Here is a 72,089-nt window from a genome sequence, read left to right as displayed (position 1 = left end):
ACCGTTGATTGGCTATGTTACCGCTTTGCTCAGCCCCTCTTATAGCGTTGCTAGTTGCAGGTGAAGATTGGAGGCCGTTCCTTGTTGGAACATCTTTTACTTACTTGTTGGGATATCATTATATTGCCATGTTATCTTAATGCACCTATACACTTGGTAAAGGGTGGAAGGCTCGGCCTCTCGCCTAGTGTTTTGTTCCACTATTGTCGCCCTAGTTTCCGTCATATCGGTGTTATGTTCCCGGATTTTGCGTTCCTTACGCGGTTGGGTTATAATGGGAACCCCTTGATAGTTCGCCTTGATTAAAGCTTTTCCAGCAATGCCCAACCTTGACCTTACCATTTGCCATCTAGCCTCTTTTTCCCTCGGGTTTCCGGAGCCCGCGGGTCATCTTATTTAAACCCCCCCCCCGGGCCAGTGCTCCTCTGAGTGTTGGTCCAAACTAGAGTCCTATGCAGCACCCCCTCGGGGAAACTCGAGGTTTGGTTTTAGTTGTATGGAGCGCTCATCTGAGTGTGCCCTGAGAAAGAGATATGTGCAGCTCCTATCGGGATTTGTTAGCACATTCGGGCGGTGTTGCTGGTCTTGTTTTAACCTGTTGAAGTGTCTTGAGTTACCGAGATACCGAGTCTGATCGGAACGTCTTGGGAGGAGGTCTATTCCTTCGTTGACTGTGAGAGCTTGCCATGGGCTAAGTTGGGACTCCCCTGCAGGGATTGAACTTTCGAAAGCCGTGCCCGCGGTTATGGGCAGAAGGGAATTTGTTAATGTCCGGTTGTAGATAACTTAAACCTTAATTAATTAAAATGAATCAACTGAGTGTGTAACCGTGATGGCCTCTTCTCGGCGGAGTCCGGGAAGTGGACACGGTGTTGGAGTAATGTTTGCGCAGGTTGCTCTCTAGATTCTCGCTCGCGGTTTGCCTCCTCTTCTCGCTCTCTTTTGCGTATAAGTTAGCCACCACATATGCTAGTCGCTTGCTGCAGCTCCACATATTTATTGCCTTACCATTCCTATAAGCTTAAATAGTCTTGATCGCGAGGGTGCGAGATTGCTGAGTCCCTGTGGCTCACAGATACTATAAATCCAGATGCAGGTCAAGGTGATTCCGCTCCAGGTGATGAGTACGAGCTTAAGTGGGAGTTCGACGAGGACTCTCAGCGTTACTATGTTTCCTTTCCCGATGATCAGTAGTGGTGCCCAGTTGGGGGTGATTGGGACCGTGTCGCATGTTGGGTTCTCTTTCATTTTGGCACCGTAGTCGGGCCATGAGTGTTTGAATGATGTAATGTTATTTATGTACTTGATTGACATGGCGAGTGTAAGCCAACTATGTTCTCCCCTTTTATTATTACATTACATGGGATGTTTGTGAAGATTGCCTAACTTGCGACATATGCCTTCAATGCGATTATCTCTCTAAGTCGTGCCTCGACACGTGGGAGCTATAGTCGCATCGAGGGTGTTATAAGTTGGTAATCAGAGCCTTCCCCGACCTTAGGAGCCCCATTGCTTGATCGTCTTAGCAGCCGAGTTGTGTCTAGAAAAATGTTTTGAGTCATTTAGGAATTACATATCGGAGAGCTTAGGAATTCTTTTTACTTCCCAGTCTCCTCATCGCTCTGGTAAGGCATCCTGACGTAGAGTTTTGACTCTTCTCTTCTCAAATTTCACTAAATTTTTTTTAGGATCACGCGAGTATCTTGGAATCGTTCCGATGGCTTATGATGAGAACATTGTCTTGGTGCCTCCTGTCAGGGGTTTAGTGGAAGTGTCCCGGGGAGTTGAGCTCTGAGGTGTTGTCATCATAATTTTATCGTTGCAATTCTGGAATACTTGAGATATGTTCGCCGACATCGAAAATCTCTTTTATGCAGTTCGTTGGTGAGATAACCTCGACGCCACCCAGTACTGGGGCGGGAGTTCGGGAGTATCGCCATAACTTGTATAACGGATGCTTTTCGAAGGTTGAGGTAGATGGTTTCCGAAGTTTTCTCGGTTATGTGTTGAAGGATGGATACAGTTGGATGTAGGATTTGCTAGTTTGGGTGAGATATTATGCTTCCCCTGTATCCCCAACACCTGATTGCATAATCAGAAAGGTTCAGGAGTTTCATAGGTGGGAATTCTAGTATCTCTAGTTCTTCTTCCACGAATATTGGTTTGAGATTGGGATTTCTTACCGATTATTCGTTCTTGATCCGTACCTTGTTGATTTATTTCTCTACCTTAATTCTACGTGGCTTCTCAATTTATGGATATGTGACCATTTCAAGAGGAATGCATTCGTTCACTTTGTTCGGATGTGAAGACTATATGTTGCAATTTTCATTCCATTGGATTCAGCTTCAATATTTATCTGTCAATGTGCTAATGGTGGTCAACCTCTTCAGGATGGCTCCTCCAACGCGCACGACTCCGAATCCTGATCCGCCACCGCCTCCACCTCCTCCAGAGGCATGGCAAGCTGTGATGGCCTCTACCAATGCAAACACACAGCTGATCATGCAAATTCTCCAAGAGCGCAATCAAGGCAGTCAAGGGAATCAAGGCAACAATCAGAGTCACTTTGCTACACTCAACCAGTTCCTTGCTAACGGGCCAAAGACTTTCAGCAATTGTGTTGAGGCAACCGATGCTGACGATTGGCTTGTGGATCTGTGTAAGCATTTCGAGTGCAGTAACGTCAGGCCTGAGGACTTTGTCAAGTTCGCTTCCTTCCAACTCAAAGATCAAGCTGCAGAATGGTTCCAGCAGTACAAGGATTCCAGAGGTGGACGTGTTATCACTTGGGATGATTTCCGTCGAGATTTCCGAGCTCATCATATTCCGCAGAGCATGGTTGAAAGCAAGCGTGAGGAATTCCGCAATCTGAAGCAAGGCTCTTTGTCTGTCTATGACTACAACAAGTTGTTACAGAAGCTCGCCCGCTTTGCCAAGCAGGACGTGCCTGATGAGAAGAGCATGATATATCAGTTCAGGGGTGGTCTCAGAGAAGATATTCAGCTCGCTCTTGTTCTCTTCAAGCCCTTGAGATACGATGAGTTCTACAACATGGCACTGAAGCAAGAGGCTGCTCAGTTGAGGTGTGATGCTTCCAGGAAGCGAGTCAGAGATGTTACTCCTTCTTCCTCTACTCAAGTGGCCAAGCAGCAGAAGTTTTGGCTTCCTCCTCCTCCGTTCCGTCAGCCGTATCACCAGAAGAGCAAAGGTGGCAGTGGTTCTTCCCACCCACCCAACCCTGGCTTTCAAAACAAGACTTCGTCTCAAGCTCCAAGATCGAGTGCTCCGTATCACCATCCGCTTTCAGAGGTCACGTGCAACAAGTGCCAACAGAAGGGTCACTATGCCAACAAGTGTCTCAACCAGAGGCGTCTTCCTCCTCCTCCTCCTGCCAGATCGGCAAGTACAGCTGTGGTCAAGCATAACCCCAAGTTCGCCAAGGTCAATATGGTGAATGCAGCTCAAGCAGAGGACTCACCAGATGTGATCATGGGTAACCTTCTTGTTAATGATATTCCTGCAAAAGTTCTTTTTGACATGGGTGCATCGCATTGCTTCATTTCTAAACCTTTTGCATCAAAGTATGAGTGTGATTATCAGTATCTGCAAAGTTCCTTGCAAATTGTGTCACCGGGCAAGCAGATGATAGCTAACACCTGCGTCCCTGAGGTTACTATCACATTGGGTGACTACAAGTTCCTTTCTTCCCCAATTGTTCTTGGTAACTCAGATATTGATCTTATTCTCAGAATGGATTGGCTTTCTAAGCACAAGGCACATCTTGATTGTGCTGCCAGGCAGATTCAATTGACTCATTCGTTTGAGGATGTAATTGTCTTTGCCGCTCGGGATAATACCATCCGCCTATTTTCTCTCAATGAGAAGGGTGAATTGGATGCCATCTCTCAAATTCCAGTCGTTTGCGAATATCAAGACGTCTTTCCAGAAGAGCTCCCAGGAATGCCTCCGCACCGGCCAGTTGAATTCGTTATTGAACTTGAGCCTGGTACGGAACCTGTGTGCAAACGTCCTTACAAGCTCAGACCTGAAGAGTTGAAGGAGCTGAAGAAGCAACTCGATGAGAAAGAAAGAATGGGTCTCATCCGCCCTAGTTCTTCTCCGTGGGGTTGTGGTGCTCTTTTTGTGAAGAAGAAGGATGGAACGGAGCGACTTTGTGTTGATTACCGTCCAGTGAACAAGAAGACCATCAAGAACAAATACCCACTTCCCAACATCAATGAGCTGTTCGAACAACTCAAGGGTGCCCAAGTATTCTCCAAGCTTGATCTCCGTATGGGTTATCACCAGATTCGCATTCGTGAAGAAGATATTCCCAAGACAGCTTTCAGAACAAGCTTTGGTTCATATGAATACACTGTCATGTCTTTTGGCCTCGCCAACGCTCCTCCGACGTTCTCTCGCATGATGAACTTCATCTTCAACGCCTACACCAATGACTTCGTTTTGGTCTATCTCGACGACATTCTGGTTTTCTCCAAGAACAAGGAAGATCATGCCAAGCACTTGCGTTTGGTTATCGATAAGCTCAGAGAACATCAGTTCTACGCCAAGTTCTCCAAGTGTGAATTTTGGCTCGATGAGGTTCTTTATCTTGGTCATATCATCTCTGCCAAGGGCATTTCCGTGAATCCTGAGAAGGTGTCTGCAATTGTGAATTGAGAACCTCCTCAGAATGTGAAGCAACTCCGCAGTTTCCTCGGACTCGCAAGATATTGCCGAAGATTCGTTGAAAACTTTTCCAAGATCGCAAAGCCTCTCTCTAATCTTCTCCAGAAGCACGTCAAGTACGTTTGGTCTCCGGAGTGTGATATTGCTTTCAACACTTTGAAAGAGAAGTTGATCACTGCTCCAGTCTTGACTCCGCCTGATGAATCCAAACCGTACGAGGTCTTTTGTGATGCCTCTCTCCAAGGTCTTGGCGCAGTTTTGATGCAAGAGAAGAAAGTTATTGCTTATACATCTCGCCAGCTGAAGCCTAATGAGAAGAACTACTCCACCCATGATCTCGAGTTGGCGGCAGTTGTGCATGCGCTCTTGACTTGGAGACATCTTCTATTGGGAAGAAAAGTGGACATTTTCACTGATCACAAGAGTCTCAAGTACATCTTCACTCAGCCTAATCTCAACCTCAGGCAAACTCGATGGGTCGATATGATTCAAGAGTATAATTCGAGTATTGAGTATACTCCAGGCAAGGCCAATGTGATTGCTGACGCTTTGAGAAGAAAGGCCTACTGCAACAGTCTGATTCTCAAGCCTTATCAACCCGAGCTTTGTGAAGCTTTCCGCAAACTTAATCTGCAAGTTGTTCCTCAAGGTTTCCTCGCCAACCTTCAAGTCTCTCCTACCTTAGAATACCAGATTCGCTAAGCCGAGCTTCTTGATGCTATGGTGAAAAAGGTGAAGATTGGGATTGCCAAGAGTCAGTCCAAGTACAAGTGCTACCGCCTTGATGACAAGGACACTCTCTTCTTCGAGGATCGTATTGTTGTTCCTAAAGGTGACCTTCGTAAAGTGATCATGAACGAGGCTCACAATTCTCTCCTCTCCATCCACCCTGGGAGTACGAAGATGTATCAGGACCTCAAGCAAGCTTATTGGAGGACTCGAATGAAGCGCGAGATCGCTCAATTCGTGAATGAATGTGATGTCTGCAGAAGAGTGAAGGCAGAACACCAAAGGCTAGCAGGTCTCCTCCAACCTCTTGCCATTCCAGAATGGAAGTTTGACCACATTGAAATGGACTTCGTGACTGGGTTTCCAAAGTCCAAGCGTGGCAATGATGCTATATTCGTTGTCATCGACAAACTCACCAAAGTGGCTCACTTTCTGCCTATCAAAGAGTCGATCACTGCAGCTCAATTGGCGGAACTCTATCCTCTCGAATTGTCTCTCTGCACGGTATTCCTCAAGTGATCTCTTCAGACCGTGGCAGCATCTTTACCTCCAAGTTTTGGGATTCTTTTCAGAAGGCCATGGGCACCAACATCCACTTCAACACTGCTTTCCATCCTCAAACAAGCGGTCAAGTCGAGCGTGTCAACCAGATTCTTGAAGATATGCTCAGGGCTTGTGTGATCTCCTTCGGCATGAAGTGGGAGGATTGTCTTCCTTATGCTGAATTCTCCTACAATAACAGTTTTCAAGCAAGTTCGGGCAAGGCCCCTTTTGAAATTCTGTATGGCAGGAAGTGTCGTACCCCTCTCAACTGGTCTGAAACCGGTGAACGTCAGCTTTTGGGTAATGATTTAATCACAGAGGCAGAAGAAATGTGCAAAGTCATTCGTGATAACCTCAAAGCAGCACAATCCCGCCAGAAGAGCTACTATGATAGTAAGCACCGTGATTTGGCTTTCGAGATCGGAGATCATGTTTACCTCTCCCTCTCTCCTATGAAAGGGACTGGACGCTTCGGTATCAAAGGGAAGCTTGCCTCTAGATACGTGGGACCTTTCAAGATTGTCAGCAAGAGAGGCGACCTCGCCTATCAACTCGAGCTTCCTTCAAACTTTGCAAATGTTCATGACATGTTCCATGTCTCTCAGCTTCGGAAGTGCTTCAAGACTCCTGACCGCACAGTCAACTTCGAGGACATTGAGCTCCAAGAAGATCTCTCTTATCGTGAGCACCCAGTTGCTATTCTTGAAGAGACTGAACGCAAGACGCGCAACATCAAATTTCTCAAAGTCAAGTGGTCACACCATTCCGACCGTGAAGCTACCTGGGAACGCGAGGATCACCTCTGTTCTGAGTACCCGGAGTTCTTTCAGTCCTAGATCTCAGGACGAGATCTTTTCGTAGTGGTGGAGTGTTGTAACACCCCGGATGTAACTTTCCCTATTTGTACTCCAACTCTTGCTGTTTCCGGCGTTAAGTTATATTTATTTCTCGGGTTCAGGTCTTTGTCTCCGCGTATTGTTTTCTTTGTCATGCATCTCATATCATGTCATCATGTGCATTGCATTTGCATACGTGTTCGTCTCATGCATTCGCGCATTTTCCCCGTTGTCCATTTTGCGTTCCGGCGCTTCGTTCTCCTCCGGTGGTCATTTCTAGCTTTCTTTCGTGTGTGGGGATTAAACGTTTCTGGATTGGACCGAGACTTGCCAAGCAGCCTTGGTTTACTACCGGTAGACCGCCTGTCAAGTTTCGTACCATTTGGACTTCGTTTGATACTCCAACGGTTAACCGAGGGACCGAAAAGGCCTCGTGTGTGTTGCAGCCCAACACCCCTCCAATTTGGCCCAAAACCCACCAACCTCTGCTCCATGTCCTAGAGCGTTCGATCACGATCGCGTGGCCGAAAACCGCACCTCATTTGGACTCTCCTAGCTCCACTTATGCCTATAAATAGCCCCCCCGTTTTCGGATCTCGGATCTCTCCCCGTCCAACCCTAGCTAAAAAAAAGATCTCCACCGCACCGGACGTGTCCGGCCCGCACCGGACAGCATCCGATCCACCCCGCCGCCCCTCGCCTGCCGCCAGCTGTCGCCGCCAGCCACCCGCCGCCGGCCCGCGAGGGCCCAAGGCCGGCCCCCGCTGCCGCGCACCCGGGCCGCGCCCAGCTCCCTCGTCCGCCGCCCGCGCCCGACCTCCTCCTCCCGCGCCGGCGAAGCGCCACCACCGGAGCCACCCCGCTCCGGTAGCCCCACCGCGCCGCCGCGACCGACCTCGCCGCCTGGCGTCGCCTCCTCGGTCCGGCGCCGCCCCGCCGCGCCGACCTCGCCGCCGTCCTCGCCGTGGCCGCCGCCCGCCACCATCGGCCGCCCCGGCCATCCGCGACAACTCCAGCGCCGGCCGTCCTCGAAGTCTGTGCCCCGGCATGAACAATGATCTGGATCCAGATCCAGATTTGGAACCCTAGGGTTGACTTTTTGCCCTCTTCCCTAATTTTTTTATGCATACTTTGACCGGCCGTATCTCCTCATCTGTAGCTCCTCTTTGGACGTATAGTATATCAAAATGTTCGTCTCGATGAGTAGATCATTTCATTCCATGGCATCATTTTCATTTGAGCCCATCTTGATGCCCAAAATGCTGTTAGAAAGAGGCTTCGTGAGTTAATTGTCAGATCTGCTAGTTCATCTTAGACTTTTGTCATTTTTGCCATGATTATTGTGTGCATGATATGCCTGTGAGTCCTTCATATGTTTTGTTAAGAATTTTGTCTTCTTTCCAGAGGTGCAACCCATGCATTTTTAGGATGTGTGTGGTGACTTGTGCAAGCTTGCAAAGTGAGGCACCCGGGAAATCTGTTTTCAGAGACTTAGTTGTTTTCACCAAGTCTGGGATTATTTAGTTCATGATGCCATATGTTCAGCTTGTTTCCTAGTGATCCGTGCCTCTTTTGAGGATGATCAGTAAAGGAGTTTTGTTAATAATGTTATGCTCTATCCATCCATGTCTTTGTTTGCAATTATGGAGCACCCTAGCTTGAGTCAGTCAAGCTCTACTTTTGCTTCATTGTGAATTTGGGCAGATCGTCAATTAGTTTGCGATTTTGCCGATGTTATTGTAGTTGATCCGTGCATGCTATGCCTTTGTCCTTGCCATTTCTAGCTTGTATTTTATGCCTCCTTGATGGATGTATGCCTGTCTTTCCATGACTTGCACCGTGGGAGTGCATCGAGCTCGTTTACATGCCTTCGTGAGTTATAATTCAGCATGTCTCAGTTTTCACTAAGTCTGAAAACTGATTGTGTTTTAGCTATGTTCGTGTGCCCGTTAGTATATTTTGTGAACCCTTTTGGCCCCAGGTCACTTTGGGACTTTGTTTAAGATTGTTGAGTGGCTCCATGCCATGTTCTTATTTATCTTAATCAGGTCATGTATCATGTTGTTTTGCTGCTCCGAAGATGGCTTCATGATCTGAAATTTCAGACAAGTGTTAATTTCACTAAGTCTGGAATCTGTTTTGCATTTGCGTTTTTGCCATGCTTGTTTGAACCTCATAATGGATGAATTGGCCGTGGCTCCATGCTAGTATTTTGATAAGCATCTTGTGTGCATCCCTGCCATGTATTTTGTTGTCATGTTTGGTGGCTGTAGCATGTTCATCTCATTGCATTTAGATGCCTACTTGCTGTAAATCGCAGACCGGTGTCATATTTGAAATGCTTGCCATTTCCAAACCGTAACTCCGATTCCGGCGTTCTTTATATCGTTTTCAAGCGATTTCATCTCATCTTTCCAGTGGCACCCTTGGAATTCCATGTTGAGTCCAGGTTCATGTTTTTTCTGTCATATCTTGCAGTTTGCATCCCGCATCGCATCCCGCATAGCATATCATCATTGCATCGTATCGCTTGATCCTTGCACGTGGTTGATTGTATCCTTGTTGCTTGTTTGTCTTGTTTGGGTAGAGCCGGGAGACGAGTTCGCTACCGAGGAGCCCGTTGAGTTTGCTTGTGAGGATCCAGTCAACTCTGACAACTGTGCAGGCAAGATGATCATACCCTCGAAATCACTACTATCTTTGCTATGCTAGTTTGCTCGCTCTTTGCTATGCCAATGCTACGATGCCTACCTTTTGCTTGTTAGCCTCCCAATTGCCATGTCAAACCTCTAACCCACCTTGTCCTAGCAAACCGTTGATTGGCTATGTTACCGCTTTGCTCAGCCCCTCTTATAGCGTTGCTAGTTGCAGGTGAAGATTGGAGGCCGTTCCTTGTTGGAACATCTTTTATATACTTGTTGGGATATCATTATATTGCCATGTTATCTTAATGCACCTATACACTTGGTAAAGGGTGGAAGGCTCGGCCTCTCGCCTAGTGTTTTGTTCCACTCTTGCCGCCCTAGTTTCCGTCATATCGGTGTTATGTTCCCGGATTTTGCGTTCCTTACGCGGTTAGGTTATAATGGGAACCCCTTGATAGTTCGCCTTGATTAAAGCTTTTCCAGCAATGCTCAACCTTGATCTTACCATTTGCCATCTAGCCTATTTTTCCCTCGGGTTTCCGGAGCCCGCGGGTCATCTTATTTAAACCCCCCCCCCCCGGGGCAGTGCTCCTCGAGTGTTGGTCCAAACTAGAGTCCTATGCAGCGCCCCTCGGGGAAACTCGAGGTTTGGTTTTAGTTGTATGGAGCGCTCATCTGAGTGTGCCCTGAGAAAGAGATATGTGCAGCTCCTTTCGGGATTTGCCGGCACATTCGGGCGGTGTTGCTGGTCTTATTTTAACCTGTCGAATGTCTTGAGTTACCGAGATACCGAGTCTGATCGGAACGTCTTGGGAGGAGGTCTATTCCTTCGTTGACCGTGAGAGCTTGTCATGGGCTAAGTTGGGACTCCCCTGCAGGGATTGAACTTTCGAAAGCCGTGCCCACGGTTATGGGCAGAAGGGAATTTGTTAATGTCCGGTTGTCGATAACTTAAACCTTAATTAATTAAAATGAATCAACTTAGTGTGTAACCGTGATGGCCTCTTCTCGGCGGAGTCCGGGAAGTGGACACTGTGTTGGAGTAATGTTTGCGCAGGTTGCTCTCTAGATTCTCGCTCGCGCTTTGCCTCCTCTTATCGCTCTCTTTTGCATATTAGTTAGCCACCACATATGCTAGTCGCTTGCTGCAGCTCCACATATTTATTGCCTTACCATTCCTATAAGCTTAAATAGTCTTGATCGCGAGGGTGTGAGATTGCTGAGTCCCTGTGGCTCACAGATACTATAAATCCAGATGCAGGTCCAGGTGATTCCCCTCCAGGTGACGAGTACGAGCTCAAGTGGGAGTTCGACGAGGACTCTCAGCGTTACTATGTTTCCTTTCCCGATGATCAGTAGTGGTGCCCAGTTGGGGTGATTGGGACCGTGTCGCATGTTTGGTTCTCTTTCATTTTGGCGCCGTAGTCGGGCCATGAGTGTTTGAATGATGTAATGTTATTTATGTACTTGATTGACGTGGCGAGTGTAAGCCAACTATGTTCTCCCCTTTTATTATTACATTACATGGGATGTTTGTGAAGATTGCCTAACTTGCGACATATGCCTTCAATGCGATTATGTCTCTAAGTCGTGCCTCGACACGTGGGAGCTATAGTCGCATTGAGGGTGTTATATGACCAAAGACTCATTATTTAAAGAGGACAAAACGATAGAGGCCCTGCTTTAGCAGGGATGCCGGCTTTATTATATCGATCATAATATATGTTGGGGAACGTAGTAATTTCAAAAAAATTCCTACACACACGCAAGATCATGGTGATGCATAGCAACGAGGGGAGAGTGTGATCTACGTACCCTTGTAGATCGACAACGGAAGCGTTTGGTTCATGTAGTCGTACGTCTTCACGGCCCGACCGATCAAGCACCGAAACTACGGCACCTCCGAGTTCTAGCACACGTTCAGCTCGATGACGATCCCCGGACTCCGATCCAGCAAAGTGTCGGGGAAGAGTTCCGTCAGCACGACGGCGCGGTGACGATCTTGATGTACTACCATCGCAGGGCTTCGCCTAAGCACCGCTACAATATTATCGAGGACTATGGTGGAAGGGGGCACCGCACACGGCTAAGAATATGTCACGTGGATCAACTTGTGTCTCTGGGGTTCCCCTGCCTCAGTATATAAAGGATCAAAGCGGGGGGTGCGGCCGGCCTAGGAGAGGCGCGCCAGGAGGAGTCCTACTCCCTCTGGGAGTAGGATTCCCCCCCCCAATCCTAGTTGGAATAGGATTCACGGAGGGGGGAAAAGAGAGAGGGGGGGCGGCCCCCTCTCCTTGTCCTATTCAGACCAAGGGAGGGGAGGGGCGCGTGGCCCATCTTGGGCTGCCCCTTCTCTTTTCCACTAAGGCCCACTATGGCCCATATAGCTCCTGGGGGGTTCCGGTAACCTCCCGGTACTCCGGTAAAATCCCGATTTCACCTGGAACACTTCCGATATCCAAACATAGGCTTCCAATATATCAATCTTTATGTCTCGACCATTTCGAGACTCCTCGTCATGTCCGTGATCACATCCGGGACTCCGAACAACCTTCAGTACATCAAAATGCATAAACTCATAATGTAACAGTAATCGTAACCTTAAGCGTGCGGACCCTACGGGTTCGAGAACAATGTAGACATGACCGAGACATGTCTCCGGCCAATAACCAATAGCGGAACCTGGATGTTCATATTGGCTCCTACATATTCTACGAAGATCTTTATCAGTCAGACCGCATAACAACATACGTTGTTCCCTTTGTCACCGGTATGTTACTTGCCCGAGATTCGATCGTCGGTATCTCAATACCTAGTTCAATCTCGTTACCGGCAAGTCTCTTTACTCGTTCTGTAATACATCATCCCGCAACTAACTCATTAGTTGCAATGCTTGCAAGGCTTAAGTGATGTGCATTACCGAGAGGGCCCAGAGATACCTCTCCGACAATCGGAGTGACAAATCCTAATCTTGAAGTACGCCAACCCAACATGTACCTTTGGAGACACCTGTAGAGCTCCTTTATAATCACCCAGTTACGTTGTGACATTTGGTAGCACACAAAGTGTTCCTCTGGTAAACGGGAGTTGCATAATCTCATAGTCATAGGAACATGTATAAGTCATGAATAAAGCAATAGCAACATACTAAACGATCGGGTGCTAAGCTAATGGAATGGGTCATGTCAATCAGATCATTCACTTAATGACGTGATCCCGTTAATCAAATAACAACTCCTTGTTCATGGTTAGGAAACATAACCATCTTTGATTAACGAGCTAGTCAAGTAGAGGCATACTAGTGACACTCTGTTTGTCTATGTATTCACACATGTATTATGTTTTTGGTTAATACAATTCTAGCATGAATAATAAACATTTATCATGATATAAGGAAATAAATAATAACTTTATTATTGCCTCTAGGGCATATTTCCTTCAATATATGCATTATCAAAATATGTACATTGGAAGAGCAAGTGGCTCAAGTGTAGTAAGGCCGAAGATGAGCAATATTCCACGGTCCGCAGGTCTCTTCCTCCGACGTGCATGAGTCCTGGTGGTCTCGAACATCGGTAAGGTAATATGACCCATTATTTAGATTCTCGCTGACCACAAAGGGTCCTTCCCAAGGTGGGGATAACTTGTGCATATAAGTCTGATCCTGGATAAGCCGGAGCACCAGATCGCCTTCTTGGAAAGTTCTGGTTTTAACCCGACGGCTGTGGTAACAGCGCAGATCTTGCTGGTAAATCGTTGAACTAGCCGCCGCGATGTCACGCTCTTCATCCAATAGGTCAAGTGCTTCCTGACGTGCCTTTTCATTGTCAATTTCAACATAAGCTGCCACCCGAGGTGAGTCATGACGGATGTCACTAGGGAGAACCGCCTCCTCTCCATAAACCATGAGGAAAGGCGTGTATCCCGTAGATCTGTTAGGGGTGGTATTGATGCTCCATAACACGGAAGGTAGCTCCTCCACCCAACAATCCGGCGTTCTCTGCAGGGGAACGATAAGCCGGGGTTTGATGCCTTTCAAGATCTCTTGATTGGCTCTATCCGCTTGACCATTAGACTGAGGGCAAGCCACTGACGACACATCAAGCCACGTTGACAAAATTCTTCCATGCCACCTTTAGAGAGATTAGTGCCATTGTCCATTATAATGTTGTGTGGAAAGCCAAAATGGAAGATCACCTTCTTCATGAATTGAACCGCGGATGCTGCATCACACTTACTGACCGGCTCTACCTCTACCCACTTAGTGAACTTATCAACCACCACCAAAAGGTGGGTCTTCTTATCCTTGGATCTTTTGAAAGGCACAACCATATCAAGCCCCCAAACTGCGAACGGCCAAGTAATTGGAATCATCCTCAATTCTTGAGCCGGCACATGAGCTCATCGTGAAAATTTCTGACACCCATCACACCTTTTGACCGGGTCCTCTGCATCAGCATGAGCTGTTAGCCAATAAATCCATGACGAAAAGCTTTAGCCATGAGAGATTTTGAACCGGCATGATGACCATAGTCTCCCTCATGAATCTCACGCAGGATCTCACAGCCCTCCTCTGGAGAAACACAACGTTGAAATGCTCCTATGACACTGCGATGATGTAACTCTCCATTAACAATTGTCATTGACTTAGACCGCCTGGTTATCTGCCTGGCTAAGGTTTCATCCTCAGGTAACTCGCCCCGGGTCATATAAGCCAAATAAGGAACTGTCCAATCTGGAATTACATGAAGAGCCGCCACCAACTGAGCCTCCGGGTCAGGGATAGCCAAATCCTCCTCTGTAGGTAACTTGACCGATGGGTTATGCAAAACATCAAGAAAAACATTAGGCGGCACCGGCTTACGTTGAGAGCCCAACCGGCTTAAAGCATCTGCCGCTTCATTTTTCCTCCGATCAACGTGCTCAACTTGATAACCCTTGAAGTGACCAGCAATAACGTCCACCTCTCGCCGATAAGCCGCCATGAGTGGATCCTTAGAATATCAGAGACTTGCTGAGCCACCAAGTCTGAGTCACCAAAGCACCTAACCCGACTTAAGTTCATCTCCTTAGCCATCCGAAGACCGTGGAGCAAGGCCTCATACTCAGCTGCATTGTTAGTGCAAGGAAACATCAAACGGAGAACATAACAAAATTTATCACCTCGAGGGGAAGCAAGCACAGCTCCAGCCCCCGAGCCTTCCAATTGTCTAGACCCATCAAAGTGAATAGTCCAATACGTGTTATCTGGCTTTTCCTCGAGCATCTGCAGCTCTGTCCAATCATTGATGAAATCCACCAGCGCCTGAGACTTGATGGCTGTGCGAGGCACATACTTTAATCTGTGAGGTCCAAGCTCAATAGCCCACTTAGCAACCCGGCCAGATGCTTCCCTATTTTGGATGATATCTCCCAAAGGAGCAGAGCTAACCACGGTGATGGGATGACCAAGAAAATAGTGTTTAAGCTTCTGGTTGGCCAAAAACACTCCATATACAAGCTTCTGCCAATGCGGATATCTCTGCTTGGACTCAATAAGCACCTCACTGATATAGTAAACCGGCCTTTGAACCAGATGTTCCTTGACTGCCTCCTTCCTTTCTACCACAATGGCTACACTGACAGCCCGGCCATTAGCAGCCACATATAACAACAAAGGCTCCTTATCAACAGGGGCAGCAAGTACGGTCAGCTCAGCCAGTTGTTTCTTCAAATCCTCAAACGCTTCATTAGCAGCATCACTCCAAACAAAATTATATGTCTTTTTCATTATCTGATACAGAGGGATAGCCTTCTCTCCCAACCGGCTTATAAACCGGCTTAATGCCGCAATACGGCCCGCCAGACGTTGCACATCATTGAAACACACCGGCTTAGCCAGAGAAGTAATGGCCTTGATTTTCTCCGGATTAGCTTCAATGCCCCTGTTAGACACCAGAAAACCCAAGAGCTTGCCTGCCGGCACACCAAAAACACACTTGGCCGGGTTAAGCATCATCTTATAAACCCTGAGATTATCAAAGGTTTCCTTCAAATCATCTATCAATGTCTCTTTCTCTCTAGACTTCACCACAATATCATCCACATAAGCATGAACATTACGCCCAATTTGATTATGAAGGAAATTTTGCACACATCTCTGATAAGTCACCTAGGCACTCTTCATCCCGAAAGGCATAGACACATACCAGAAGGCTCCAAAGGGAGTTATGAAAGTTGTCTTCTCCTGGTCCTTAACTGCCATCTTGATTTGAAGATAACCAGAATAAGCATCCAAAAAACTCAGATGCTCACATCCCGCCGTTGCATCAATAATCTGATCAATACAAGGGAGAGCAAAAGGATCAGCCGGACAAGCCTGCTACCTCTTGAGCACTGCGTTGGATTTCCTTGAAGAGGAAAGGATGATGCAACAAAGTAGCGTAAGTATTTCCCTCAGTTTTTGAGAACCAAGGTATCAATCCAGTAGGAGGCTACGCGTGAGTCCCTTGTACCTGCACAAAGCAAATAACTCCTCGCAACCAATGCGATAAGGGGTTGTCAATCCCTTCACGGTCACTTACGAGAGTGAGATCTGATAGATATGATAAGATAATATTTTTGGTATTTTTATGATAAAGATGCAAAGTAAAAAAGCAAAGGAAATAACTAAGTATTGGAAGATTAATATGAGGAAGATAGACCCGGGGGCCATAGGTTTCACTAGTGGCTTCTCTCAAGAGCATAAGTATTTTACGGTGGGTGAACGAATTACTGTTGAGCAATTGACAGAATTGAGCATAGTTATGAGAATATCTAGGTATGATCATGTATATAGGCATCACGTCCGAGACAAGTAGACCGACTCCTGCCTGCATCTACTACTATTACTCCACTCATCGACCGCTATCTAGCATGCATCTAGAGTATTAAGTTCATGAAAACAGAGTAACGCCTTAAGCAAGATGACATGATGTAGAGGGATAAATTCATGCAATATGATAAAAAACCATCTTGTTATCCTTGATGGCAACAATACAATACATGCCTTGCTTCCCCTACGGTCACTGGGAAAGGGCACCGCAAGATTGAACCCAAAGCTAAGCACTTCTCCCATTGCAAGAAAGATCAATCTAGTGGGCCAAACCAAACTGATAATTCGAAGAGACTTGCAAAGATAACCAATCATACATAAAAGAATTCAGAGAAGATTCAAATATTGTTCACAGATAATCTTGATCATAAACCCACAATTCATCGGTCTCAACAAACACACCGCAAAAAGAAGATTACATTGAATAGATCTCCAGAAGAGAGGGGGAGAACATTGTATTGAGATCCAAAAAGAGAGAAGAAGCCATCTAGCTAATAACTATGGACCCGAAGGTCTGAGGTAAACTACTCACACTTCATCAGAGAGGCTATGGTGTTGATGTAGAAGCCCTCCGTGATCGATGCCCCCTCTGGCGGAGCTCCAGAACAGGCCCCAAGATGGGATCTCGTGGATACAGAAAGTTACGGTGGTGGAATTAGGGTTTTGGCTCCGTATATGATCGTTTGGGGGTATGTATGTATATATAGGAGGAAGGAGTACGTCGGTGGAGCAACAGGGGGACCACGAGGGTGGAGGGCGCGCCTGGGGGGGTAGGTGCGCTCCCTACCTCGTGGCCTCCTCCTTTATTTCTTGACGTAGGGTCCAAGTCTCCTAGATCATGTTCGGTGAGAAAGTCATGTTCCCGAAGGTTTCATTCCGTTTGGACTCCGTTTGATATTCCTTTTCTTCGAAACCCTAAAATAGGCAAAAAAACAGCAATTCTGGGCTGGGCCTCCGGTTAATAGGTTAGTCCCAAAAATAATATAAAAGTGGATAATAAAGCCCAATAATGTCCAAAACAGTAGATAATATAGCATGGAGCAATCAAAAATTATAGATACGTTGGAGACGTATCAAGCATCCCCAAGGTTAATTCCTGCTCGTCCTCGAGTAGGTAAATGATAAAAATGATAATTTTTGATGTGAAGTGCTACTTGGCATAATTTTATTGTAATTCTTCTTAATTGTGGTATGAATATTCAGATCCGAAAGATTCAAGATAAAAGTTTAATATTGACATAAAAATAATAATACTTCAAGCATACTAACAAAGCAATCATGTCTTCTCAAAATAACATGGCCAAAGAAAGTTATCCCTACAAAATCATATAGTATGGCTATGCTCTATCTTCATCACACAAAGTATTTAAATCATGCACAACCCCGATGACAAGCCAAGAAATTGTTTCATACTTTTGACATTCTCAAACTTTTTCAATCTTCACGCAATACATGAGCGTGAGCCATGGATATAGCACTATATGTGGAATAGAATGGTGGTTGTGGAGAAGACAAAAGGGGAGAAGATAGTCCCACATCAACTAGGCGTATCAACGGGCTATGGAGATGCCCATCAATAGATATCAATGTGAGTGAGTAGGGATTGCCATGCAACGGATGCACTAGAGCTATAAGTATATGAAAGCTCAACAAAAGGAACTAAGTGGGTGTGCATCCAACTTGCTTGCTCATGAAGACCTAGGGAATTTTGAGGAAGCCCATCATTGGAATATACAAGCCAAGTTCTATAATGCAAAATTCCCACTAGTATATGAAATTGACGAAATGAGAGACTCTCTAATATGAAGGTCATGGTGCTACTTTGAAGCACAAGTGTGGTAAAAGGATAGTAACATTGTATGACAATGCTCTAATAATGATGATCATCACACTTTTATTTTCTTACAACTCAATAATTACAACTCGATACTTAGAACAAAATATGACTCTATATGAATGCCTCCGGCGGTGTATCGGGATATGCAATGAATCAAGAGTGACATGTATGAAAGAATTATGAATGGTGGCTTTTCCACAAATACGATGTCAACTACATGATCATGCTAAGAAATATGACAATGATGGAGTGTGTCATAATAAACGGAACGGCGGAAAGTTGCATGGCAATATATCTCGGAATGGCTATGGAAATGCCATAATAGGTAGGTATGGTGGCTGTTTTGAGGAAGGTATATGGTGGGTGTATGATACCGGCGAAAGGTGTGCGGTATTTAGAGAGGCTAGCAATGGTGGAAGGAAGAAAAGTGTGTATAATCCATGGACTCAACATTAGTCATAAAGAACTCATATACTTATTGCAAAAATCTACAAGTTATCAAAGCAAAGTATTACGCGCATGCTCCTAGGGGGATAGATTGGTAGGAAAAGACCATCGCTCGTCCCCGACCGCCACTCATAAGGAAGACAATCAAAAAATAAATCATCCTCCGACTTCATCACATAACGGTTCACCATACGTGCATGCTACGGGAATCACAAATTTTAACACAAGTATTTCTCAAATCCACAACTACTCAACTAGCACAACTTTAATATCACCATCTTCATATCTCAAAACAATTATCAAGCATCAAACTTCTCATAGAATTCAACACACTCATAAGAAAGTTTTTACTATTCTTGAATACCAAGTGAGGGAGTCCTGGATTAGGGGTGTACGGATGGCTGGACTATACCTTCAGCCGGACTATGAAGATACAAGATTGAAGACTTCGTCCCGTGTCCAGGAGGGACTTTCCTTGGCGTGGAAGGCAAGGTTGGCGATACGGATATGTGGATCTCCTACCATTGTAACCGACTTTGTGTAACCCTAACCCTCTCCGGTGTCTATATAAACCAGAGGGTTTTAGTCCGTAGGACAACATACAAAACATCAATCATACCATAGGCTAGCTTCTAGGGTTTAGCGTCTCCGATCTCGTGGTAGATCTACTCTTGTACTATCCATATCATCAATATTAATCAAGCAGGACGTAGGGTTTTACCTCCATCGAGAGGGCTCGAACATGGGTAAAACTTCGTGTCCCTTGCCTCCTGTTACCATCCGGCCTAGACGCACAGTTCAGGACCCCTATCCGAGATCCGCCGGTTTTGACACCGACATTGGTGCTTTCATTGAGAGTTCCTGTCGGAGTAATGGGCCACGGGTAGGACAACCCGAGTCCCATAACCTTTCAAGACATCGGGGCAGGCTGCGCCCCTCAAGACTCCGGGACGAAGAGCCGCCTCCTGAGGAGTCGACGGCAGGGCGGCCGACTGCCCGCCCACGGCCGAGTCCCAGGGACGACTTCCAGAGGAGCCGGCGTTGGGGAGTTGGCCGGCGACTCCAACGAATCATGACCTCATCGAGGGGGACGGGACAGAGGCATGGCTACAGTGAAGCCCACTCCCCGCCCCTGACCCAGGGCAGGCATGGCCACAGCACGCCGTACTCAGGAAGATCTTCGTGCGGCGTGGCACTGTTGCCCGGCCGGCCCTGACATCAGCACCACAGTACCGAGCCCTGTGCCCATGACAGCTTGTCTGTACGGCCTGGAAGCATCAGGGCCCACCAGCCAGCAAGACCTCGGGAGACGGTCGGAGAACCGCCAGTCAGACCCGTCGGGAGTCGGCCCGGGGAAGTCGGCCGAGCCCGCCCCCGGGGCCCACGCGCCATTAATCAAGATGAGATGGGGAGTGGCCACAGTGATCGCCCGCCAGGCGGCGGGGCTGTTTCCATGACCCCATGACCAAGCCTGCGTCATCAGGAGCACGACTACAGTAATCAGCAGCCGGCAAGACCCGCCCGCGGCGGACGTGGCCTGTCGGCTCCGTACCAGACCAGTCGACGGGGCCCACCAATCGGCGGGCCCCAGCAGTTGGCGGAGAAGTCGGAGGTCGGAGGCACTGATGGCTGGGCCCGCGCCTAGTCTAATTACCATTGTACCCCTGGGGGTAGGCCTATATAAACCCCACAGGGCACCCATGCAAAGGGTTGGACACCAGTAGTTCTAGATCAGACCAGATAAAAGGAGAGAGCTAGCCTTGCCCCCTTCTACCACCGAAAACAGCTCAAGGAGCAACCGTGTAAACACTTGGTCATAGTGATCATGCGGAGACCCCGCAAAGCAGCAGTAGGGGTGTTATCTCCTCGGAGAGCCCTGAAGCTGGGTAAGATTCGCCGGCGTGCATGTCTTCGCCTCATCCCGTTTCTAGGCACCGGCGACGTTCTACTCGCCCCCACCATGATAAGCCATCCGTTGGCATATGTCGCCCCAAACCCCCGACATTTGGCGCCCACCGTGGGGCCTGGTGCACCGCCGTCCGGAGATCTGTTCTGGACGGGAACCCTTTTCCTCCCTGGCGAGCGCAGCCAGCCAGGCACGCAAGAATAAGTTTGCGTCGACACGTTGCGCGGCGTTGAGATCGCCTGCGCAGCCAGCTCCTTGGCCGAACTTGTCGGCAAGGTCCGCCTCTCCGATGAACCTGCGTCCGACGCAGGCACGGGCAGCCCCGAGAGCCTACTCGTGGGCCTCCTCGATCAACTCCATGTTTCTAGCGGGCCTGCCGTGGACTTGGAGTCCGTAGGCTCCACCGACCCGATGCTGGTCGACTCCGACACCGCGTCGCTCGACGCGTTCCCCACCAACGTGGTGGTCTACGATGAACCTGTCCCCCGCGCAGAGAGCGACGGAAGCACCGTCACCGCGGTACTAGTCATCAGTCGTGACGAGTTCCCTGGCGGAGGAGTGCCCGACTCACTCGGCGCGGCGCTGCAAGACCTAGTTGCGCCCATTCCGGAAGATGCTGACGCAGAGACGTTAGAAGCGTGCCGCCTTCAGCTCATTGAAGGCGCAAAGAAGCTAGCCAGCATGAGACGCTTGTCAGAAGCTTGCCAGCGGGAGATGGACCGCGACGTTGGCGGCTCGCCAGCCTCGGCAGGGCCTAGCCGCCTTGGCGCGATCCAGCAGCGCGGCGTAGCCATCGCCAGCCTGTTTGGGGCTAGTCGCCCGGTGTACGCTACACCAGTGGAGAACATCCGAGCCGCCCAGGCAGCGGCAGATGAGCTGGACAATTTCGAGGGTGAAGAACGCCGCCTCATGATGGAGCGCGTCCAGTGGCTCCTCGACACGGCCGCTGCGTAGAACGAGGCTGGCTGCCGCACGGAGGCGCCGCAGCGGCCAAACGACGACCCACACCGAGATCAAGGCGCGACATCTCGAGCGCCGACTAGCGGCGCTCAAGGAAGAAAGCACAAGGAGCCGGCTGTCAGCCACAGTCGGACTCGCATTACCATAGAGCGCGACCGAGATGGCCGTCCGAGAGCAGTGGAACGACGGGACGACTGTCCGCCTCCCCCTCCCCGCAGGGAGAGGCGAGTCTCCCCGCCGCCTGTTGACCATCCGACTCTCGGTGACCGCCTTGGCTGCCGAGAGGGAGTTGGAGAGAATGACGCCCGCCACCGGATCGACCGACTTCACCGTTCCCTGGCGCTAGAAGAAGAAGACGAGCTGGGTCCGCCTTGTTTCGGGCCCCGCATTCGGGACGAGCCCTTTCCCAGAGGGTTCACGCTCCCAAGAGACACGCCCAACTATACCGGCTCCGTGAAGCCGGAAGACTAGCTAGTCGACTACTCCACGGCTGTCAGCATAGCAAACGGCAACAAGCGTGTCGCCGTAAATTATGTTCCGCTCATGCTCCAGGGCACGGCCCGGACATGGCTGAACAGCCTAAAGCCCCGCAGCATCAACAGCTGGGTGGACTTCACCAAAGCGTTCGTCCGCAACTTCACCAGCACGTACAAGCGTCCTCCCAAGCCTCATCAGCTCTCCTTGTGCATGCAAGGTCCTGACGAGTCGACCCGCGACTACCTCACGCGTTGAGGTGAGCTCCGGAACTCCTGCGAGGGCGTGCACGAGGTGCAGGCCATCGAGTACTTCACAGCCGGGTGCCGAGAAGGCACCCTCCTCAAGCACAAGCTCCTCTGCGATGAGCCAGAAACCCTCGACGAGCTGCTGATCATAGCGGACAAGTACGCCACGGCTGACTCCTCCATGAAGGCGGAAATTCAAATCAGCACAAGTGGCAAAGTGGCTCCTCAAGCTCCAAGAACTCCGGCGGCAGACGCCGGCCGGCGACAACAGCAGGGCGACAACAAGCGCAAGGCCCCGCAGCCGGCTTCCGGCAGCCGGCAGGTCGCTACCGTTGAAGCCCAGCAGCCAGAAGAGCAGCCTCCGCCCAAGCGACAGAAAGGCGGCAAGCCGAACTGGTTGCCGGCCTTCTCCTATGAGCAGACCTTATATGGACCTTGCAAATTCCACAGTGGCACGAAGCCGTCGAATCACACCACCCGGAAGTGCCACTGGCTCACCAGGATCGCCAAGGGAGACGGCCTCATGCCACCCCCGCCTGCTGGGCAGCCGCCTCCGCCTCCGCCCTAGCAGCCGGCAGTCAGGCCGATCGGCGCAGTACAAGATGAATACCCTGAAGAGCATGGGGCCTATGTGGTGTTCACCAGTATAGCTGATGATCGACGCAGTAGGTGGCTGCAGCGACAAGAGGTGAACGCAGTAGCCTCAGAGACGCCAGAGTTCATGCACTGGTCTGAGAAGCCCATCAGCTGGAGCAGGGCTGACCACCCAGAAGTGATGCCGAGTCCGGGCTCCTATGCCTTGGTCCTGGACGCCACCTTTGCCACGGACAAACGGGCCGCGCGTTTCTCGCGAGTTCTGATAGACGGGGGCTGCAGCATCAATATCCTATACAAGGACACCATGGAGAAGTTAGGAATCAAGCAAAGACAGCTTCAGAACAGCCGAACTATGTTCCACGGCATTGTTCCTGGGCTTTCCTGCTTGCCGATTGGCAAGATCCTGATTGACGTCCTCTTTGGGGACAAAGATCACTTCCGAAGAGAGCCTGTTTGGTTTGACGTGGTGGACCTTGAGAGCCCATACCATGCACTGCTTGGCCGACCCGCCTTGGCCAAGTTCATGGCGGTCCCCCACTACGCCTACCTCAAGATGAAGATGCCCAGTTCCAGGGGAATTCTGACTGTGGCCGGCGACTACCGGAAGTTGTCCGCTTGCGCGGCCGAAAGCAGTCAGCTGGACGAGTCCCTGGTAATTGCAGCAGAGAAGCGGCTCCTTGAACGAGTTGTGGCGATGGCCGGCAAGCAGCCAGAGATATCGCCCGACCCAAAGGAGTCGGAAGCCGAAGGTTCGTTCAAGCCGGCCAAAGAGACAAAGAAGATACCCTTGGATCCGGAGCACCCAGAGAGGTACGCTGTTGTAGGTGCGAACCTCGACAGCAAATAGGAAGGCGAGCTCATCGATTTCCTCGGTGAGAATCGGGACATCTTCGCATGGTCTCCCAAAGACATGCCAGGTGTACCGACGGATTTCGCCGAGCACAAATTACATGTCCGATCTGATGCAAAGCCGGTCAGGCAGCCCCTGCGCCGCTTATCAGAAGAGAAGAGAAGAGTCGTCGGAGAAGAGATAGCCCGACTTCTGGCAGCCGGCTTCATTATGGAAGTTTTCTTTCCAGAGTGGCTGGCAAATCCGGTCCTGGTGCTAAAGAAGAACAAGCAGTGGCGAATGTGTATTGACTACACGAGCCTCAACAAGGCCTGCCCCAAGGACCCATTTGCTCTACCAAGAATCGATCAGGTGATAGACTCCACGGCCGGATGCGAGCTGTTGAGTTTCTTGGATGCATACTCAGGATATCACCAGATCAAGCTGAACCCGGCTGACAGACTGAAGACCGCCTTCATCACGCCGTTTGGAGCATTCTGCTACCTCACCATGACGTTCGGCTTAAGGAATGCCGGCGCCACCTTTCAGCGTTGCATGCAGAAGTGCCTCCTCAAGCAGCTCGGCAGAAATGCCCACGTTTACGTGGATGACATGGTGGTGAAGACAGAAAAACATGGAACACTGCTGGAAGACCTCAAGGAGACCTTTGAGATCCTGCGCCGGTTTCAGATCAAGCTCAACCCCGAGAAGTGTGTCTTCGGAGTACCAGCCGGCCAGCTGCTAGGTTTCTTGGTCTCTGAGCGCGGCATAGAATGCAACCCAGTAAAAATCAAGGCCATCGAGAGAATGGAGGTACCCTGCCGACTACTGGATGTGCAGAAGTTCACCGGTTGCTTAGCGTCCATCAGCCGATTCATCAGTCGGCTGGGCGAGAAAGCTCTCCCCTTATACCAACTCATGAAGAAGACCACTTTTTTCGAGTGGAACCATAAGGCGGACAAAGCTTTTCACCAGTCGAAGAAGATGCTGACTACTCCACCCGTCCCGGCGGCTCCGACTCCCAAGGAACCTATGCTCCTGTACATCGCCGCCACCAGCCGGGTAGTCAGCACAGTCATTGTAGTGGAGCGCAAGGAGGAAGGCAAGGCGCTGCCTGTCCAGAGACCAGTATATTACCTGAGCGAGGTACTGTCGACCTCCGAGCAGAACTACCCCCACTACCAGAAGATGTGCTATGGCGTGCACTTTGCCGCCAAGAAATTGAAGCCTTACTTTCAAGAGCATCCAATCACAGTGGTCTGTACGGCTCCACTTGCCGAGATGATCGGTAGCCGAGATGCCTCTGGTTGAGTGGCCAAGTGGGCCATAGAGCTGGCTCCTTACACCATCTACTACCAGCCCCGCACCGCCATCAAGTCACAAGCACTGGCTGACTTCCTCGTCGATTGGGCCGAGACCCAGTACCTGCCTCCAGCACCTGACTCCACCCATTGGCGGATGCATTTCGACGGCTCCAAGATGCGCACCGGCTTGGGAGCCGGCGTCGTCCTCACCTCTCCTAAAGGCGAAAAGCTCAAATATGCACTGCAAATCCATTTTGCCGCCTCCAACAACGTTGCCAAGTACGAGGCGCTCATTCACGGGCTCCGGCTTGCCAAAGAACTTGGCATCCGCCGAATCTTGTGTTATGATGACTCGGACTTAGTGGTTCAGCAGTCATCTAGTGACTGGGATGCGAAAGACGCAAACATGGCGAGCTACCATTTCCTCGTGCAGCAACTCAGCGGGTATTTCGAAGGGATGCGAGTTCCTCCATGTGCCAAGAAACGACAACGACCTAGCAGACGCCTTGGCACGAATCGGCTCTACCCGCTAGGCAATACCCTCTGGCGTCGCCCTTCAATGCCTCCTCAAGCTGTCTGTCAAGCCTTCACCAGAATCAGACTCCATTTTTGTGCCGGCTCCTCCCCGAAGACGGCGGATCCGACTCCAGAGCTGCGGCAGTCGGAACGCGGACTTTTGCGGATGACTCCAAGGCCTCCACGGTCGAGCCCGGCCCAGGGACTGCGGTGGCGGACTCAAAGATTCCAGAACTCGGCCCAAGGACCGCGCCAGTGGGCCTGGGGACTTCATCAACCCAGCAAGCGGCTGTTAAATCCAACCCGCCGCCTCCCAGCCCAGCCGCCCTCGTCCAAGTCATAGTTCTGGTAGTCGAAGAAATAGCAGCACCCTCATGGGCCTAGCCCATCCTCAAATTCCTGGTGAGCAAAGAGCTACCAACTGATGAGACCTCAGCTCGGCAAGTACAACGCCGGGCGGCAGCCTATACCTTAATCAACAGAGAGCTAGTCAGGCGCAGCGTCACTGGTGTCTACCAGCGCTGCGTAGAGCCAGAGCAAGGCCAAGCGATTCTCAAAGACATCCATCAAGGAGAATGCGGCCACCATGCGGCTTCAAGAGCACTCGTCGCCAAAGCCTTTCGGCACGGCTTCTTCTGGCCGACTGCCTTGGAAGAGGCCAAGGAGTTGGTCCAAAAATGCAAAGGGTGCCAGAAGTTCAGCTCCAAGCCGCACCAGCCGGCTTCTGCGCTCAAGACCATCCCCATTGCCTGGCCTTTCGCAGTTTGGGGTCTAGACATGGTGGGACCATTCAAGACAGCACGAGGTGGTTTAACTCACCTACTTGTCGCAGTGGACAAGTTCACCAAGTGGGTGGAAGTGAAGCCAATTAAGAAACTGAACGGTCCGACTGCCGTGACCTTCATCACCGATATCACAATTCGGTATGGCATAACACACAGCATCATCACCGACAACGGCACAAATTTTGCCAAAGGCGCCTTGGCCCGTTTCTGCGTAACACAGGGCATCCGACTGGACCTAGCGTCCGTCGCCCATCCGCAGCCAAACAGCCAAGTGGAGCGAGCAAACGGCCTCATCCTGTCCGGCATCAAGCCTCGGTTGATTGAGCCTCTGGAGCGCTTGGCTGGCTGCTGGCTCGACGAGCTGCTAGCCGTCCTCTGGAGTCTGCGCACAACTCCAAACAAGTCAACCGGCTTCACGCCCTTCTTCCTCGTCTATGGTGCCGAAGCCGTCATCCCAACGGACATAGAGTTTGACTCCCCACGAGTCACCATGTACACCGAGGAGGAAGCGGAAGAAGCATGACAAGACGGCGTCGATCTGCTGGAAGAGGGCCGGCTGTTGGCACTCAGCCGGTCCAGCATCTACCAGCAGAGCCTGCGCCAATACCACAATAGGAAGGTCAGGCCAAGATCTTTCCAAGAAGGCGACCTTGTGCTCCGGCTGATCCAGCGAACAGCCGGCCAGCACAAGCTGTCGGCGCCTTGGTAAGGCCCTTTCATCATCAGCAGGGTACCGGGCAACTATTCCTACTACCTGATCGACGCTCAGAAGCCCCGAGCACGCAAGAGGATGACTCTGGCAAGGAGACAGAGCGGCCATGGAATGCAAATCTCCTCCGAAGATTTTACAGTTGATGCAGTATGTACCATGCTACCTTTTGTATTTAAGTATCAAGACTTCGGGCCCCCCGAGACGAGCTCGGGGACTGCCCTCTTTTTTCTGTATGATAAAAATTATGCCTACAAGTATGTTACTCGTTGTCATGCCGCTTGGCACCGGGCTCGATAAGTCGGCCCGGGGACTTGCCGCCTTGCACTATGAAATGCTTCCTGCAGTCGGACAAGTAGTGTGTAAACGCCTAAGCCGTCTCCTGTCAGAAGCCGCAGCTCGCAGAGCGACTGTACGATGGGCAGCAGTAAGGTAGAATGGGCATTCGCATGAAAAAATGGCTAAGGACTCAAAGCATAAAACATAGCTCAAGACGGCTTCCAGCCTTTCTCACAAACCGACTCTCGGATAGTCGGATTGCCGTCTTCTATCCAACTTGCTCAAACAATCTTGAAAACGGCTAAGTACTTGCTTCCCAAAGTAGCCTGGCACTTGGTCCAGCGACAGTCCGCAGAGCGGCTGCCCGATTGGCAAGGCAGGAAACTAAGAGAAAGTGGCAAATGAAAAACAGCCAAAAGAACAATGAGCAAGAAAAGATAGATATATATATTTACATAACATAGGCCCTCGGCCGAATTGTTGAGCAGAGATTCAAAATACACCCCGCGGGTGGAATTGTGCGAATTAACAAGTTCTTCAAACACTACTAAAGCAGACAAAATAAAAGATACAGCGGCAGCTTAGGAGGCAGCAGACGGATTTGCAGGGTCGGAGGAGGCGCCAGCGTCAGGCGTCGGGGCAGTCGGCCGGCTAGTCTCGGCTTGATCACCTCCGGCGGCAGTCGACTCGGTCGCACGCGGCTCGTTGCTGGAGGCGCGGTCGGGCTGAGGTTGGCCGTCTGCTCCGTCTTCTGGGGCCTCCGCCTCACCTCCATCCTCCGCCTCGTCCTCCTCCTTGACGCTTGAGCCAATCACCTCCGCCGAGTCTTCGCCGTAGTCTGGGTTCATCCCAAACCACTCCGGCAGTACCTCCTCGCCGTCTTCAGACCGCTCGGGGACGAAGATGCTGGTGTCAGTGTACTCGGTGATCGCCGCAGCATGTTTGACAAGGGCATCTTCCGCAGCCGCCAGCTCCGGCTGGGCCTCCGACCGAAGCGTGGCCAGCCGGTCCAGATCCAGCCCCGGGTACCATGCCTTGACAAACTCCAAGGCCCGGCGCGCTCCAGCCCGGGCCGAAGAGCCCTTCCAGGCCTCAAGACGACCAGCCGCGACCTCCAGCCAGTTGGCCGTTAGGCTGGGGGTGCGCAGAGTCTGCATATCCGGCCACAGGGCGGCAATCGCCTGGGCACCGACGCACTGAAGCCGGCGCAGCATCCGGTGAGCCAGCCGAAGGCGAGCCTCGATGCTCAGGATGTGCTCATCAAGAGTTCGGGGGGCATCGGCGGCGATCTCTGCACCCTCCGCCCTCCGACTTTCACGGTCGGCCTAGATGGCTTGGATGGCAGCCTGCGACTGCCCAGGGAAGAAGTCTGCAAAGACGTGAACAAACAAAGAAGCCAGTCAAAAACCAGGAGTCGGCACGATTTAAATCGGCAGCTTGAGGAAAGAGAATAAAGAGACTCACCATCAACGATGTCTTCAATCTCGTGGAAGCCGGAGGACAGCAGCGCCTCCTTGTCAGACCAAGAGGAGCGCTCGCTCGCGAACTCGGCCAAGAGGGCGGTTTCCGTCTCCTCCGCCTCCCTCTGCGACTTCGCAAGCAGCTCCTTCTGCTCCGCCAACTGAGTGGCCAGCAGATCGCGCTCTGCGACGAGCCTGCTGCACTCCTCCCCTTTGGCGTGCAAGGTGGAGTTGGCTTCGCTCAACTGCTGTTGAAGAGCAGCATTGGCTCCTGAAGGAAAGAAAGAAAGACAACAGTCGTCAATAAAGAAGGTCGCCAGGAAGATCCGGCCCGACTACTCAGCAGTCAGCCCGAATCTTGGGGACTACAGCCCGCAGGTGCGCCAGCGCGCCCCCGCAGAGAAGAAAAACAGAGACTTATTCTGGCTCTCCGTCATGTCGGCGGTCCGCTTGCCCAGCTCTTCAACGTTATGGTTGAAGGCAGTGATGCGGAGGTTGTGGTAATCCTGCGACAAGCATTTCAGACAAAGTTAGTACCCAAAAGTTCATCAATTGGAGTTCCGGGCCGCCTGCTCAGCAGCCGACCCAAAACTCGGGGACTACACCCAATGGGTGCGCTGGCGCTCCCCCACAAAGAGGAACAAGAAAACAAAGACCAAAGGAAAAACAACATACCCGGACGGCTGCCCGCGATGCTAGGAATGCCTTGGTGCAACTCTGGAGAGCGTCGCCCTCAGCACGGAGCTTCGCCTGGACATCCAGGAGTGCCCGGTTCAGCGGCCCTGTGCCGCCTCCTCGCACCCACCCAACAGGCGCGACGCTCGTCGCTTCGGCGTCTGGGGCCGCCGAGCTGGCGGTGCCAGCTTCCAGGGGGCAGGGTGCCGAAGTCGCCTTCTCCAGACGGCGGCGCGTTGGCGAGCCGACTTGGAGGAGTAGCCTCGCCACGGCCTCGTATTCGGTCTGCGGCACCGGAGGGTCCGCTGGCTGCTCGCCTCGCGCGCCTTCAGACGGCGGCGGAGGCGGCGGCGGAACGTTTGCGTCCGGAGTAGAGGGGTCGCCGCCTTCCCTCTCCTCGATGGGGTTCTCCCCGCTGGCTTCTCCAGTCGGCCCCGCGAACTCTGGAGGCGGCAGCGCAGATTTCAGCGGGGTGACGAGCACTGCCGACAGGCGGCGTGCGGCTTCCTCAGCCCGCTGCTTCACCGCGGCGGCAGCTTCGGCCTCCACTAGTTTCTTCTTAGCGGAGGCCTTCGCCCTGTCGGCCTCCGCCTTCTCCAGGCGGAGGGCCTCTTCTTCGTTGCGCTTCTCCCGCGCATTCCGCTCCGTCGCCTCCCGGAGGTCAGCAGCGGGGTCAATCTGCCGAGTGGTGGCAGACGTCTCCGCTGACCCCACGACGGAGGCGGCGGCGACCCACTCAAGAGAGAGGGGAGCCCTTAAGCAAGAGGGGCATGCAGAGACTCAGACAAATCACGAAGAAAGAATAAAACTATGAAGACAGAATACTTACGCAGAGACCAACGGCAGCTTCTTCACTTCCTTACGGAAGCGGATGGCCTTCGCGGCTGCCTCATCCCGCCGGGTCGCCGCAGTCGAGCCCTTGGGCTTCTTCGGCCGGCTGCCGAACAAAGTCGGCACAGCCTGGCGCTTCTTCCAGCCGCCTGGAGCGGCCGACGCGGCAGAAGAGCCCGCGCCCGGCTGGCTGGCTCCTGGCCGATGGCGAGGGGCGACTCCTCCCTCGGCGTCGTCTTCAAGCCAGTCGGCGAAGGTAGCCGAGGGCCTGAAGTCGCCTGTCGTCCCTCCTCCTCCCTCGGCATTGTCTTCCAGAGCCGCCGCCCCCAGATCGGGGTCATCGACGTCGCTCTCCGCCCGGTCGGCGACGAACTCACGGGCCGGCCCCGAGGTGCCGGCTGGTGGGTGAAGAAGGGGATTCTAACCAAAGCCGACTGATCAGAACAAAACTCGGCAAGAAGAAGACAATCTAAAGAAAGAAAAGAAAGGCGACTCACCACGGGCGGGGGGTTGGCGCGGGAGTACGGCTCCTTGCCGAATCGCCAGTCCTCCAGGAGCTTGCTGTCCGAAAGATAGTTCACCATGTGGGCCACCTCTTCGTGAGGCATGTCCTTGGTGCACATCCGACTCGGGTCGCGGCGCCCGCTCATCTGGCATATCATGTGAGGGCGGCCTTGGAGTGGAAGAACTCGGCGCGACACGAAGGCGGCCAGCAGGTCCGGCCCAGTCAGACCCTCCGACTGCGTCAGCACTCGGAGTCGCGTGATGGCGCCGGCTCCCGCAGGCGTCAGCGACCTGGCCCGGTACGACCAGTTGGGCAGTCTACCAGCCGGCGGGCCGGCTTCAAAAGCTGGCAGATTGACCCAGTCGCCCCTCGTGGCAACGTTCCTGACGTAGAACTAGGACCTCTGCCACATCTTCACCGACTTCAACAGTGAGACGGAGGGGAAGTGGTTGTCGGCTCCTGTCCTTCGCACGGCGATGAAGGCGCCGCACTGAGGCGGCACGCCCGCGGCCTAGGTGCCGAGCTTGGAGAAGAAGAACTCCCCCCAGAGCTCGAGGGTGGGGAGGACTCCGAGGAAGCCTTCACACAGAGCCACGAAGGCGGACAGCAGCACCACTGTGTTGGGGGTGAGGTGGTACGGCTGAAGGCCGTAGAACTCCATGAACGACCGGAAAAAGCTGCTCGCCGGCAGCCCCAGCCCGCGCAGGCAGTGCGAGCGGAAGATGACCCGCTCGCCCTCCTGCGGGGCGGGGGAAATCTCCCCCTCCGGCGCAAGACGCGCCTGCACGCGATCCTTGCCAGGAAGTCGATGGGTCCGGCGGAGGAACTGGATGTGGTCTTCATGGACCTCAGAACCGTCCCAGGTGCCGGAGCGCACTGGGGGAGGCACGGCAGCGGAGGAGGAACTCATCGCGAGCTGTTGCTGTGGTGTTCACCGGAGCTTGGGCGTGCGGCGGAGCGAAGAAGAGAGGAGGAGAGCAAGGAGAGCGAGGAAGAAGAGAACGAGGGGTAGTGGGAAGGAGCGGCGCGCGTGCCCCCTCTCTTCCCCCTACTTATAGCCCCGTGGGCTGCGAAGCCAAGGGGGTGGGCGTGGGGATTCACCGTGCCCACAACCCCACGACCCCCACGATCCACGTAAAGTTACTGCGCGTAGTAACTCCACGGGAATCCCAACCGTCCACCAGGGCCACAACGGATCCGCTCGGGCACCGAGGCGCGGTAGTGGAGGGCCCCGCTTATGGACCTGTCCCGTCGCGCGCGTTGGCTGGCAGGACGGCCTGGCCACGTGCCCTCGCGTGACAGGTCAAGAACGGGCGGTGGCCTGGAGGCTTAGCTAGCACGCCACTTGAAATCCCGCCGCGACGTTCGAAATGCTGGGCAAGTCGGAGTTGAGTGAAGTCCGAGTAGAGCAAATCGGACTCCTTCTAGACGGCTCGGCGGAAGTCAATCAAGACCATGTGTCGAGAACCTGGAGAGAGAAGCTGTTGAGGCTTCTCGGCCGATTGTCCGCGGCGCCTCACCAGCTTCGGGGACTACTGTCGGAGTAATGGGCCACGGGTAGGCCAACCCAAGTCCCTTTACCTTTCAAGACATAAGGGCAGGCTGCGCCCCTCAAGACTTCGGGACGAAGAGCCGCCTCCTGAGGAGTCGACGGCAGGGCGGCCGAGTCCCAGGGACGACTTCCAGAGAAGCCGGCTTTGGGGAGTCGGCCGGCGACTCCAACGGATCATGACCTCATCGAAGGGGACGGGGCAGGGGCGTGGCTACAGTGAAGCCCACTCCCCGCCCCTGACCCAGGGCAGGCATGCCCACAGCACGCCGTACTCAGGAAGATCTCCATGCGGCGTGGCGCTGTTGCCCGGCCGGCCCTGACATCAGCACCACAGTACCGAGCCCTGTGCCCACGACGGCTTGTCTGTATGGCCTGGAAGCATCGGGGCCCACCAGCCAGCGAGACCTCGGGAGACGGCGGGAGAACCGCCAGTCGAACCCGTCGGGAGTCGGCCCGAGGAAGTCGGCCGAGCCCGCCCCGGGGGCCCACGCACCATTAATCAAGATGAGATGGGGAGTGGCCATAGTGATCGCCCGCAGCGGCGGGGCTGTTGCCACGACCCCATGACCAAGCATGCGTCATCAGGAGCACGGCTATAGTAATCAGCAGCCGGCAAGACCCGCCCGCGGCGGACACGGCCTGTCGGCTCCGTACCAGACCAGTCGGTGGGGCCCACCAGTCGGCAGGCCCCAGCAGTCGGCGGAGAAGTCGGAGGTCGGAGGCACTGACGGCTGGGCCTACGCCCAGTCTAATTACCATTGTACCCCTGGGGATAGGCCTATATAAACCCCTCAGGGCACCCATGCAAAGGGTTGGACACCAGTAGTTCTAGATCAGACCAGATAAAAGGAGAGAGCTAGCCTTGCCCCCTTCTACCACCGAAAACAGCTCAAGGAGCAACCGTGTAAACACTTGGCCATAGTGATCATGCGGAGACCCCGCAGAGCAGCAGTAGGGGTGTTATCTCCTCGGAGAGCCCTGAAGCTGGGTAAGATTCACCGGCGTGCATGTCTTCGCCTCATCCCGTTTCCAGGCACCGGCGACGTTCTACTCGCCCCCACCATGATAAGCCATCCGTTGGCATATGTCGCACCAAACCCCCGACAGTTCCTCTGTGTCGTCGCCATCAGGAAGGATGCCTCGCCACGTCTTTAAAGACGGCACCATTGCGAAGGGAGCTTTGGCTGTCGGCCAAACCCTCCGGCTAGGTGGTTTTCTTATGACCTCCTGTTCGGCCTCTGCGCCGACGATGACCTCTCGAGCCATCGAAAACAATCTTCATGTCAGCTCGGAACTCGCCGAGCAGTTAGATCCAATGGAGCTCTCCTCCATAAACGAGCTCTTGGATCGCATCGCCGCCCTGGGAGTCGCTACGGATTACGACCAGATTGGGCCTAAACCCGATCTGAGAGAGATTAACTCTCCCCAAGTCACCCATCACGTTGCCGTGGTAGAGGGACAGTGCGACGACCCTTCATCTATCTTAAGGACTAGCTACGTCTGGATTCTCGACCCCTCCAACCCGGTTACCCGCGGAGAGGAGGATATCACTCAAGACCTGAACTTAGAGTCAGGCGACGGGCTGGATTCATTGGACAACATCCAGGAATCCAAATTTTCGAGTTCGGAAATTCCTCAGCCTCTGAGCCTCAGATGGGGTGAGGCTTCGGATTTAATTCCACCCACCCACCCGAACATAAGCGATCTATCCCAAATCAGGCAAGAGCCCGAAGAAACAGTACATCATTACTGGGCCAGATTCCTCCTGGTTAGGAACAGGATAAGGGACTGCCGCGAGGAAGACGCAATCTCAACCTTCTGCAATAATTGCACGAACAAGGGAATCCTCAACGCCATAAGTCGCCGTGATATTACACGCTTCGCTGAATCATTGTACGAAAGTACTGTGCGATGGAAAGCGCCTGGAAAACCGAAATAAAATTTTGGGACGATCCGGCCCTGAAAACAAACCCAGTCCGAAATAAAAGGGTGCATCATCGCCAGACACCCGGGTCAAACACTAAAAAGCAAAAACCCTATACAGGGCATGGAACTGTACTGGAAGGATGGCTTAATGGACCCTGTAAAATTCACAGTACAGAGGACGCCACACCAACTCACAGCCTTAGAGCATGTTGGATACTCCGGCAGGTGGCCAAAATTGGCGAAGATCTCCTAATTCCGGAGGGCACAGAAAGCCACCCCAGAGACACCAATATGGTAATAACAGCCTTCAAGACTTCCGCATCAAATAATATGTGAAAAAGGACACTCTGCAGCCTTGCAGAAGTCTACCAAGTAGCAACAATAAACCCATGGAGTGACACAGCTATTACCTTTAACGCCAGTGATGAACCTAAATTCCGAACAGCCCGAGCACCAGCCGCATTGGTCCTCAGTCCAATAGTGGACGGCTTTCGTCTTACCAAGGTACTCATGGACGGCGGCAGCGGATTGAACCTCATTTATGAGGAAACCCTTCAAAAAATGGAAATAGACTGGAACCGCATGGGCGAAGCAGCACAACCTTTAGAGGAATAACCCCCAGTCGGGAAGCGCGCTGTACAGGAAAAATCACACTAGATGTGGTGTTCGGCACGCTGGATAATTACAGGTCCGAAGAGGTCACGTTCCATGTGGCTCCGTTCAGCAGCGGTTATCACGCTCTGCTAGGACGGGAAGCGTTTACAATCTTCCAAGAAATACCCCATTACGGGTACATGAAGCTCAAGATGCCCGGGCCTAACGGGATTATCACTCTCGCTAGTGAGCTGGACATAGCACTCTGCGCCAAAAACAAGACAGCCGCACTGGCCCTCGAGGCACTATCCGAAGCCCTAGCGGCTGAGGAACTAACTGCGTTGCGCTCCATGGTGAATAGGGACGATGTGGTACTCCACAAAAGATCCAAGTCCACCTCCTTTAAACCCGCGGACGAAATAGTCAAATTCCAGGTCCATCCAATGGACCCCAGTAAAACAGCTTCCATCGGGGCACAGTTAAACCCTGATGTAGACGCCGCACTCCGAGAGTTCCTACGAGAGAACTAGGACATTTTCGCCTGGCACCCTTCAGACATGCCAAGAATCCCACGAAGGCTGGCCGAGCACAGCTTAAATATCCAAAAAGGATTCAAACCTGTCAAACAAGCTCTTCGGTGTTTTTCCGAACCTAAAAGACAGGCCATGGGAGAGGAGCTAGCAAAGCTATTGGAGGCCGGATTCATCAGAGATATAAAACATCCGGACTGGCTAGCAAACCTGGTGATGGTACCAAAGAAGGACAAATCCTGGCGCCTGTGCGTTGATTTTAAAGACCTTAACAAGGCTTTCCCAAAGGATCCCTTCCCCCTCCCCCGCCTCGATCAAATTAACGATGCTACCGCAGGACACGATTCATTGTGTTTCCTCGACGCATATTCCGGCTACCATCAAATCAAGATGACAGAATCAGACCAAGCCGCAACAGCATTTATCACACCATACGGCCCATTCTGCTTCAACACAATGCCCTTCGGGCTCAAAAACGCCGGCGCAACATATCAGCGCATGATTCAGACATGTCAGGCAAACCAGATCGGCAAAACAGTGGAGGCATATGTAGATGATGTGGTCGTTAAAACAAGACATGTCAAATCTCTAGTAGACGACTTGAGGCTAACACTTGATAGCCTCCGGACATACGACATCAAGCTCAACCCGGAAAAATGCGTTTTCGGCGTTCCAGTCGGAAAGCTCTTGGGCTTCATTGTATCCGGTAGAGGAATTGAAGAAAATCCAGCCAAGGTCCGAGCTCTGTCACAATTGGATATCCCAAAGGACCTCAAACAAATACAAAAGTTAACCGGATGCGTGGCGGCTATAAGCCGCTTTATCTCCCACTTGGGAGAGAAGGCCCTACCCCTTTACCGCCTCCTTCGGCGCACCGAACACTTCGAATGGACGGAGGCAGCCACGGCCGGACTCGACGAAATAAAAGCCATATTGGCAAAAAAACCCAGTCCTGGCCGCGCCAAACATTGGCGAACCAATGCTATTGTACATTGCAGCAACACATCAGGTTGTCAGCGTAGTGCTCGTCATCGAACGAGAAACGGACAGAAAAAATTCCCCCTTCAAAAGCCGGTCTATTATGTGTCCATCGTCCTCACTCCGTGCAAATCACAGTACCCGCATTATCAAAAGATTGCGTACGCAGTATTCATGGTATCCCGGAAGCTACGACACTACTTTCAAGAGTGTTCAATAACACTAGCCTCGGAAGTACCACTTAACGATATTATAAACAACCATGATGCAACGAGCCGGATTGCAAAATGGGCCATTGAGCTCCTCCTGTTCGACATAACTTATAAGCCACGGCGAGCCATCAAGTCGCAAGTTTTGGCCGACTTCGTCGCAGAATGGACGGAGGCCGAACTCCCTAAAGAGTACGGCACATATTCAAATTGGATCATGCATTTCGACGGCTCCAAGATGTTGGCCGGACTAGGGGCTGGCATAGTTTTGACATCCCCCACAGGAGACATAGATCAATACGTACTCCAGATTATGTACACAGACTCCAACAATGCAGCCGAATATGAGGCCCTTTTACATGGTCTCCGGATGGCAGTATCAATGGGCATTCAACGCCTAGAGGTGCGCGAGGACTCGAACCTTGCAATATCCCAAATAAATGGAGACTTCGATGCCAAGGACCCAAAAATGGCAGCTTACCGCAACGCCGTCCTAAAAATGTCAGCTCGGTTCGAAGGGCTTGAATTTCACCATATAGCCCGGGAAAATAATCAGGCGGCAGATGTCCTGGCACGCATCGGCACAAAACGCGATGTAGTCCCCCCCAACATCTTCTTGGAAAGGCTGTTCAAGCCATCCGTAGTATGGGAAGGGGAGCCGAACAATAACAGCCCGGACCCAATCACACTGCCCGACACCGAATATTCTGACACAATTGGAGGCTCTGCCAATGAAATAACACCTTCAGCCCACGTAATAATGGCCGTCATCGCCCAGTGGACAGAACCATTCCTCGCCTACCTTACTAGGCAGGAACTCCCCGAGGACCAAAATGAGGCACGCTGCATAGTGCGGCGATCCAAAGCCTACAAAGTCCACAAGGGAGAGCTTTATAAGAAAAGCACTACCGGAGTCCTTCAAAGGTGCATCTCCGAAGAGGAAGGGCGGAACCTCCTGGCGGAAATTCACGCCGGGCTCGGCGGTCATCACGCTGCAGCTCGGTCCCTCATAAGCAAGGCCTTCAGTACATGCTTTTATTGGCCGACGGCCCGGGCAGACGCCCAGGACTTAGTCCAACGATGTGTCGGTTGCCAGCTCTTTGCAAACCAAAGCCATATGCCACCCATCGCCCTCCAAACCATCCCCATCACTTGGCCCTTCGCGGTCTGGGGGCTTGACATGGTTGGACCACTTAAAGGCGGAACCCACAAGCAAAAATACTTACTGGTCATGGTGGATAAGTTCACCAAATGGATAGAAGCCAAGCCTGTTAAGACGGCCGACTCCGGACCGGTGATAGACTTTATATCCGGGGTTGTACACCGTTACGGCGTCCCCCACAGCATCATCACTGATAACGGCACGAACTTTACGGCCGATGAGGTAAAACTCTGGTGCAAAAACATGGGCATCAAGCTCGATTATGCTTCCGTCTATCACCCACAAACTAACGGCCAGGTCGAACGTGCAAATGGTCTTATCATGAGCGGCATCAAACCCAGATTAGTGCGGTCCCTCAAGGAATCTAACACGCACTGGGTAGAGGAGCTCGACTCCGTACTCTGGGGGCTGCGGACCACGCCGAATCGCACCACCGGATACACACCATTCTTTATGGTGTACGGCGCAGAGGCAGTTTTGCCTTGCAACATAATTCATGACTCACCTCGAGTGTGCATGTACGAAGAAAGAGAAGCCGAGCTCGATCGGCAGGACAGTTTGGATGCATTGGAGGAGGAGAGTGACGTGGCAAAAGCCCGTTCCGCATTCTATCAACAGCAGGCTCGAAGATACCAAAGCAGAGAAGTACGGGCCAAAAATTACAACGTTGGCGAATTAGTTCTACGCCTGCCGGACAAGAAAAAGGACAAACTCAAGCCCAAGTGGGAAGGTCCCTTCATAATTGACCAAGTCCTGACTGGTGGAGCGTACCGCCTGTTAGATGCATCGGATAACCGACTCGAGCCGAATCCATGGAACGCAGCCCGTCTCCGAAGATTCTATGCCTAGCACTGGACTCTGTGTTCGTCTCCTTCCTCTGTCCATTTTTTATATACTGTCTGTCTTACATTTCTCTCCTTCTCCCCTTCCTTTCTCTTATAGCCTTTAAAGGCTCATCAAATGACGTGCTATTCGCACTCATTAAACCTGGGGGCTTCTTTCAACAGAAGCTTATTTATACGGGCTTCATGCCCAACACATGTGTTATACTTCCGCATGTACCTTTTATTTCACCATTATATGCATCGATATGACTTGAGTTTTGGCCAAGTTGGGTTGCCTGGCTCCTGTGCTTACCCCTATGTTCCCGATTATTCGGCTAGGCGGTAAAGGGAGCACCTCTGCGATTGTTACTGCCAGATCAGCCGGATGTGTACCTCAGACTGGGTGAAGCCGAAAGCTAGCATTCTTAAGGGAATATTCGGTCGGTGACCTAAAAGATGATCTTTTCACTTATTTATTTATGCGCCCCCAGATGCTTTTTCCCGCGTCTTTTTCGCGGAATGGGCATGCACTTTAGGGCATGCCTCCCAGGGAAAGGAACCCCTAATGGAACTATTCTCCCTGGAAGATGTTTCTTACTAACCATGTAATATAACATAACTAGTCGGGCACTTGTCTGTTCACACACTAATGACCCCTACGCCTGGTCTCCATGCATACCCCGGTTCTTATATAACCGCATGGGAATTCGGACACAGTCCGGACCGTCAGGTCCCGAGGCTGAAGCGAAAAGGTCGGCCATGACAAATGATCTACAATCTGGCTAGAAGGCATTATAAATGTCAATTAAATTACATAGTCATTCTGACTGATTGTATTCCTCTTCAATACCATCTAACAGGCTGTCTAATTTATAGTCTTGCTGGGAATACTTTGCGGCCAATTCTACTTGGCCGTATACTAAGCTTACAAGGATCTCCTTCCCATCGGGCCCCACAGGACCGACCTCGGCCATGTGGTTGGGGTCAGCCTTTGTGTACCGTGTCTTCACCATGGCCCAGGCCTCCCTAGCGCCTTGACGGCAGGCCGATATCTTCCACAATCGGAAGCGCCGCCATGCTCCCTTCAGCTTCTCCGCAAGCTCTCCAAGACCTTCGGGCATGGAGATGGATGGCCACAAGGCCTGAGCGATGCCTTGCATCGCCTACGGAACTCGCTCGAGCAGTTGCGAGAGCTTGGGAAGAAGGTCACCCGTAGAACCGGGCATCTCCTCTGCAGGACGACCTGTTAGCACACCTACAGATATTACTCTATTAGTCAACTTCCCCGCCGAACTTTTTTTCAAAGGTTCGTTCAAGCACTTACTAAATATGCCACGCCGAAGCCGCTGATTCTCCTTAACGGAGTCTGACAGCTGGGCACGAACATCTTTCAGGTCGACACCTAGCTTGGTGTTGGCATCTTGGAGATCGTTCTTCTCCCGCCTCACCTTTGTCAACACCTTCTCACTAGCCTTCAGCTGGCGTAGGAGTTGTTGCATTTCCGGATTCAATCCGGCGCCATATGCAATTTCATTTGTCAGATTCGCACCCATGCCGTGCTTCGCAAAATACTTATCTTTCGAAGTGTATATTACCAGAGGGGGTCTCCTTGGGCTCCCCTGCCGCGGCTAGTGCGGCCTCCAGTTGGGCTTTGCACTCTTCCAACTCCTGGGACAGTAGGGAATTCTTTTCTATAAGAACCTGCATAACACATGATCCTTAAATCAGTTATTCTAACTGTTTCAAGTCTCGGGGGCTATTGGTATATATATATATATAATTACCAAAATTTTCTTACCCGTATGTCTTTTACATATTGCTCCGTGGCTCTGGCTAGACCATTTTGAGCGGCACGGAGGTACACATCTCCCGAATTGAAGGCATCTAAGGCCTCTTGGGAGAAACAGGCATCACGAAGAATTTTCCGGCGACGCCTGTGGTTCATGGCACTCTCCACCTCGGAGTTGGTGGAAGACAACCTGTCCACATCCTCCGTCGGAGGAGCATCCGGTGCGCGCCTTGTGTTTGCTCCCGCCTCCGGACCAGGCTTTAGAGCCTGGCTGGTGGAGGCGCGGTTGGCAGCCTCTCCGGATATAGTCCGGCGAGGTCTCTTTGTCCTGAAGGGAGCACGAGTGTTAATATGCCTTGAAGGTATAACACCTGGGATAAGGGGGCGCGCCATACCTTTGCGCTGACGCCTCGGTCCGGACTGCACCTCTTTTCTGCCCACGGGGCCCTGCGGCCCCTCATTGGCTTGTCGCCGCAAGTTCGGCCTCCCGTCTCAAAAACCTCCCCTGCAAAGCTCGGTTGTAATCAGGAAACTGAAAACACGAGAGGGCGGACCCCTATTCGGGGTACTGGGACTTCGATCTCAGTTACCTGGGAGGCCGGGATTAGCCCTGGGTAATCGGTCGTAATGGCCACCCAGGCGTTGTCCTTGCTCAATTGATGGAACACGCCATCAATCAGCTCCACAGATAAGTCCGGATCCTCTTGAGAGGCCGGGTCGAGGGACCGTCCTAGGTCCTCGGGTTGTGGAGAAGGGCTGTTTATTTCTTTAACAGCCTGGCGCAGTTCCTGCGTTGAAGTCGTTAGACTGAATATTTAACAATGGGAATATAAAACGGATGGGCAAGTAAATGTGACCACTTACCCAGCTTGGGGGATTGTACATAGAAAATCCACCCTGTGGGTTGACGCGGAGAAATTCCTCCTCTTCTCCCTTGTACAAAGCGGACAAGGTCTTTGTTAGAGCCGCAGCCGAATCCGGTCCCTTACGGCCGTAGCGGGTGGCATCGTCCTCCCCGTTGAAGTCCCACATGGGGTGGCCTCTATACTGTAGCGGCTGCACCCCTCGCATGATGCATGCGGCCATGACCCCGATCATGGTCAGTCCGGAATGAGCTAACAATCTTATCCGGCCCATCAGGTAACGGACGTCCTTGTCACTTTCCCTCTGAGGGATCCGTGGATGCCAACTTAGGCGCTTCTTTAGTGGAGCACCGTCGAACTCACAGAGGCCGATCCGGACAGGATCCGGCAGCGGGACATCCTCTATGTAAAACCGTTCCGAAGGCCAGTCCATGGACGCCTTCTTTGGGGTTCCGGATAGATATCTGATCTCGGCGATGCGCCACACTTCGGCTCCGCCCACTTGATATATCGACCCCTTCTAAGAACGGGGCACAAGGCAGAATAGCTCTTTCCACAGCCCGAAATGAGCCTCAACACCCAAAAACAGCTCGCAGAGGGCTACGAAGCTCGCGATATGCAATACGGAGGCGGGCGTAAGATTGTGTAGATGGAGGCCATAGAACTCTAGGAGCCCTCGAAGAAACGGATGGATTGGAAATCCGAGCCCTCTTATTAAATAAGGGACAAGGCATATTCGCTCTCCTTTGGAAGGATTAGGGGCACTCTCCACTTGCTCTCCGCCATTATACATGGCAAGACCGGCTCGAACCGGGACCATATAGGCTGGGGGGAGAAATCCCTTGGTATGGAGCGTCACTAGCTCGCTATGCGGGATGGAGCATCTCTCCCAATATCCAGGCTGAGGGCTGGAAGGGCAAAAGGAGGAGTTGCGATGGCTAGCCATGGTGGAATGGACCTTTGTCGGATGCGCTCTGATGAACACTCGCGAAGGGGAGAAGGTGTGGTTTGGATCTAAATACTCGTCCCCTTAAATGGGCGGCTCATTTACGCGGCTAGGGGTGTGAATGTAAAAACACTCGGACTTTTCATATTCATTTGACACGTGGGAGATGGCCATTATTGGGCGTACAAGCCAAGGAGCACAACATTTACAAGAAACCGGACTTCATTCAACAGGTATACGGAATTGGGAGGAGAACCCGCCTTGCAATGCTGAAGACAATCTGCGCGCCGGACTCATCGTCATTGAAGCCTGGTTCAGGGGCTACTGAGGGAGTCCTGGATTAGGGTTGTCCGGATGGCCGGACTATACCTTCAGCCGGACTATGAAGATACAAGATTGAAGACTTCGTCCCGTGTCCAGGAGGGACTTTCCTTGGCGTGGAAGGCAAGGTTGGCGATACGGATATGTGGATCTCCTACCATTGTAACCGACTTTGTGTAACCCTAACCCTCTCCGGTGTCTATATAAACCGGAGGGTTTTAGTCCGTAGGACAACATACAGAACAACAATCATACCATAGGCTAGCTTCTAGGGTTTAGCCTCTCCGATCTCGTGGTAGATCTACTCTTGTACTATCCATATCATCAATATTAATCAAGCAGGACATAGGGTTTTACCTCCATCGAGAGGGCCCGAACCTGGGTAAAACTTCGTGTCCCTTGCCTCCTATTACCATCCGGCCTAGACGCACAGTTCGGGACCCCCTACCCGAGATCCGCCGGTTTTGACACCGACACCAAGCATATTAGGATTATTTAAGCAAATTACCATGCTATTTAAGACTCTCAAAATAATATAAGTGAAGCATGAGACATCAATAGTTTCTATAAAACAATTCCACCATCGTGCTCTAAAAGATATAAGTGAAGTGCTAGAGCAAAACTATATAACTCAAATGATATAAGCGAAGCACATAGAGTATTCTAACAAATTCCAAATCATGTATGGCTCTCTCAAAAGGTGTGTACAGCAAGGATGATTGTGGTAAACTAAAAAATAAAGACTCAAATAATACAAGACGCTCCAAGCAAAACACATATCATGTGGTGAATAAAAATATAGCTCCAAGTAAAGTTACCGATAGAAGTAGACGAAAGAGGGGGTGCCTTCCGGGGCATCCCCAAGCTTTGGCTTTTAGGTATCCTTAGATTATCTTGGGGGTGCCATGGGAATCCCCAAGCTTAGCCTCTTTCCACTCCTTGTTCCATAATCCATCAAATCTTAACCCAAAACTTGAAAACTTCACAACACAAAACTTAAAGTAGAAAATCTCGTGAGCTCCGTTAGCGAAAGAAAACAAAAGACCACTTCAAGGCACTGTAATGAACTCATTATTTATTTATATTGGTGTTAAACCTACTGTATTCCAACTTCTCTATCGTTTATAAACTATTTTACTAGCCATAGATTCATCAAAATAAGCAAACAACACACGAAAAACAGAATCTGTCAAAAACAGAACAGTCTGTAGTAATCTGTAGCTAGCGCAAGATCTGGAACCCCAAAAATTCTAAATAAATTGCTGGACGTGAGGAATTTATCTATTAATAATCTGCAAAAATAATTAACAAAATATCACTTTCCAAATAAAAATGGCAGCAGTTCTCGTGAGCGCTAAAGTTTCTGTTTTTTACAGCAAGATTAACAAGACTTTCCCCAAGTCTTCCCAACGGTTCTACTTGGCACAAACACTAATTAAACACAAAAAACACAACCAAAACAGAGGCTGGGTAAATTATTTATTACTAAACAGGATCAAAAAGCAAGGAATAAAAATAAAATTGGGTTTCCTCCCAACAAGCGCTATCATTTAACGCCCCTAGCTAGGCATAAAAAGCAAGGATAGATCTAGGTATTGCCATAATAGTAAGATAGATCATTAAAACTCATTTCATATTCTCTACGTTCGGCAGCAAGTTTTCTTTGGGCAAGCAAAAGTAATCAAAAGGGATAAATTTAATGGTACAAAAGTCCCCAAGATCAACCTTGGGAGGTATAGGTTCCTCCCTTGGTCCTTCGTATTGCACAACCAATTCATCATTATAAGCATTCTTTTGACAGAACTTTGTGAGCCTATATTCAAGAGAATATCCTAGTTCATTATTTCGAATGGCCAAATCATCATTAAGTTCAGAAATTCTATCAACTAAAACATTGGTAGGAACCCTTTTTCTAAGATTTTCATTGAAAGCAACATAGTCTAGAGATTGAAAACGCATTATTTCTTCTTGATCAAAAAGGATAGCCTCTATGGGAGGATGGAAAGCGTCCACCCTATAATGCGCAAAGATTTCTTTGGCATCTTTTATTATGAATCTAAACTCATGAGCCAAAAAGATAGTAGCGTCACGCTTAACAGAAGAATGCTCAATATTAGAAAATTCTAGGAAAATCCTTTGTATGCAAGGATGCATGTGCATGAATTGTCTTTCAAGTTCAACTACAAGCATGGCAATAGCATCTGCAAGACTACTAGTTCTATGAAGGATAGAACTACCCATAGAAGGTAAAGCACCGACACAAGTAAAGAAATCTTGAATAACTCCTTTTCCAATAATATTACCACTACCAACACAGAATTTTTTTTATGTAAGATGGGGGGTTCTTTAGCAGGAGCATCAGAATTTTTCATGATATTATTATTGTCCATATCGACAATAATTTCCCCAATTTCAGACATAATGGCAGAAAGTGCAAAAGGCAAAAAGAGGCAAATAGAGAAAGAGAGGGAGGATAGAGAGAGAAAGGGCAAATAAAACGGCAAGGGTGAAGTGGAGGAGAGGAAAACAAGAGGCAAATGGCAAATAATGTAATGCGGGAGATAAGGGTTGTGATGGGTACTTGGTATGTTGACTTTTGCGTAGACTCCCCGGCAACGGCGCCAAAAATCTTCTTGCTACCTCTTGAGCACTGCATTGGATTTCCTTGAAGAGGAAAGGAGGATGCAGCAAAGTAGCGTAAGTATTTCCCTCAGTTTTTTAGAACCAAGGTATCGATCCAGTAGGAGGCTACGCGTGAGTCCCTCGTACCTGCACAAAGCAAATAACTCCTCGTAACCAACGCGATAAGGGGTTGTCAATCCCTTCACAATCACTTACGAGAGTGAGACATGATAAGATAATATTTTTGGTATTTTTATGATAAAGATGCAAAGTAAAATAAAAGCAAAGGAAATAACTAAGTATTGGAAGATTAATATGATGAAGATAGACCCGGGGGCCATAGGTTTCACTAGTGGATTCTCTCAAGAGCATAAGTATTTTATGGTGGGTGAACAAACTACTGTTGAGCAATTGACAGAATTGAGCATAGTTATGAGAATATCTAGGTATGATCATGTATATAGGCATCACGTCCGAGACAAGTAGACCGACTCCTGTCTGCATCTACTACTATTACTCCACTCATCGACCGCTATCTAGCATGCATCTAGTGTATTAAGTTCATGAAAACAGAGTAACGCCTTAAGCAAGATGACATGATGTAGAGGGATAAATTCATGCAATATGATAAAAAAACACCATCTTGTTATCCCCGATGGCAACAATACAATACGTGCCTTGTTGCCCCTACTGTCACTGGGAAAGGACACCGCAAGATTGAACCCAAAGCTAAGCACTTCTCCCATTGCAAGAAAGATCAATCTAGTAGGCCAAACCAAACTGATAATTGAAAGAGACTTGCAAAGATAACCAATCATACATAAAAGAATTCAGAGAAGATTCAAATATTGTTCATAGATAATCTTGATCATAAACCCACAATTCATGGGTCTCAACAAACACACCGCAAAAAGAAGATTACATCGAATAGATCTCCACAAGAGAGGGGAGAACATTGTATTGAGATCCAAAAAGAGAGAAGAAGCCATCTAGGTAATAACTATGGACCCGAAGGTCTGAGGTAAAATACTCACACTTCATCGGAGAGGCTATGGTGTTGATGTAGAAGCCCTCCGTGATCGATGCCCCCTCCGGCGGAGCTCCGAAACAGGCCCCAAGATGGGATCTCGTGGATACAGAAAGTTACGGCGGTGGAATTAGGGTTTTGGCTCTGTATCTGATCGTTTGGGGGTACGTAGGTATATATAGGAGGAAGGAGTGCGTCGGTGAAGCAACAGGGGGCCCACGAGGGTGGAGGGCACGCCTGGGGGGTAGGTGCGCCCCCTACCTCGTGGCCTCCTCCTTTATTTCTTGACGTAGGGTCCAAGTCTCCTGGATAATGTTCGGTGAGAAAATCACGTTCCCGAAGGTTTCATTCCGTTTGGACTCTGTTTGATATTCCTTTTCTTCGAAACCCTAAAATAGGCAAAAAAAACAGCAATTCTGGGTTGGGCCTCTGGTTAATAGGTTAGTCCCAAAAATAATATAAAAGTGGATAATAAAGCCCAATAATGTCCAAAACAGTAGATAATATAGCATGGAGCAATCAAAAATTATAGATACGTTGGAGACATATCAAAGCCTTGTTCAAATCCGTGTAGTCCACACACATACGCCAAGTGCCGTTCTTCTTAAGTACCAGCATCGGGTTAGCCAACCACTCAGGATGGAAAAATTCGATGATAAACCCAACTGCCAAGAGCCGGGCTACTTCTTCTTCGATGGCCTTCCGTCTCTCCTCATTAAAACGGCAAAGAAACTATTAGACCTGCTTAAACTTTGGATCAATATTAAGAGTGTGCTCAACGAGTTCCCTTGGTACACCCGGCATGTCTGAAGGCTTCCATGCAAAGATGTCCTGGTTCTCACGGATGAACTCGATGAGCGCGCTTTCCTATTTCGGATCCAGATTATCACTGATGCTGAACTTCTTGGATGAGTCATCAGGAACAAAATCAACCATCTTGGTATCATCTGCTCATTTAAACTTTAAAACTGGATCATGCTCTGTAGTTGGCTTTTTCAAAGATGTCATATCTATCGGATCAACATTGTCTTTGTAAAATTTTAACTCCTCCGTTGCGCAAACCGACTCAGCATAAGCCGCATCCCCTTCTTCATATTCTAGAGCTATCTTACGGCTCCCATGCACTTTAATGGTTCCTTTGTGACCCGCCATCTTGAGCTGCTGATACACGTAACATGGTCGTGCCATGAACTTAGCATAAGCCGGCCGTCCAAATAGAGCATGATATGGGTTGTGGTTCTTGACCACTTAAAAGGTCAATGTCTCTGACCTGGAATCACGATCATCTCCAAAAACAACTTCCAAAGCTATCTTACCAACTAGAAATGCCGACTTACCAGGCACCACGCCATGGAAAACAGTGTTTGACGACTTAAGATTTTTATCAGTCAATCTGATGCGACGGAAAGTTTCATAATAAAGGATATTGATGCTACTCCCTCCGTCCATGAGTAGTTTGGTAAACTTATACCCTCCGACCTGAGGTGCGACCACCAAAGCCAAATGACCCGGATTATCAACCCGGGGCGGGTGATCTTCCCGACTCCACACGATGGGTTGCTCAGACCAGCGCAAGTAACGGGGAACCGCTGGCTCAACGGCATTGACTGCTCTCTTATGAAGCTTCTGGTCATGCTTACATAAGCTAGTGGTGAAAACATGATATTGTCCACTATTCAAGTGCTTCGGGTTGCTCTAATGACAAAACTGCTGCTGTTGACCCCCCTGATTATTCTGCTGGTTGTAACCACCCTGGTTGCTGTGATTACCTTGATTTCCTTGGAATCCAGAGTTAGAACTGCCACCCCCATAACCCGGACCATGAAGCCGGATCCAGAACCGCCACCTGGCCCATGACTGTATTGAAAAAGATTGGAATTCTTGTACTCTTTCATAATGTGACAATCCTTCCAAAGGTGCCCGGATGGTCTTTCTCGTGTACCATGTCTTGGGCAGGGCTGATTTAACATCTGTTCAAGATTGATACCAGATCCTCCGGCCCGTGGGGGCGGCTTACCCTTGTGACGCTGAGCATTATTCTGTGCATTGGTGTTAGCCACAAAGTCAAAACTATTATCGGCCTTGCGCTTACCGTTGCCTCCCTGGCTCGCCGGGTTATGCTGCTACCCCTTGGTGTTGCTGTTCTTCCTTCCCTTCCCCGGCTTTTCATCATCAGACTCGGGGTCCTTGGCACTATCAGAGTCAGCATACTTAACTAGAGCCGCCATGAGCGTCCCCATGTCATTGCAATGGCGTTTGAGCCGCCCTAGTTTCTGCTTTAAGGGCGTGAAACGATAATTGTTCTCCAACATCAACACTGCTGAGTCGACATTGATGCGATCCGACGAATGCAAGATTCTTGACACCCGGCGCACCCAATGGGTTGTTGACTCACCTTCTTCTTGAACACAGGAGGCCAGATCCACAATTGACATGGGCTGTTTACATGTGTCTTTAAAGTTCTGGATGAATCGGGCCTTTAACTCGGCCCATGACCCGATGGAATTAGCAGGGAGCCCCTTCAACCAAGTACGGGTCGTTCCTTCCAACATCAGAGGGAAATATTTAGCACATGCAGCCTCGCTGACATCTAGCAATTCCATAGCCATCTCATAACTCTTGATCCACGTCGCAGGACTTAAATTGGCGATATAGTTAGGCACCTTACGAGGACCTTTGAAATCCTTGGGTAGGCGCTCATTACGCAGATCCGGTACTAAGCATGGCACGCCCAAATTTCTAAAGGTTACACTTGGCTCCACAGAAGTGGTTGGATGAACCAGAGTGGGTTGACGGGCCGCATAATGTGTCGCTAACTCGGCCTCTCGACGGGTTCTTCCTTGATCCACCACATTCTGAGCATCAGCACCACCACCCGCTGGGTTATGTCCGCGCGGCGGGTTATGGTTCCGTCCACTGCTTGACACCGCCGGCTCATCAAGATGTCTGTTGTAACTTCGGCTCGGCCGAGGGGTGGAATGAATCCTATCACGACTGTAAGAATAAGCCTGCTGCTGAGTCAGCGCCATCTGGAGAAGCTCTCTAGCCCTCCGTGTCTCAACCCTCGTTGGCAACTCACCATCAACCGGGAGAGCCGCCAATCGTGACGCCGCAACGATCATGTTATCCAAAGGGCTAGAATAATGACCCGGTGGTGTTGGCACGGGCTGCGGGGGGTTATTATTCTGATGAAGAGGTTATGTTGTACGTGGCTGAACCGGCATACCCGTCCCAGGTGCCTCGACCCGGTTTACTGCTGCCGAGTTACTGGTTCCTGCTCCTGGCGTGTTAAAGAGACTCCTTGCCTCATAAACCGAAGGGAGACGAGTCTGATGCCTCCTCCTCATGACTTCATTGGAAGCGTTCTGATCTAACATGAGCCGATAAGATTGTGACTAAATCTGTTGAGCCTGAGCATCCAGAGTGGCCCGCTCCTCGGTCATCCTAGCGTTTTCTGCGTTCAGCTCCTCCTTGGCTGTGCTATCTCATCACGCAGCTTTGTGATTGCCGCATTATGATGATCTTGATCCGTCGGGTTAACCATCGCTGTTAATAGTGTTGTCAGCTTGTCCAGTAAGTCCGTTAAGACCTGAGCCGGCGGGCTCTCAGGGCCTCTTGCCCAGGCGGCCGCTGCCGCTGCTGACCCGGAAATCAACTCTGCTACCGTTGATGAATGTTGCACGGGCTGTGTACCGGCCATGAAGATTGCAACCCGGTTCGGTGGCTCGCAGGGGTCTGGAATACTGACGCCATCGGAATAGCCCCCAAGCCGGCCGTCTGGCAGTTGATACAATGACGCTGTCTCACCGGTAGATGACGCGCATTCAGAGTAAATGACGGTCTCACCACCAGATGCCGGTCTGTCCTCAGATTCCGCTCCATGGATAAATCCCACGAAGGCACGATTCATGGCAGGCTGAACCCAGGCAGGTCTCGCGCGCTGAGCGGTCTTGACGATGTCGGTGCAGAGGTCCGGCTCAGGGCCCGGTTCGCCGATCTTGCCGAAGAAGACGTGAATTCTGCCGAAGGGGACCCGGTACCCGTACTCAATCGAGCCGGCCTCGGGGCCCTAGCCTGCATCGTCGATGTAGAGCTTTCCGGGACGACTCTTGGTCATCCGACCCACAACGTATCCCTTGATACCTTCGAAGTTGCCCTCTAAGAACTTGAAGCCATCGTGTGATAGCCCCATGGTGGGCGCCAACTGTCGTGGAATTTTCATGGCAGATGTCCTAGTGAGAGGACTTAGTCGTGGAGCCATCATGATGAGGTTATCTTAAAGGGGTTAATCAGGACAAAGGACACGAGGAGTTTATACTGGTTCGGCCCCTTACGATGAAGGTAAAAGCCTAGTCCAGGTTGTAGATGGTATTGCTAGGGTTTCGATGAGCAGGGAGCGAATACGCTTGACCTGGCTCTTGATCTGTTGTTTCTTGTCCTAAGTCGTCGCTATGTCATCCCCTTATATACATGGGTTGACGCCCTACAGGCTACAGAGTCCCGGCCGGCTTATACAACGTATCCGGCTCAGTGACCTTTCTTACATGCCTTACAATACAAGCTTACATACCCTATGGTTTATATCCATGGCCAATAGCCGCCTTCGGGTCTAGGCCCTCTACCAAGCCTATCTATGAACCGCCATATGATCTTGGGCTTCATTGTGATGAATCATCATAGGGATGACCCGGCCCCTCCTGGGCGGGTTATACCTAATAGTTATATCCCCAGCAGTATAGATGGCTAACCCATTCTCCGTCCTCGCTGGAGTGGTCGTCTGAGCCGTCACCGGATGGTCGTCGGAGTCACTGTGGACCTCCGACACTGGCTGGGGAAGGACGACGGCGTCGACAATGTTAAGGTCGCGCTTCTGTCCGCGTGATACCTCATTGGCGGCCACGACAACCTCTGTCTCCAGCTTCAAGCCGTGATCGGGTGCTTTAGTAGCCCCGGCATCGCCACTCCCTCCAATGGTGCGCTTTGGGGCAACCTCATACACTGACAGCGGTGACGACTGAGAACGGCATCAAGGATGCTGGTGGAGAGAGTGGATTGTGTGTGTAGCGGGAATGGGGGTGCAGCCGCCTATTATGACCAGCGGTTCAAGTGTGCCATTAATATGGAGCAGTGGGAGCGAGGCAGGCAGCAGTCAAAGGGTTAACTCGCCTCCCGGTGAGCCTGCGTTGCGGACTGCTCCGATGGCTACCATCATTACACATAGCTACGCGTATGCCTCCCGGTGACATTGTGCAACGAACACGCCTCCCGTCAATTCACAGACCAGCCCGCATGCCTCCCGGTTTGTCTACGCGGTAGACTGCTTGCATGCGTCCCATCAACTCACACCTACTCTCGCACAGCACATGGGATACGTGGCGGCACATATTGTTTTTTTTCTTTTTTGATGATTAATTCTACCGATTTATTACTTAACTGAAGCATGGCACATACATTGTTGGTCTAATGACCATGGTTTGACTAAATAAACCATTTGCGATATTGGTTGCCAATTATTAATAATCTCCTAGTTGTGAGAAGATTATATCAAAACTTGTCTCAAATTTGACAAAAAACAATATCACGGTCTATTGGTGTCCATACGACACCACAATAAGTTTCATGAATTTCAACTAAGTTTTGGATTTACTAGATTTTAAAAATCAAGATTCTCAATGTTTGAAATTTCTTGCATGGGGACTAAACATGCACCCATGGACGCACACATGATTTTCCAATTCATTTACGTGCACTAGCACGTTTGCATGTAGTTCAAATTTGATTTTTACACATTAAATCCCTAGGAAATCAACCAATGTAAAAATGTTCGAATGATCTCGGGTTTTTTTAAATGTTAACCCGGCACTCCTTGGGTCACATGTTCACTCCCGAAAAAGTTTGACATGACTGGAAATGGTGGTGGTGGTGTGGTGTGTGTGTGGGGGGGGGGTCCGGCAGTACACTACGTGTCGTGAGCCTCCGTGTGGGATTGGCCCGTTTGTGAGGCAGGTGCCACATAAAAGTCGCGAATTAGTTATTTAAAACATTACACAACACTTTCATACATATATGTTTGGGACACATGCATTCATTGGTGGTCCTCAGACACTCCCTCGTGCGGTTATCAGTGATGCGCCCATTCGTTAGCCCACATAGGTTATCACTTTTGACTGACAATGAGAGGCATTTGATCAAAGGTGGATTCATCTTGGACTCTGTTACGGTGTAGATCATGGTGAGATTCTAGTTCAAAATTTGAGGACTTACATACACAAGAATCCCTCCCACCGGCTCAAAGTGAGGGGGACTACGCATCGTGAACCTTTGTGTAGGCCGTTTCCGGTTTGCGAAGCATGTGCCACATCAAAGTTTTGCTTTGGGTATTCAAACATCACACAACACCTCTTTAGGCCACATGCAGGCGGTGGTTGTCCTAGGACACTCACTCTCATGTGATGCTTCCATCCGTGGGCCCGCAAGGTCATCGTCCATCACTTTGACCTACAATGAGAGAGAGTTTAACTTCACCAACAAGGAGGATTTTTTGTTTGTATTACGGTAGGAGTATATATAGGACGCGTCGAAGAGGAGGGAGGGGACTAGCATATACTAGACGTCATGAACCTCCTCTGTGTGGGGACTTTCTGGTTTCTAAGGCAGGTGCCACATCAAAGTTGTGCTTTCGGTATTCAAACATCATACACCACCTATTTAGGCCACATGCAGGCGATGGTTGTCCTAGGACACTCGCTCGTGTATGACACTTTGATGTCTACTATGCAACTCTATTCTTGTAGACACATGTTGGGCCTCCAAGCGCAGAGTTTTGTAGGACAGTAGCAATTTTCCCTCAAGTGGATGACCTAAGGTTTATCAATCCATGAGAGGTGTGGGATGAAGATGGTCTCTCTCAAACGACCCTGCAATCAAATACAAGAAATCTCTTGTGTCCCCAACACACCCAATACAATGGAAAATTGTATATGTGCACTAGTTCGGCGAAGAGATGGTGATAAAAGTCTAATACAGATGGTAGAAATATATTTTTATAATCTGAATAAATAAAAATAGAAAGGTAGCAAATAGTAAACGGGCACACAAACGGTATTTCAATGCTTAAAAACAAGGCCTTGGGTCCATACTTTCACTAGTGCAATCTCCCAACAGTGCAAACATAGTTGGATCATGTGATTATCCCTCAAAGTGTAACAAAGAATCACTCCCAAGTTCCTATTAGCGGAGAACAAAAGATAGGAAATGTTTGTAGGGTATGAAGCCAACTCAAAGCTATTATTTCCGGTCGATCTATTCAAAAGTTCGTACTAAAATAACACAAAGCTATTGTTTCCGTTCGATGTATCCTAGAGTTCATACTAGAATAACACCAAAGCAAATTCATATTCATAATAATTAATCCACACAAAGAACTACAAGGACACCCCAAAGTTTCTATCGGATAGAAGATAATAAAAACATGCATCAACCCCTATGCATAGATTACCCCAATATCACCGCGGGAATCCGCAAGTTGAGTGCCATAACATATATCAAGTGAATCAATAAGATACCCTAATGTCATCTCAAGTATTCATACCGCAAGACATACATCATGTGTTCTCAAATCTGAACATTCAATCTGACAAGACAAAACTTCAAAGGGTAAAGATTCAATTCATCACAACAAGAGTATAGAGGGGAGAAACATCATATGATCCAACTATATTAACAAAGCCCATGATATAGATCACGAGAGAGAGAGAGAGAGATTAAACACATAGCTACTGGTACAAACCCTCAGCCCCGAGGGTGGACTACTCCCTCCTCATCGTGGTGGTCGCCGGGATGATGAAGATGGCCACCGAAGATGATTCCCCCCCCCCTCCGACAGGGTGGCGGAACGGATCTAGATTAGTTTTCGATGGCTACGGAGCCCTGCAGCAGCAGAACTTCAGATCTAGGTTAACCCCAAGGGGTTTCGGAATATTTGGGAATTTATAGTGCAAAGAAGGGGTATGGGAGGCCACCAAGGTGGGCACAACCTACCTGGGTGTGCCAGGAGGGCCTAGCGCACCCTGGTGGGTTGTGCCCCCCTCGGGGCACCCCCCAGGTGCAGCTCTGGCCCATTGGGTTCCTTTCGGTCCATAAAAAATCCACAAAAAGTTTTGTGGATTTTGGACTCCTTTAATATTGATTTTCTGCGATGTAAAAAACAAGCAAAAAATAGTAACTGGCATTGGGCACTAGGTCAATAGGTTAGTCCCAAAAAATGATATAAATTGCTATAAAATGATTGTAAAACATCCAAGAATGATAATATATTGGCATGAATACTTCATAAATTATAGATACGTTGGAGACGTATCAGCATCCCCAAGCTTAATTCCTACTCGTCCTCGAGTAGGTCAATGATAAAAGAAATAATTTATGAAGTGTGAATGCTAGCAAAGTGCCCAAGTTTGATCAATGATAATTTCAATCACTTTTCCTAGCATCATAATAGCAATTCTTTCTTATGAAACTTCTCATGTTATAGTGGCAACCAATTCACATGTTAAGGTTCAAACAATGAATTCTCTTGAATCTCAACAACCTATGTTCTTAGTCACCAAGCAATTGCAATTCAACTTATTCAACAGAGTTTAAGTAAGAGCTCCACATACTCAACCATTGTATGGTCTTCTATGATTGCTAACACTCACCTTGTAGACATGCGCAAAACGTTTCAACCGGACACATAGAAAGATAGGGGCTTATAATTTCTCCTCCCAACATATTCACCTCAAGGGTGATGTCAACAATAATAACTCATGCCACCCATATTCAACTGGACATATGTGCCTAGATCTTTCCTCACCACATGATGCTTGCCGAAAGAGAAAAATAAAAAGGAATATAGAGAAGAACTTTGACTCTTTGCATAAAAGTAAATACATAAAAGTAAAAGATAGGCCCTTCGCAGAGGGAAGCAGAGGTTGCCATGCGCTTATTTGTTTGTATGCTCAATCCCTTAGTGCAAAAGAATGTCACGTTATATTCTCCCTTATGATAGCAACCGTTATTATGTAGTCCGTCGCTTTTATTAGTTTGCCATCACAAGTTCGTACAATGCTCAATTTTCTCTTATACTAAATGATCTCACACTTTTAGAAGCAATTTGTTTGCCTTATTGCACCGATGACAACTTACTTGAAGGATCTTGCTGAATCCTTAGGTAGGTATGGTGGACTCTTGAAAATAAGATTTGGATTTAAGGGTTTTTGGATGCACAAGTAGTATCTCTACTTGGTGCAGAATTTTTGGCTAGCAAAGATGGGGGCAAGCACCACATGTTGAAGGATCTATGACAATATAACTTCTATGTGAATATGAACAAACATAAACCATTACGTTGTCTTCCTTGTCAAACATCGACAATTTTGGCATATAATATTTTGATGGGGGCTCACAATCACAAAAGATTTCCATGATAGTGTATTTATATGTGAAAGTTCTCTTCCTTATACTAATTATTCATGAATTTCTTGTATGACCAATATTGTGATTGTCAAGCCTCAAAAGATTTCACTTTCTAAACCCAATGTGAAGCTACCACTAGGCATGATATGATTTCAACTTCATGATATTCAATTTATTCAACAATTTACTCATAGGATATAAGTGAAGCACAAGATTAAATGACATAGGAAAGAGCTTCGTTGACGGGATGTGAATGCGGCTTACTTAGCCTCCTTGGAAACTATTTGAGGACTCTATTTTATTTAAAACTTTCAGATCTAAGTATTTTATTAAAACAGCAAGCAAAACAAAATAAAATGACATTCCAAGAATAGCACACATCATGTGAAGAAGCAAAAACTTAGGCTCAACCGATACTAACCGATAATTGTTGAAGAGAAAAGATGGGATGACTATCGGGGCATCCCCAAGCTTAGATGTTTGAGACCTCTTGAAATAATATATTGGTGTGCCTTGGGCATCCCCAATCTTGAGCTTTTGTGTCTCCTTAATTCCTCTCATATCACGGTTTTCCTAAATCTCAAAAACTCCATCCGCACAAAACTCAACAAGAACTCGTGAGATAAGTTAGTATAAACCAATGCAAAAACCTTATAATTCTCTACTGTAGCAACTCACTAAAATTATTATTCATCATTACATACTAAATGCCTCTGCATATTTAATACTCCTATCCTCAAATAGAATCATTAAACAAGCAAACATATGCAAACATAACAGCAATCTGCCAAAATAGTATAGTCTGTAAAGAATGCAAGAGTATCAATACTTCCCTAACTCCAAAAATTATGAAAATTTACCACACTGTAGAAAATTTATCAGAGCTCATTTTGCAAAAAAATTCAACATTTTATCACATTCTTACTTATCTAGGGAATGTTTTCAACAGTGGTAAACTTTCTGTTTTCAAACAGCAACATGTATACTTGCAAAATAAACATGGCAAACGCTATCATTGCCATTTTTATTGAAATAAAAGATGAAAAACATTATTCTAAATAACATAAATCAAATACTAACAAAATAAATTGACACTCCAAGCAAAACACATATCATGTGATGAATGAAAACATAGCTCCAAGTGAGGTTACCGATAATGTTGGAGACGAAAGAGGGGATCCCCAAGCTTAGTTGCTTGGATCTTCCTTGAATATTTCCTTGGGGGTGCCTTGGGCATCCCCAATCTTAGGTTCTTGTCACTCCTTATTCTCCTCATATCGATATCTCACCCAAAACTTGAAAACTTCAATCACACAAAACTTAAGGGAACTTTGTGAGATAGGTTAGTATGATAAAGAGCAAACCATTCCACTTTTCGTACTGTCAAAGACAAGATTCATAATAGTTCTCACACAATTCTTACTGTATAATATCATTTCTACAATTTATATTGAGCAATATAAGCCATAGAAACTAGAAAACAAGCAAACTATGTATTGAAAACAGAATTTGTCAAAAACAGAACAGTCTGTAGTAATCTGTACTCAAACCACGTGAGAAATTTATATATTAATCTTCTTAAAAATATTCAACTAAAATGCACTCTTCTATTGAAAATAAGAATTATTTTTGTGAGCGCATAAGTTTCTATTTTTCAACAAGATCAAAGCAAATATCACTCAACAAGATCCTAAAGGTTTTACTTGGCACTTCATTGAAACCAAAGCTATAAAAAATGATTATTACAGTAGCATAATCATGTGAACACACAAAAACAGTAGGTAAAAGTGTTGGGTTGTCTCCCAACAAGCGCTTTTCTTTTATGCCTTTTAAGCTAGGCATGATGATTTCAATGATGCTCGCATAAAAGATAAGAATTGAAACATGAAGAGAGCATCATGAAGCATATGACTAGCACATTTAGGTCTAACCCACTTCCTATGCATAGGGATTTTGTGAGCAAACAACTTATGGGAACAAGAATCAACTAGCATAGGAAGGCAAAACAAGTGTAACTTCAAAACAATCAACACATAGAGAAGAAACTTGATATTATTGAGATATGTAAGGGCATAAGTTTCTTTCTCGTAATAATTTTCAGAGGCATCATGAATGGATTCAACAATATAACTATCACATACAGCACTCTTTTCATGATGCACAAGCATAGAAAATTTATTACTCTTTATGGCATACATGTCATTATAATAATCATCATAGACAGCAACCTTGTTGTCATAGTCAATTGAAACCTCTTCCAAAATAGTGGATGTATCACTAAATAAAGTCATGACCTCTCCAAATCCACTTTCACCAATATTGTAATAAGATTCAACACCCTCCAAAATAGTGGGGTCACTACTACCTAGAGTTGACACTCTTCCAAACCCACTTTTATCAATGTAATCATCATAATAAATTTTCTTATCGAAAGTAGAAGGAATCAAAGATCATATTCATTAAGGAAAGCATCCCCAAGCTTAGGACAAGCATTATTTCCAGCAAATAATTCTTCAAACATTTCATACTCATCAAACATAGCATACCCAAGCTTGTGGATTGGCATATTATAAGCATAATCACTCTCACCATTAATAATATGAATAGCACCAACGGTATAACAATTTCTATCATCATAATTTCCCAAGTTGGTGCCAAAAATATTCCCAAGATTATAAGAAGTATCGTTATCTTCCCAATCATAATCATCACAACAAGAAATAGGCATAACAAAATCATCATCAATATCATCATCCTCCATCAACATATTTGATTCACTTTCATGAGGCACGAAGGTGATGGGAGCAACATTATTTGGGAGAGATGCCTTTTTACCTCTATTCTTTCTTCTTTTCTTCTTCTTCACCACACCATGTGTGGGTTTAATTAATTCTTTCAAGCTTCTTGTTGAAGAGATTGATTGGATAGGAAGCTCCTTCTTGTTACCTGATTCATCATAATAAACACTAGGAGGGTATTGGGAAACATATTCCCTTCCATTAGTACTCTCTTCATATTCCATTTGTTTTCTTGACTTTAGATATTTGGCAACATATGGATTCTCAATGAAATTTACCGCACAAAACATATAAATTTCCTCTAGCTCAAAATCAATAAATCTCTCGAGATTAAATTTTGGAATACCCTTAGTTATACATTTCATTTCTTCATACCCCAAAATAAGACTAAGCTCTTTATGATTCTCAAGGGTAATCAAGTTATCACAATTTTTGGACACGATTTGATCATGAAAGAATTTGCATTGGAGATTTAAATGACCATGTTCATTGCAAAGTTCACAAGGATGGCGAAAAAACTTAAATCTTTCAGCACAATCATCTAGACTCTCTTGCAACCTTTTTGTTTCCAAATATTTATGCTTCTTACAAAATCTAGCTTCACTTTTTGGTGTGCAAAGGCACTCCCAATTCACTCCGCAAAAAGTGACATACTTATAAGAAACATTTTTGTCATGACTTGTGTGATCATCATTAGTATTTTGGATATTCAGAGAGTTCATACTAAAAACATTGCAATCATTCTCATCATTCAAATATTTTGTGCCAAGAATTTTATTGACTTCTTCTTCTAACAATTGAGCACAATTTTCCGATCAAATCATTTTCAAGAAACATATTATAAAGATGATCAATAATATGATGCAACCTAAATTCCATTTTTTATGTAGCTTTCTTTTATGAACAAAACTAGTGATAAAACAAGAAACTAAAAGATTCAATTGCAAGATCTAAAGATATACCTTCAATCACTCACCTCCCCGACAACGGCGCCAGAAAAGAGCTTGATGTCTACTATGCAACTTTATTCTTGTAAACACCTCCAAGCATAGGGTTTTGTAGGACAGTAGCAATTTTCCCTCAAGTGGATGACCTAAGGTTTATCAATCCGTGAGAGGTGTAGGATGAAGATGGTCTCTCTCAAACGACCCTGCAATCAAATACAAGAAATCTCTTGTGTCCCCAACACACCCAATAGAATGGCAAATTGTATAGGTGCACTAATTCGGCGAAGAGATGGTGATAAAAGTGTAATACAAATGGTAGAAATATATTTTTATAATCTGAATAAATAAAAATAGCAAGGTAGAAAATAGTAAACGGGCACACAAACGGTATTTCAATGCTTAAAAACAAGGCCTAGGGTCCGTATTTTCACTAGTGCAATCTCCCAACAGTGCTAACACAGTTGGATCATATGATTATCACTCAAAGTGTAACAAAGAATCACTCCCGAGTTCCTATTAGCGGAGAACAAAAGATAGGAATTTTTGTAGGGGTATGAAGCCACCTCAAAGCTATTCTTTCCGATCGATCTATTCAAAAGTTCGTACTAAAATAACACAAAGCTATTGTTTCCATTCGATCTATCCTAGAGTTCGTACTAGAATGACACCAAAGCAAATTCATATTCATAATACTCAATCCACACAAATAACTACAAGGAGACCCCAAAGTTTCTATCGGATAAAAGATAATAAAAATTTGCATCAACCCCAATATCACCGCAGGAATCCGCAAGTTGAGTGTGATAACATATATTACCCCAATATCACCGCAGGAATCCGCAAGTTGAGTGTGATAACATATATTAAGTGAATCAATAAGATACCCCAATGTCACCTCAAGTATTCATACCGCAAGACATACATCATGTGTTCTCAAATCTAAACATTCAATCTGACAAGATGAAACTTCAAAGGGTAAAGATTCAATTCATCACAACAAGAGTATAGAAGGGAGAAACATCATATGATCCGACTATATTAACAAAGCCCATGATATAGATCATGAGAGAGAGAGAGAGATTAAACACATAGCTATTGGTACAAACCCTCAGCCCCGAGGGTGGACTACTCCCTTCTCATCATGGTGGTCACCGGGATGATGACGTTGGCCATCGGAGATGATTCCCCCCTCTGACAGGGTGCCGGAACAGGTCTAGATTGGTTTTCGGTGGCTACGGAGCCCTGCGGTGGCGGAACTTCTGATCTAGGTTAACCTCGAGGGGTTTCGGAATATTTGGGAATTTATAGTGCAAAGAAGGGGTACGGAAGGCCACCGAGGTGGGTACAACCCACCTGGGCGTGCTAGGGGGCCCTGGCGCACCCTGGTGGGTTGTGCCCCCTCGGGGCACCCCCCAGGTGCAGCTCTGGCCCATTGGGTTCCTTTTGGTCCATAAAAATCCACAAAAAGTTTCACGGTGTTTGGACTCTGTTTAATATTGATTTTCTACGATGTAAAAAACAAGCAAAAAACAGCAACTAGCATGGGCACTGGGTCAATAGGTTAGTCCCCAAAAATGATATAAAGTTGCTATAAAATGATTGTAAAACATCCAAGAATGATAATATATTGGTATGAATACTTCATAAATTATAGATACGTTGGAGACGTATCACACTTCCATCTGTGGGCCCGCAAGGTCGTCGTCCATCACTTTGACCTACAGCGAGAGAGGTTAATTTGACCAACACGGACTCTTTTTGGTTTGTGTTATGGTAGGAGTATGTATAGTACGCATCAAGGAGGGGGTGGAGGGGACCAGCATATACTACATGTCATATATGAACCTCGCTCTGTGTGGGGACTTTATGGTTTTCGAGGCAGGTGCCACATCAAAGTTGTGCATTGGGTATTCAAACATCACACACCACCTCTTTGGGCCACACATGCAGGCGATGGTTGTCCTAGGACACTCACTCGCGTGCGACGCTTCCATCCATGGGCCCGCAAGTCGTCGTCCATCACTTTGACCTATAACGAGAGAGGTTAATTTGACCGACAAGGAGGATTCTTTTTGTTTGTGTTATGGTAGGAGTATATTGTAATGCCCCGAGACCGATGTGCCACGTGTCCTCCAGTTATTCGCTGTTGTTGCCTCGTCACTGCTTGCGTGTCATGCATTGCATATCATGTCATCATGTGCATTTCATTTGCATACATGTTCATCTCATGCATTCGAGCATTTTCCCCGTTGTCCGTTTTGCAATCCGGCGCTTCGTTCTCCTCCGGTGGTCATTTCTACCTTTCTTTCATGTGTGGGGATTAAACATTTCTGGATTGGACCGAGACTTGCCAAGCGGCCTTGGTTTACTACCGGTAGACCGCCTGTCAAGTTTCGTATCATTTGGACTCCGTTTGATACTCCAACGGTTAACTGAGGGACCGAAAAGGCCTCGTGTGTGTTGCAGCCCAACACCCTTCCAATTTGTCCCAAAACCCACCTAACCTGCTCCATCATCTAGAGCGTTCGATCACGATCGCGTGGCCGAAAACCGCACCTCATTTGGACTCTCCTAGCTCCCTCTACCTATATATATCTCATCTCCCCCGAAAATTCCGCGGTACAAACCCTAGATCTCTCCTCTCCGCGCCGCCGGACAAATTTTCCCACCGACGGACATGTCCGCCACAGCCCCGCAGCGAATCGGAGAGCTCCAAGTGTCGTCGCGCCTTCCCCGCCGTCGCGGCCTGCCGGGGCCCGGATCGGGCCCTCCCGGCCTGGGACGCCGTCGCCGCTACCCGCGGGCGCCCGAGCCCCGCGCCTCCTCCGCGCCGCCGCCGCTCGCCTACCTCCGTCGCGCGCCTTCGCCGCCGGCCACCGCGCCCCGCCGCCTCGCACCTCGCCGTGCCACCCCGCCTCGCCTGCCTCCCGCGCCCCCTCGCCTGCCTCTGCCGCCGCCTCGCCGTGCTCGCCGTGGCCATGCGCCACCGGGCCTCGCCTCCTTCCCGCCGGCGACCTCGAGCCCCGCCGCCGGTCTCTTCCTCATCTCTGGCGAGATTCCGGCCGGATCTGGATCGGGACCAGATCCACCGGTCCCCGATCCAAACGCCCTCGCCCGTCCCCGCACCGCTCCGTCTCGATCCGCGAGATTCACTTTTCCCGGGGTGAGATTTTTCACTAAGTCCTTAAATTCCAGATCCATGTGCTCATATTCATCATGCTATATCTCCGCATTTGTAACTCCGTTTTTGGCATATAGCATATCGAAATGTTCATCTCAGAGAGTACATCATTTCATTCCATTGCATCATTTTCATTTGAGTTCATCTTGACACACGAAACGCTGTTAGAAGAGGGCTACTTGAGATAATTGTCAGATCTGCTACTCCGTTTAGCTTTTTGTCATTTTTGCCATGATTAATATGTGCATGATATGCCCTGATGCTCTACATATGTTTTCTTAAGGGTTTTTTCATCTTTCCATAGGTGCAACCCATGTATTTTTGTGATGTGTGTGGTGACTAGTACAATCTTGCAAAGTGGTGCACCTGTTAATTCTGTTTTCAGGGACTTGGTAATTCCACTAAGTCCTTGATCTATTTATCTCGTGATGACATATGTTCATGTTGTTTCCAAGTGACCCGTGCCTCTTTTGAGGATGATCAGTAAGGATGTTTTGTTAATATTGTAGTGCTCTATCCATCCATGTTTTTGTTTGCAATTATGGAGCACCCTAGCTTGAGTCAATCGAGCTCTACTTTTGCTACTTTGTGAATCTGGGCAGATTGTCAACTTGTTTGCAATTTTGCCGATGATGTTGTAGTTGATCCGTGCATGCTATGCTATTGTTCTTGCCATGTCTAGCTTGAATTTTGTGTATTCTTGATGGATGTATGCTTAGCTTATCATGACTTGCTCCGTAGTGAGTGCATCGAGCTCGTAAACATGCCTACTTGAGTTATGTTTCAGCATGTGCCAGTTTTCACTAAGTCTGTGATCTGGTTATGTTTTTGCTATATTCACATGCTTGCAATTGTATTTTCTGATCCCTTTTGGCTCAAGGTCACTAAGGGACTTTTGTTAAGCTCTTTGAGTAGCTCCATGCCATGCTTTACTTTGCGATGTTCAGGTCCTGTAGCGTGTAGTTTTGTTGCTCCGAAGAGTGCTATCTGATCTGAAATTCCAGACAAGTGTTGATTTCACAAAGTCTGAGATCTGTTTGCCATATGCATTTTTGCCATGCTTGTGTGAACCTGTTAATGGATGAATTGGCCGTAGCTCAGTGCTAGACTTTTGTTAAGCATCATGAATGAATCCCTGCCATGTATTTTGTCGTAATGTTTGAGTGCTGTAGCATGTTCATCTCGTTGCATTTAGATGGCTACTTGCTGTAAATCGCAGACCGGTGTCATATTGAATCGCTTGCCATTTCCAAACCGTAACTCCGATTCCGGCGTTCTTTATATTGTTTTCAAGCGATTTCATCTCATCTTTCCAGCGGCACACTTGGATTTCCATGTTGAGGCCAGGTTCTTGCATTTCCTGTCACGTTTTGCATATGCATCCCGCATCGCATCCCGCATAGCATACCATCATTGCATCATATTGTTTGATCCTTGCACGTGGTTGATTTGTGTTCTTGTTGCTTGTTTGTCTTGTTTGGGTAGAGCCAGGAGACGAGTTCACTAACGAGGAGCCCGTTGAGTTTGCTTTCCAGGATCCAGTCAACTCTGACAACTGTGCAGGCAAGATGATCATACCCTCAAAATCACTACTATCTTTGCTATGCTAGTTTGCTCGCTCTTTTGCTATGCCAATGCTACGATGCCTACCACTCATTTTCAAGCCTCCCAAATTGCATGTCGAACCTCTAACCCTCCATGTCCTAGCAAACCGTTGATTGGCTGTGTTACCGCTTTGCTCAGCCCCTCCTATAGCGTTGCTAGTTGCAGGTGAAGATTGAAGGCCGTTCCTTGTTGGAACATTTATTTACTTGTTGGGATATCATTATATTGCTATGTTATCTTAATGCATCTATATACTTGGTAAAGGGTGGAAGGCTCGGCCTCTCGCCTAGTGTTTTGTTCCACTCTTGCCGCCCTAGTTTCCGTCATATCGGTGTTATGTTCCTGGATTTTTGCGTTCCTTACGCGGTTGGGTTATAATGAGAACCCCTCAATAGTTCGCCTTGATTAAAGCTTTTCCAGCAATGCCCAACCTTGGTTTTACCATTTTCCACCTAGCCTTTTCTTTCCCTTGGGTTCTGCAGACTCAAGGGTCATCATTATTTTAACCCCCCCCCCCCCCGGGCCAGTGCTCCTCTGAGTGTTGGTTCAAACTTTCAGCCGCTGGTGGCTACCAGGGGCAACTCTGGGCTGGTCTACCAGAAGTTTAGACAATCTGAGTGTGCCCTGAGAAAGAGATATGTGCAGCTCCTATCGGGATTTGTCGGCACATTCGGGCGGTGTTGCTGGATTTGTTTTAACCTGTCAAAGTGTCTTGAAGAACCGAGATACCGAGTCTGATCGGAACATCTTGGGAGGAGGTCTATTCCTTCATTGACCGTGAGAGCTTGTCATGGGCTAAGTTGGGACTCCCCTGCGGGGATTTGAACTTTCGAAAGCCGTGCCCGCAGTTATGGGCAGATGGGAATTTGTTAATGTCCGGTTGTAGACAACTTGAACCTTAACTTAATTAAAATGAATCAACTGAGTGTGTTACCGTGATGGCCTCTTCTCGGCGGAGTTCGGGAGGCGGACACGGTGTTGGAGTAATGTTTGCGCAGGTTGCTCTCTAGTTTCTCGCTCGCGCTTTGCCTCCTCTTCTCGCTCTCTTTTGCGAACAGGATAGCCACCATATTTGCTAATCGCTTGCTGCAGCTCCACCTATATTTGCCTTGCCTTACCTATAAGCTTAAATAGTCTTGATCGCGAGGGTGTGAGATTGTTGAGTCCCTGTGGCTCACAGATTACTATTACACCAGATGCAGGGCCTGATGATTCCGCTCCAGGTGACACGCTCGAGCTCAGGTGGGAGTTCGACGAGGACTCTCAACATTACTATGTTTCCTTTCCTGATGATCAGTAGTGGTGCCCAGTTGGGGGTGAATGGGACCGTTGTCGCATGTTGGGTTCTCTTTTATTTTGGCGCCGTAGTCGGGCCATGAGTGTTTGGATGATGTAATGTTATTTATGTACTTGATTGACGTGGCGAGTGTAAGCCAACTATGTTATCTCCCATTTATTATTTATATTACATGGGATGTTGTGAAGATTGCCTAACTTGGGACATAAGCCTTCAATGCGATTATGTCTCTAAGTCATGCCTTGACACGTGGGAGCTATAGTCGCATCGAGGGTGTTACAAGTTGGTAATCAGAGCCTTCCCCGACCTTAGGAGCCCCATTGCTTGATCGTTTTTAGCGGCCGAGTTGTGTCTAGAAAAATGTTTTGAGTCTTTTAGGAATTATATATAGGAGAGTTTAGGAGTTCTTTTTACTTCCCAGTCTCCTCATCGCTCTGGTAAGGCATCCTGACGTAGAGTTTTGACTCTTCTCTTCTCAAATTTCACTAAAAAAAATTTAGGATCACGCGGGTATCTTGGAATCGTTCCGATGGTTTTATGATGAGAACATTGTCTTGGTGCCTCCTGTCAGGGGTTTAGTGGAAGTGTCCCGGGGAGTTGAGCTCTGAGGTGTTGTCGTCATAATTTTATCGTTGCAGTTCTGGAATACCTGAGTTTAGTACGCCGACATCGAAAATCTCTTTTATGCAGTTCGTTGGTGAGATAACCTCGACGCCACCCAGTACTGGGGCGGGAGTTCAGGAGTATCGCCATAACTTGTATAACGGATGCTTTTCGAAGGTTGAGGTAGATGGTTTCCGAAGGTTTCTTGGTTATGTGTTGAAGGATGGATACAGCTGGATGTAGGATTTGCTAGTTTGGGTGAGATATTATGCTTCCCCTGTATCCCCAACACCTGATTGCATAACCGGAAAGGTTCGGGAGTTTCATAGGTGGGAATTCAAGTAGCTCTTAGGATATCTTCTCGATAGATGTATGATATGAAATTGGGGTTCGACGTCTAGTGGTTCGCCTATCCACGGTTGGTTTTACAGTGGTCTCGTTGTTCTTAAAGAGTCCTTGGCTATGCCGACTCGGGGACGCTTCGTATGTCATGTGCACTGCCTTGTACATGATGGTGCTGTACGATCGAGCCCGTGTAGGCCCCACCACGAAAACTTTGGATGAAATCTCTATCATATGTTTGTTTCGGCTTATTTTGCAAGCCAATCCTTTGTTTTGTTTTGAGTTGTTGTATTCGAGTTGCTTCAATGTCAAATGTTGATTCCATACCTTTTCCAAGTGGTGTTCTCATACTCCAATGCGAATACTAATCTTTCTCGATCATCGAGTTTGTCATGTCAATCCTTTTCAACCGGCGTGTTTCTCTTCAAGTGGATCCGATCATTTCAACATCCGCAAGATCAAGTATCAGTTTTTCTCAACGGTGTTTGTTTCGTCCGTCCCCAAGTTGCCTTTGTTTTCCCGCCCACCCAACCTTCTTCTTCGAGGAGTCAGATTTCTTATTCAAGTATCTTTTTATTGATGAGAAGCTTCTCCATTCCTTTCCGTCAATATTCTTATCCGGTGATTCTCAAGAAGATGCTAACGAAGCTTCAAGTTCGTATCTCGTCACTCATTTCTTCTCCGGTGGAACCAAGTCAAGCTTTGTGGATCATATCCTTTTTCCTCGTTTCAAATACCTTCTCATGCCGGTGCAATTCTTAATCATTCACCTCTCGCTATTCAATTGTTCCGGAGTGCTCAAGATATCTTGAAGATTCGTGTTTTTCCACTCTGCATTCATTCAAGATCATTCGAGGATGTTATCTTATTCAAGCCATTTAATTCAACCGGTGCTATCTCCTTTTCAAGTAATCTTTTCAACAGTGTTTCTCTTGAGTGGGCCCTAACCCACGGTCTTTTCCAGGATCTTACCTGACTCTTCTATTTTCCCGGAGCTATCCTAAATTCCTTTTGAAGTTTGACGTAAGAATGAATTATCATCAGTCAAATGTCTTCTCCTAGATCTTTCACAATTCTTCTCATCGTTGGCTAAATATCTTCGCTTTTGATTTTTCCGGTGTGCCTCAACAATTCATGGTGGTGTTTCTCGTCGTAAATCTCAGATTTTGAAGACCGAAGAAGATTTTTCTCTCAATCTTGCTCCTTTCTCTTAAAGATTCGTGGTGCTAGCTTGATGCCATCCTCTCATAATTATTTTCGATTGTGAGAATCCTTTTTACCCATCATGAGATATTCAAGAGTCTTTTTAGTTTGATTCTCTGAAGTCCATCATTTCGGGATTATTCATTCTCAGCTTTCAGCTATCATTCTCCAAATTTTACCGGTGATTCGTTCAAGTGATCTTTAATCGGCTCGTGATCTCTTTGTTCTCATGTATCTAAATCCTCTCAAGCATCTTCGTTCATTTTATATTTCTTCCCGGTGTTTCTTCATGTTCTCATCGTTCTTTTCAATTCTTACGGTGGTTTTCTCAAGAGTTCTCTTCCTTCTTCATCATATCAATTCATTCGTTGTTTAAATCCTACTAGTGGTCCATTGAGTTTATGCTATATCTATCTTAATCCTTTTCAAGGAGAATAAGTAATATGTTGAAGCCGTTGATTGTCATCAATTTAATTGGTGAAGGTTAAGCATAATGTAATTCTTATTCTTGTTTCATCGACTGAACTCAATTCCCTATTCCGGAGGCTCATCAAATTCCTGATTTCAATTGTGCATCTTCTCTTTTTCCGGAGTTCTCATGAAGGTTCTACATGATGGTTCATCTATGATTTAATTCATTCTCGAAGTGTTCATCGAGATTCTTTTCCAAGAAGCTCAAGCTTTCTTCATATTGTAATCCAGATTGCAATTTTTCTCCCGTATCGTTGGAGGTGGTATTATGTCATTCTTGATAATTTGAATTCATGTTCCATGATTCACATGTTGTTAAGAAAAACATATTTTAAATCCATCAATCTCTTCATTGGTATTATCTTGGGTTATATTTCACCTAAAGCCGTCCCTAAGGATTGTTGCTTTTATGGTGCTTATAAATGATCCAAGTTCTTCATATATCCTTTCCGGTGCGATATACTTTCTCGCCAATTTCTTCATATCAATCCAATTCTTTTTCCGTGAGTGTCAGGTTGTCACCTCATAATTTGAGATGTATTCCATAAGACCATATCAAGCTTATTCTTTTAGTTGTTGGTTTTCCAACAACTCCGTTCTAGTATTTGTTGTAAGTGTGCTCTCTCAAGATCGTGTTCCCCTTCGTTCATTCCATTCCATTCCATTCTTACTTTTGTTCTGGAGGCTTTGTGATGTTGCTCTCTTCAACCCATCTCCTTGTTTTGTCAGGACCGGGTTCTTTTCTTGTTTTATCCTTTTAACCAGAGTATTGTGTCCTTTTGCTCAAGCTCTTTCATTTTATCAAGTTTTTCATCTCTTTTAAACCAGAGTGCTGTCTGAGATCTTTCTTACCCCTTGTTCCATTCATTCAATACTTCCGGAGGATGCATGTTGTGATTTCATCAAGTATCCTCTCATCTTATCAAGTTCTTATTCAATTTCTGTTATTTTCAACCGGTGTGCTGCCCGAAGTTGTTCTTCCTTGTTCTTTTCCCTAACAGAGTGCTTTCAACTTTATTCATCTTCGTTGTATTCTTTCTTTCAAATTTGCGCAACCTCTCGAGGTTCTTTGGTGTCACTCGTTTGTCAAAGGAGCAACTTAGTTTTACCTCTTCTCTTTCTCTTCCGTTGTCCCTCCGGTGCCATTCTAGATCTCGGGACGAGATCCTCTCGTAGTGGTGGAGTGTTGTAACGCCCCGAGACCGATGTGCCACATGTCCTCCAGTTATTTGCTGTTGTTGCCTTGTCATTGCTTGCGTGTCATGCATTGCATATCATGTCATCATGTGCATTTCATTTGCATACGTGTTCGTCTCATGCATTCGAGTATTTTCCCTGTTGTCCATTTTGCTATCCGGCGCTTCGTTCTCCTCCGGTGGTCATTTCTACCTTTCTTTCGTGTGTGGGGATTAAACATTTCTGGATTGGACCGAGACTTGCCAAGCGGCCTTGGTTTACTACCGGTAGACCACCTGTCAAGTTTCGTATCATTTGGACTTCGTTTGATACTCCAACGGTTAACCGAGGGACCGAAAAGGCCTCGTGTGTGTTGCAGCCCAACACCCTTCCAATTTGGCACAAAACCCACCTAACCTGCTCCATCATCTAGAGCGTTCGATCACGATCGCGTGGCCAAAAACCGCACCTCATTTGGACTCTCCTAGCTCCCTCTACCTATATATATCTCATCACCCCCGAAAATTCCGTGGTACAAACCCTAGATCTCTCCTCTCCGCGCCGCCGGACAAATTTTCCCACCGACGGACATGTCCGCCACCGCCCCGCAGCGAATCGGAGAGCGCCAAGTGTCGCCGCGCCTTCCCCGCCGCCGCGGCCCTCCGGCGCCCGGATCGGGCCCTCCCGGCCCGGGACGCTGCCGCCGCCACCCGCGGGCGCCCGAGCCCCGCGCCTCCGACGCGCCGCCGCCGGCCACCGCGCCCCGCCGCCTCGCACCTCGCCGCGCCGCCCCGCCTCGCCTGCCTCCCGCGGCCGCCTCGCCTGCCTCCGCCGCCGCCTCGCCGTGCTCGCCGTGGCCATGCGCCACCGCTCCTCGCCTCCTTCCCGCCGGCGACCTCGAGCCCCGCCGCCGGTCTCTTCCTCGTCTCCGGCGAGATTCCGGCCGGATCCGGATCGGGACCAGATCCACCGGTCCCCGATCCAAACGCCCTCGCCCGTCCCCGCACCGCTCCGTCTCGATCCGCGAGATTCACTTTTCCCGGGGTGAGATTTTTCACAAAGTCCTTAAATTCCAGATCCATGTGCTCATATTCATCATGCTATATCTCCGCATCCGTAACTCCGTTTTTGGCATATAGCATATCAAAATGTTCATCTCAGAGAGTACATCATTTCATTCCATTGCATCATTTTCATTTGAGTTCATCTTGACGCCCGAAACGCTGTTAGAAGAGGGCTACTTGAGATAATTGTCAAATCTGCTACTCCGTTTAGCTTTTTGTCATTTTTGCCATGATTAATGTGTGCATGATATGCCCTGATGCTCTACATATGTTTTGTTAAGGGTTTTGTCATCTTTTCAGAGGTGCAACCCATGTATTTTTGTGATGTGTGTGGTGACTAGTACAATCTTGCAAAGTGGTGCACCTGTTAATTCTGTTTTCAGGGACTTGGTAATTCCACTAAGTCCTTGATCTATTTATCTCGTGATGCCATATGTTCATGTTGTTTCCAAGTGACCCATGCCTCTTTTGAGGATGATCAGTAAGGATGTTTTGTTAATTGTATTGTTCTATCCATCCATGTTTTTGTTTGCAATTATGGAGCACCCTAGCTTGAGTCAATCGAGCTCTACTTTTGCTACTTTGTGAATCTGGGCAGATTGTCAACTTGTTTGCAATTTTGCCGATGATGTTGTAGTTGATCCGTGCATGCTATGCTATTGTTCTTGCCATGTCTAGCTTGCATTTTGTGTATTCTTGATGGATGTATGCTTAGCTTATCATGACTTGCTCCGTAGTGAGTGCATCGAGCTCGTAAACATGCCTACTTGAGTTATGTTTCAGCATGTGCCAGTTTTCACTAAGTCTGTGATCTGGTTATGTTTTTGCTATGTTCACATGCTTGCAATTGTATTTTCTGATCCCTTTTGGCTCAAGGTCACTAAGGGACTTATGTTAAGTTCTTTGAGTAGCTCCATGCCATGCTTTACTTTGCCATGTTCAGGTCCTGTTGCATGTAGTTTTGTTGCTCCGAAGAGTGCTATCTGATCTGAAATTCCAGACAAGTGTTGATTTCACTAAGTCTGAGATCTGTTTGCCATATGCATTTTTGCCATGCTTGTTTGAACCTGTTAATGGATGAATTGGCCGTAGCTCAGTGCTAGACTTTTGTTAAGCATCATGAATGCATCCCTGCCATGTATTTTGTTGTCATGTTTGAGTGCTGTAGCATGTTCATCTCGTTGCATTTAGATGGCTACTTGCTGTAAATCGCAGACCGGTGTCATATTTGAATCGCTTGCCATTTCCAAACCGTAACTCCGATTCCGGCGTTCTTTATATTGTTTTCAAGCGATTTCATCTCATCTTTCCAGCGGCACACTTGGATTTCCATGTTGAGGCCAGGTTCTTGCATTTCCTGTCACGTTTTGCATATGCATTCCGCATCGCATCCCGCATAGCATACCATCATTGCATCATATTGTTTGATCCTTGCACGTGGTTGATTTGTGTCCTTGTTGCTTGTTTGTCTTGTTTGGGTAGAGCCGGGAGACAAGTTCGCTAACGAGGAGCCCGTTGAGTTTGCTTTCGAGGATCCAGTCAACTCTGACAACTGTGCAGGCAAGATGATCATACCCTCGAAATTACTACTATCTTTGCTATGCTAGTTTGCTCGCTCTTTTGCTATGCCAATGCTATGATGCCTACCACTCGTTTTCAAGCCTCCCAAATTGCCATGTCGAACCTCTAACCCTCCATGTCCTAGCAAACCGTTGATTGGCTATGTTACCGCTTTGCTCAGCCCCTCTTATAGCGTTGCTAGTTGCAGGTGAAGATTGAAGGCCGTTCCTTGTTGGAACATTTATTTACTTGTTGGGATATCATTATATTGCTATGTTATCTTAATGCATCTATATACTTGGTAAAGGGTGGAAGGCTCGGCCTCTCACCTAGTGTTTTGTTCCACTCTTGCCGCCCTAGTTTTCGTCATATCGGTGTTATGTTCC

At 48.4% G+C, this 72,089-nt stretch overlaps 1 pseudogene; it reads right to left on the bottom strand.

Annotated features, from left to right (window-relative positions):
• Positions 1-28,514: 28,514 nt before the first annotated feature.
• Positions 28,515-31,570, bottom strand: LOC147984091 (uncharacterized; annotated as a pseudogene).
• Positions 31,571-72,089: the final 40,519 nt, after the last annotated feature.

This window comes from Triticum urartu, chromosome 2A (assembly GCF_056163025.1).
Source record: "Triticum urartu cultivar PI428250 chromosome 2A, HENAU_Tu73, whole genome shotgun sequence".
Taxonomy (NCBI): domain Eukaryota; kingdom Viridiplantae; phylum Streptophyta; class Magnoliopsida; order Poales; family Poaceae; genus Triticum; species Triticum urartu.
This window is presented reverse-complemented; position numbering and strand designations above follow the sequence as displayed.